The 70,519-nt window shown below is 32.7% G+C and overlaps 11 protein-coding genes across 21 annotated transcripts in view; 5 read left to right on the top strand and 6 right to left on the bottom strand.

Annotated features, from left to right (window-relative positions):
- LOC105773792 (probable hexosyltransferase MUCI70) overlaps nt 1–1,321 on the bottom strand; it is a 3,597-nt gene extending 2,276 nt beyond the window's left edge. Inside the window, exons 1-4 of the mRNA XM_012595916.2 lie at nt 759–1,321; nt 364–584; nt 96–272; nt 1–5 (exon numbers count right to left, since the gene is read on the bottom strand). The exon at nt 1–5 is cut by the window's left edge and continues 151 nt beyond it. Of these exons, the coding sequence (XP_012451370.2) occupies nt 1–5; nt 96–272; nt 364–584; nt 759–1,143 (788 nt within the window). The 5' untranslated portion in view covers nt 1,144–1,321. The remainder of the gene's footprint in view (nt 6–95; nt 273–363; nt 585–758) is intronic.
- Nucleotides 1,322–2,674: 1,353 nt separating this feature from the next.
- On the top strand, nt 2,675–17,225 carry LOC105784941 (putative disease resistance protein RGA3). 11 transcript variants are annotated; one of them, XM_052632435.1, is made up of 5 exons: nt 5,336–5,477; nt 5,607–5,652; nt 5,759–7,107; nt 7,309–7,419; nt 7,789–8,512. In XM_052632435.1, exon 3 carries the CDS (start codon nt 5,760–5,762, stop codon nt 7,044–7,046), a length of 1,287 nt encoding a protein of 428 aa, XP_052488395.1. In that variant the 5' UTR covers nt 5,336–5,477; nt 5,607–5,652; nt 5,759; the 3' UTR covers nt 7,047–7,107; nt 7,309–7,419; nt 7,789–8,512. The 11 variants fall into 11 exon arrangements, with proteins under 11 accessions (XP_052488394.1, XP_052488393.1, XP_052488396.1 ...); XM_052632434.1 differs by adding an exon at nt 2,675–2,818 and having other exon boundaries at nt 3,766–7,107; XM_052632429.1 differs by lacking the exon at nt 7,789–8,512 and adding exons at nt 7,514–7,621; nt 16,278–16,382 and having other exon boundaries at nt 5,312–7,107.
- On the top strand, nt 12,133–15,043 carry LOC105784940 (putative disease resistance protein RGA3). The gene has a single exon (XM_012610875.2). The coding sequence runs from the start codon at nt 12,418–12,420 to the stop codon at nt 14,956–14,958; it is 2,541 nt and encodes an 846-aa protein (XP_012466329.2). The 5' UTR covers nt 12,133–12,417; the 3' UTR covers nt 14,959–15,043.
- A 2,470-nt stretch (nt 17,226–19,695) lies between the features above and the next one.
- Nucleotides 19,696–21,304, bottom strand: LOC105773729 (30S ribosomal protein S9, chloroplastic). Its single transcript, XM_012595825.2, has 2 exons — nt 20,861–21,304; nt 19,696–20,122 (listed from the first exon to the last, which is right to left on the bottom strand). Exons 1-2 carry the CDS (start codon nt 21,200–21,202, stop codon nt 19,835–19,837), a joined length of 630 nt encoding a protein of 209 aa, XP_012451279.1. The 5' UTR covers nt 21,203–21,304; the 3' UTR covers nt 19,696–19,834.
- A 2,246-nt stretch (nt 21,305–23,550) lies between these two features.
- Nucleotides 23,551–27,287, top strand: LOC105773728 (type IV inositol polyphosphate 5-phosphatase 11). The gene is made up of 7 exons (XM_012595823.2): nt 23,551–23,778; nt 23,865–23,995; nt 24,079–24,155; nt 24,363–24,488; nt 25,446–25,636; nt 26,023–26,160; nt 26,924–27,287. The coding sequence occupies exons 1-7, from the start codon at nt 23,578–23,580 to the stop codon at nt 27,077–27,079; spliced, it is 1,020 nt and encodes a 339-aa protein (XP_012451277.1). The 5' UTR covers nt 23,551–23,577; the 3' UTR covers nt 27,080–27,287.
- Nucleotides 27,288–28,537: 1,250 nt separating this feature from the next.
- On the bottom strand, nt 28,538–29,411 carry LOC105773730 (probable calcium-binding protein CML41). The gene has a single exon (XM_012595826.2). The coding sequence runs from the start codon at nt 29,379–29,381 to the stop codon at nt 28,764–28,766; it is 618 nt and encodes a 205-aa protein (XP_012451280.1). The 5' UTR covers nt 29,382–29,411; the 3' UTR covers nt 28,538–28,763.
- A 2,930-nt stretch (nt 29,412–32,341) lies between these two features.
- LOC105773727 (probable galacturonosyltransferase-like 1) lies at nt 32,342–33,858 on the bottom strand. The gene has a single exon (XM_012595822.2). It carries the CDS (start codon nt 33,689–33,691, stop codon nt 32,618–32,620), a length of 1,074 nt encoding a protein of 357 aa, XP_012451276.2. The 5' UTR covers nt 33,692–33,858; the 3' UTR covers nt 32,342–32,617.
- A 4,149-nt stretch (nt 33,859–38,007) lies between these two features.
- On the bottom strand, nt 38,008–39,563 carry LOC105774315 (uncharacterized). The gene is made up of 2 exons (XM_012596764.2): nt 39,435–39,563; nt 38,008–38,886 (listed from the first exon to the last, which is right to left on the bottom strand). Exon 2 carries the CDS (start codon nt 38,856–38,858, stop codon nt 38,142–38,144), a length of 717 nt encoding a protein of 238 aa, XP_012452218.1. The 5' UTR covers nt 38,859–38,886; nt 39,435–39,563; the 3' UTR covers nt 38,008–38,141.
- A 3,138-nt stretch (nt 39,564–42,701) lies between these two features.
- On the top strand, nt 42,702–43,905 carry LOC105774845 (elongation of fatty acids protein 3-like). Its single transcript, XM_012597412.2, has one exon. The coding sequence runs from the start codon at nt 42,869–42,871 to the stop codon at nt 43,790–43,792; it is 924 nt and encodes a 307-aa protein (XP_012452866.1). The 5' UTR covers nt 42,702–42,868; the 3' UTR covers nt 43,793–43,905.
- A 5,989-nt stretch (nt 43,906–49,894) lies between these two features.
- On the top strand, nt 49,895–54,158 carry LOC105774408 (probable 1-acyl-sn-glycerol-3-phosphate acyltransferase 4). The gene is made up of 4 exons (XM_012596900.2): nt 49,895–50,088; nt 52,040–52,691; nt 52,854–52,984; nt 53,624–54,158. Exons 2-4 carry the CDS (start codon nt 52,123–52,125, stop codon nt 54,055–54,057), a joined length of 1,134 nt encoding a protein of 377 aa, XP_012452354.1. The 5' UTR covers nt 49,895–50,088; nt 52,040–52,122; the 3' UTR covers nt 54,058–54,158.
- A 628-nt stretch (nt 54,159–54,786) lies between these two features.
- On the bottom strand, nt 54,787–61,007 carry LOC105772974 (uncharacterized). The gene is made up of 17 exons (XM_012594512.2): nt 60,513–61,007; nt 59,637–59,990; nt 59,405–59,545; nt 59,186–59,318; nt 58,645–58,758; nt 58,485–58,558; nt 58,328–58,402; nt 58,068–58,160; nt 57,903–57,963; nt 57,467–57,799; nt 57,217–57,343; nt 56,996–57,095; nt 56,844–56,913; nt 56,609–56,761; nt 56,376–56,471; nt 55,734–56,056; nt 54,787–55,315 (listed from the first exon to the last, which is right to left on the bottom strand). The coding sequence occupies exons 1-17, from the start codon at nt 60,591–60,593 to the stop codon at nt 55,058–55,060; spliced, it is 2,586 nt and encodes an 861-aa protein (XP_012449966.1). The 5' UTR covers nt 60,594–61,007; the 3' UTR covers nt 54,787–55,057.
- Nucleotides 61,008–70,519: the final 9,512 nt, after the last annotated feature.

Genomic DNA, 70,519 nt, shown 5'->3' with positions numbered 1-70,519 from the left:
CAAACCTACCAACAAAGAGCACAAGTTAAGCAAAGATTCAAAATCTTGAACATCTAATCCCGAAAGTAAGTCTTCAGCATCATTTACGATCTCACCTTTTTAAGTGATGCCTCTGACATTCCTATAGGTTGATAAAGATCATCTCCACCACCAAACGCACAAGTAGAAACCGCAACTTTGCAACTTTGCATATAACTTTTGTCTTCATCAGATATTTTAAAACCACCATTTTCACTATAAAAACCACAATGTATAACGGCAGTCTCATTCACCTGACCAAACAATTTCCATACAGATATAAGCATAATCTAAACATTGGGAAATAGAAAAAAGGCCATATTTTTGCAAGTTTAACATCAAAACCTTAAAACTTTTCTCTCTCTCATCCATGGTTTGATGTCCGGTGAATAGATTAAATCGTGTGTCGTTAATACGCTGCCAAGAGTCGGTAGAATCCCCGGCACCGTATGGACTTCCTTGATCCGATAGGTACACTAGTCTTTTAACAAGATTACTACTTGATTCTTCAGTCAAAGGAAGCTCCACATGCTCAAGTTCCTCAGCTGGTAGAAGCTTCAAGCAACCTGATAGATTCCAAAAACATTGGCATTCATTCATTCATTGACCTACACACACACACACACACACATATCCTACTTTGGTAACAATTTTGGACACAAAAAATGAAAAGATTTCACATTTCATTATAAATAAAGCTGAAAAAAAGTGGGATATCAATTGATTGATATTCTACTCACGTTCTCTAACACCACCGACAACATGAGTGGTTGGATCTAACCGGTTCAAATTGCTTAGTTCCTTAACTTTACTTATCGGTTCTTTGTTACCCAACGAACCGGGTTTCTTCATTTCATTAACTCCCGAGTTGACAGCCAAACCGGGCTTTTTACCGATCCTGGTGGCCTCGAAAATCAGAAGGGCGGCGGCCGGGAGGAAAACGAGGAGTATCCAATACTTGACGAACCAACGAATGAGTAGCTGAGTGCACTCCGTCTGGCCACGCTGGTCGCCATGTTTCTTTCGTTTCCGTCGGACCCGAACCCGCATTCGACCCTGCTCATCGGGATCGTCATCTGAAACCGAGATTGAAATGCTGTTGTTGTTGAAGATTGAAGAGGACATTTGACGAGGAATGATGATTGAAAATTGAAAAGAAAATTTCAAGAGATTTGAATTAAATTGGGAATTGGGGTTTAGGGGGGTCTAAGGATTTTGAGATCAAAATCACTGGCGCTGAAAGTCAGGAACTTTAAAACTCTCTGAATCTATAATCAGCTGCTAACTTGTTTGTGTTCCTGAACACTCTTTATTATTGGGCTTTCTTGATTTAAATTGGGCTGTCAAAGTTTATTTAAGCTCAGGTTCAAGCCGTAATTTAACTATATGTATGGTAGATCAATATATCGATAAGTAAAAAATATATATTTTAAATTTTGGTTTGTAAGTCTCTGATATTCTAAAATTATTTTGTGAAAAAATAAAACAATAAAACAATAAAAAAATAAGAATAAGAACTTTTAATTGGTGTAAGTTGTACGAATAGAAAAGATCCACATGGAAAGTGGGTTAGGCAAAAAATATAAACCAGAAAAATGAGCTTAAAAAAATGGGCCTATAGACCAGGTCTTCGGTAAGGTTTTTTTGCCTAGATTTAACTCGAATTTGCAAAAAAAAAAATGCTGTTTTGCTGCTGTTATTTAAGTATAAAGATTTTTTTAAAAATTTATTTTTAATTTGTTGAGAAGCATTTATTTTAAGTTTTTAGTGTTTTTAATGTATTATATTTTTATATAAAAAATTAAAATATAAAAAATTAATACAAGCCAAGCCGGGTCCGAGTTTAGCATCTATAATCCGGATTGGATTTGGGTAAAAATTTAGACCGGATTTTTAGGTCGGACTGGATCCGAACTTATCAAATGAGCTTAGAATTTTGTTAGGTTCCGACCCGAATCAATCAGACCATAGAGAGATCAAATTTAAACAAAAACTTTTGCATAATTGAATGTAATTTTTTAAAAAATTTCTTCTATTTTCTTCTGCTCGCATTCAAAACTTATTTTCTTTAGTTATTTTTCACCCATCACCCATTATTTTTGGTAATTGTGAATGCATTTTGTATAACTAAATGTACATTCATGAAAATTAATTCTTGTTGTAACTCTCAAGTTGGAATCATATTTCTTTCCTTGAAACTTCTTGACACTTGGTCCTACACGCATATCCATTATTTTCAATGCTTTCTGCTTTCTTTCATTCTTTCCACATACTTTATTGCTTTAGTCAGAAGTTTGGTTCATATGCAATTATGCATACAAGCTCAAGTCGTCCAATCCATTGTTAACACTAACTGGAAACAGTGGCTTTTCTTTGTTTACTCGTTCAGGCTGATCCAAATTTATGTGAAATTGTTTCTTTCTTTGTCTTTGAATATCCATAGTTGGTTCCTTAGTTACCAATTGCTACTTTCCTGGTTGTGAAATTTTAAGAGAGAGAGGACATGGCAGAGGCATTTCTTTCACCCCTTGTCGATACCATGTTGGACAGCTTGAAGTCGTGGTCCTTGAAAGAACTGGAACTTCCTGGGAGCCTCAAAACAGAAGTTGCGAGTCTTGAAAGTACGCTTACTACAATCCAAGCTGTGCTCCAAGATGCAGAGGAGAAGCAATGGAAGAGTGAAGCTATCAAGAACTGGCTTGGGAAGCTCAAACTAGCAGCTTACGATCTGGAAGTTGTGCTTGAAGATTTCAACACCGAAGCTCTAAGTCGTAGCCTGCATACGGATGCAAGAAGCCAGGTAACCACCTTCTTTTCTTTGCGGAATCCGCTCTTGTTTCGCTTAGATATGGCACGTAAGTTTAAGAATGTAAGGGAGAAATTAGATGCCATTGCTGGGGAGAAATGTAAGTTTACTACATTGATTATGTTATTTTTATGAAAAAATATATGATATTTAATAAAAAATACTAATTATATCCATCATTAAATTAAATTTTTAATTTAAAAATAAAATTAATAACTTTTAAACTAGATTAAATCTCAAATTTTAATAAATTGAAAGAATTCACCCTATATTTTGAGTTAAAATCAACACAAGATAAGCTTTTATACAAGTTGTACTTTTTAATGTATATTCTTCTCTTTGCTGTTCATTCCATTGATAGATATTAATAAAATTTTACAAGATATTTATAAAATCCAAGATAATATTCAGAAGCAAATTTGAGGGTAAAGTAAGGACCTTGAAATTTACAATTCAATCCTTTTCATATATAAGTTTACCCATTTAACCCTTTAAAATAATAAAAATTATATTTAAAATTTTAAAATAATAAAATATGAAAAATATTTTAATTTGCTCTATCATTGAACTTATCAACTTAATATTAAATGTTGCACTTTGTTGGCAATTGCATTCACCATCTTATATCTTTTAAAGGATTTTATTAATTCTTGACACTTGGTCCTACACGCATATGCATTATTTTCAATGGTTCCCACTTCCATTCATTTTTTTCCACATACTTTATTGCCATAGTCAAAAGTTTGGTTCATATGCAAGTATGCATGCCAGCTCAAGTCAATCCAACCCATTGCTAACCCTAACTGGAACAGTAGCTTTCCTTTGTTTACTCTTTCGGGCTGATCCGAATTTATGTGAAATTGTTTCTTTCTTTGTCTTTGAATATCCATAGTTGGCTCCTTAGTTACCAATTGCTACTTTGCTGGTTGTGAAATTTTAAGAGAGATAGGACATGGCAGAGGTATTACTTTCACCCCTTGTCGGTACCATCTTGGACAGCTTGAGGTCGTGGTCCTTGAAAGAACTGGAACTTCCTGGGAGCCTCAAAACAGAAGTTGCGAATCTTGAAAGTACGCTTACAACAATCCAATCTGTGCTCCAAGATGCAGAGAAGCAATGGAAGAGTGAAGCTATCAAGAACTGGCTTGGGAAGCTCAAACAAGCAGCTTACGATCTGGAAGTTGTGGTCGAAGATTTCAACACCGAAGCTCTAAGTCGTAGCCTGCATACGGATGCAAGAAGCCAGGTAACCACCTTCTTTTCTTTGCGAAATCCGCTCTTGTTTCGCTTAGATATGGCACGTAAGTTTAAGAATGTAAGGGAGAAATTAGATGCCATTGCTGGAGAGAAAAGTAAGTTCCACTTGAGAGAGGGTGTGGGAGAAGCTGAAATTGAACGGAATGAGGATAGGCAAACCAGCTCCCTTGTGAAAGAATCGGAAGTACTTGGCAGAGCTGATGAGAAGGAAAAGATAGTTGGTATGTTACTTTGTAATGAGAGTCACCATGATGACCTCTCTGTTTATGCAATATGCGGAATGGGGGGTCTTGGTAAGACAACAATCGCTCAGTTGGTTTTCAATGACGAAAACGTGGCGAAAGTCTTCGATTTGAGAGGTTGGGTGTGTGTATCAGATGATTTTGATATAAAAAGGTTGACTAAAGCGATTGTGGAATCCTTTGGAGGGAACTCGTGTGGTATCCAAGAGCTAGATCCCCTGCAGCGGTGTTTAGCAGAGAAGCTTGTTGGGAAACGGTTTTTGCTTGTACTAGATGATGTGTGGAATGAGTACCATGACAAGTGGGATAGATTGAAACAAGCTCTACAGTGTGGACGGAAAGGAAGTACGGTGATTGTCACTACTCGACTCGAGAAAGTTGCTCTTATGATGGCTACAACTCCTTTCTATCGCTTGGGATGTTTGTCGGATGATGATTCTTGGTCTTTGTTCAAGCAAAGAGCCTTTGGGATGGGAATGAATGGAAGCAACGCGAACCTGGAAACCATTGGGAGGCGAATAGTGCAGAGATGTGGAGGGGTACCATTGGCAATTACGGCCATAGGGAGCATATTGCGTTTTAGAAGTCAAGAAAGTGAATGGTTACGTGTCAAAGATAGTGAGATATGGGATTTGGAAGATGAGGGAAGCAGAATCTTAGCTGCGTTGAGGCTAAGTTATGAACATCTTCCACCGTATATGAGACAATGTTTTTCATTTTGCTCGATATTTCCCAAAGATTCTGTCATGACAAAGGACGAGCTTATGGGACTATGGATGGCAAATGGATTTATTCCTTCTCGAGGAGCACTGGATTTGCATGATATGGGTTGTGAAATATTCTCTGAATTAACTTGGAGGTCTTTTTTCCAAGAAATCAAAGAGGATTTTGATGGAACTGTTACATGTAAAATGCATGATCTCCTCCATGATCTCGCAACATCGATTATGGGACAAGAGTGCTGTGTGATTGAGGCAAATTAGGGGTCACAGATTCCAAAAACTGCTCGTCACTTGTTTGTTTATAATAGCAGTCGATCGACAAACGATATGGACTACACCACATTTCAACCGCTGCAATCTTTGATCCTACATGGCCATGCCGTTAACGTCTCTAATCTTTCCCGTTACATCAGTAAACAAAAGTATCTCAAGGTGTTGGATTTTGGTTTTAATTTTAGCAATATTGCATTTAAAAGTTCGAAACACTTAAGGTATCTTTGCCTTCACAGTTTGCGTGTGAAAACTTTACCTGAATCAACAAGCTCGCTTCATAACTTGCAGACACTAAACCTCAGACATTGTTGCAATCTTCAAATGTTACCCAAAGGTACGAAGAACTTGAAAAATCTTAGGTACTTGGACATCAGGAATTGCCATGAACTAACTTCTATACCTGTTGCATTGGGACAACTGTCTTTTTTGCGCAAGCTTAGCATGTTCATTGTGGGAAAGGAAGATGGTTGCGGCATTGATGAGTTGAAGGGGTTGGCCCTAGAGGGGGAATTGAGCATCAAAGGACTTCACAACGTGAAGAGTTCAATGGAAGCTAAAAATGCAAATTTGATAAAGAAGCACAATTTAAGATCACTTAGCTTATCTTGGCGAGTAAGCAGCAACAAGAGCTCTCATCATCAAAATGATGAAGAGATTCTTAGTGCTCTCCAACCTCATTCAAACTTGAAGAAGTTACGTATAATTGATTACCAAGGTTTGATGTTTCCGTATTGGATGATGGATCTGCTTCTACCAAACCTTGTTGAAATCTCACTAGGATACTGTGAAAGATGCCATCAGCTACCACCTCTAGGGAAATTGCGCTTCCTTAAGGTCCTTAATATTTGTAGAATTAGTGCTCTGAAGTATATTGACGACACCTTCTATGGTGATATGGAAAGTTCTTTTCCATCACTCGAGGTTCTCAGCATACGTGAGGCGCTATGTTTGGAGGAATGGACAACAGTGAATGGTAGAGAACATTTTCCTCTCCTGAGTTCATTAACTGTCGATTGTTGTCCTAAATTGGTTAAACTGCCAATGATTCAATCTCTAAAACAGCTACAGATTGGAGAAACTAATGTTACTTTACTCGCACCTTTGATTATGAATGCCACTGTTCTTACCTCTCTCCAGATTAGTGGCTTCAACGAGTTACCAGATGGACTACTGCAAAATCAAAAGCAACTTGTTTCTTTTTGTAGTCTAAAGTCTTCATCCGATCTACTGGATAATCTATCCTGCCTTAAACAGCTGTATATTCAAGATTGCTCAATTGAAAGCTTGCCTGCAGGACTACAAAACCTCAGCTCTTTAAAAACTTTGTCTTTAAATTGTTGTGACAGCCTTGTATCCCTTCCGGTAAATGGATTGCAAGGCTTATCTTCCTTATCTTCACTACGGATTCAAAATTGTAAGACATTAGCCTCTTTATCTGAGGGTGTGGGATATCTGACTTCACTCCAAGACTTACTTATTAATGGATGTCCAGAGTTGACCTCATTGCCAAGGAGTATCCAACACCTCTCTTCTCTTCGATATCTGCAGATTAGGTGTTGTAGGGGTTTAATTTCTCTCCCAGATGAGATACAACACCTCACCTTGCTTTCATTATTGGAGATTTCGTATTGCTCTAATTTGATGTCATTGCCCCAAGGGGTACGTAACCTCAATGCTCTGGAAACACTAAGAATCAGAGGATGCCACCCACCTGAAAAGACGGTGTGAGAAAGTGAGAGGAGAGGATTGGCCCAACATAGCCCACATTCCGTTCATTGACATCTCTTAGGTGATTCTCTACTTTTGAATTTTAATTTTAAATAAGAAAATTCTTGATTTTAATCATATTCACGAATTATGTAAAAAGGATTTGACATTTACATTTTTGTGAATAAGGATCTCTGCATCTGCAGGATCATTTCATTCATATCTATTATTAATAGTTTTCATTTGATGAATTTATGATATGATTGTCTAAATACATTTTCAGGATTGGTGAGTGACAACTTTTGTTAAATTCGAGGATCTATTTTGCAATTTGAAGAAAAAAGACAACATTGCATTAAATTCGCAGACCAATTCTATCCCCCAATAAGAGCAGGTATGAATAAATAGATGGCAAATAATTTTAGTTTCTAACTTCTTATGCTCATCACACGTAACGTTGTTAAACTCTATTATGTGTATGTGCATAGGCATGTTATTGGTCGCTTCGATGATAAAGGTTGAGGTGCTGAGGCTTTGATGTGTCGAGTTTGAATCACACCATGTGTAGTTTTTTCTTTAGATTATTTTAGACTTAAGTATTATCATATTGAGTCATACTCAAATATATGTCCCAATTTTCGAATTATTTATTAGAACGTAAATAATCTTTTAATAAAATTATACGAAAAATTATAATGACATTTTTTATTTTATCACCCTTTTTAATATTATTAGACTTTTCGAATTCTTTTATGCACGGTAGGAAGTACGGTGATTGTCACTACTCGACTCGAGAAAGGCTCTTATGATGGCTACAACTCCTTTCTATCGCTTGGGATGTTTGTCGGATGATGATTCTTCGTCTTTGTTCAAGCGAAGAGCCTTTGGGATGGGAAAGAATGGAAGCAACGCGAACCTGGAAACCATTGGGAGGCGAATAGTGCAGAGATGTGGAGGGGTACCATTGGCAATTAAGGCCATAGGAAGCATATTGCGTTTTAGAAGTCAAGAAAGTGAATGGTTACGCGTCAAAGATAGTGAGATATGGGATTTGGAAGATGAGGGAAGCAGAATCATAGCTGTGTTGAGGCTAAGTCATGAACATCTTCAACCGTATATGAGACAATGTTTTTCATTTTGCTCGATATTTCCCAAAGATTCTGTCATGACAAAGGACAAGCTTTTAGCACTATGGATGGCAAATGGATTTATTCCTTCTCGAGGACCATTGGGTTTGCATGATATGGGTTGTGAAATATTCTCTGAATTAACTTGGAGGTCCTTTTTTCAAGAAATTGAAGAGGATGTTGATGGAACTGTTACATGTAAAATGCATGATCTCATCCATGATCTTGCAACATCGATTATGAGACAAGAGTGCTGTGTGATTGAGCCAAATGAGGTGTCACAAATTCCAAAAACTGCTCCTCACTTGTTTGTTTATAATTATAATATCAGTCCATCGACAAACATTATGGACTTAACCACATTGCAACCGCTGCAATCTTTGATCCTATGAGGCGATGGTTACTTTAACCACTCTAATCCTTCCCGTTTCATTAGTAAACAAAAGTATCTCAAGGTGTTGCATTTGGGTTTTTATATGAGCAATATCGAATTTAAAATTTCGAAACACTTGAGGTATCTGTACCTTCACAATTCTACTGTGAAAACTTTACCTGAATCAACAGGCTCTCTTCTTAACTTGCAGACACTAAGCCTCAAAGATTGTGGCAGTCTTAACATGTTATCCAAAGGTACGAAGAACTTGAAAAATCTTAGGTACTTGGACATCAGAGGTTGCCATACACTAACTTCTATGCCTGTTGCATTGGGACAATGTCTTTTTTGCGCAAGCTTAGCATATTCATGTTGGGAAAGAAAGATGGTTGCGGCATTGATGAGTTGAAAGAGTTGGCCCTAGAGGGGGAACTGGGCATCAAAGGACTAACCAACGTGAAGAGTGCGATGGAAGCTAAAAAGGCAAATTTGATAAAGAAGCGCAATTTAAGATCACTTAGCTTATCTTGGCAAGGAAATCGCAACGAGAACTCTCATCATCAAAATGATGAAGAGATTCTTTTGTGCTCTCCAACCTCATTCAACCTTGAAGAAGTTACGCATAATTGGTTACCAAGGTTTGATGTTTCCGTATTGGATGATGGATCTGCTTCTACCAAACCTTGTTGAAATCTCACTCGGAAACTGTGAAAGATGCCATCAGCTACCACCTCTAAGGAAATTGCGCTTCCTTAAGGTCCTTAATATTTGTAGAATTAGTGCTCTGAAGTATATTGACGACACCTTCTATGGTGATATGGAAAGTTCTTTTCCATCACTCGAGGTTCTCAGCATACGTGAGGCGCTATGTTTGGAGGAATGGACAACAGTGAATGGTAGAGAACATTTTCCTCTCCTGAGTTCATTAACTGTCGATTGTTGTCCTAAATTGGTTAAACTGCCAATGATTCAATCTCTAAAAGAGCTACATATTGGAGAAACTAATGTTACTTTACTCACATCTTTGATTATGAATGCCACTGTTCTTACCTCTCTCCGGATTAGCGACTTCAACGAGTTACCGGATGAACTACTAAAAAATCAAAAGCAACTTGATAGGTTGAATGTTTTTTGTTGTAGTCTAAAGTCTTCATCTGATCTGCTGGATAATCTATCCTGCCTTAAGCTTGCTCAATTGAAAGCTTGCCTGCAGGACTTCAAAACCTCAGCTCCTTAGAAACTTTGGATTTAAATTTTTGTGACAGCCTTGTATCCCTTCCGGTAAATGGATTGCAACGCTTATCTTCCTTGTGTTCACTGCGGGTTCAACATTGTAAGACATTAGCCTCTTTATCTGAGGGGATGCGATATCTGACTTCACTCCAAGACTTTACTTATTAATGAATGTCCAGAGTTAACCTCATTGCCAAGGAGTATCCAACACCTCTCTTCTCTTCGATATCTGCAGATTAGGTGTTGTAGGGGTTTAATTTCTCTCCCAGATGAGATGCAACACCCCTCCTTGCTTTCGGAATTGACCATAATAAATTGCTCTAATTTGATGTCATTGCCTCAAGGGGTTCATAACTTCACTACGCTACAAGCGCTAAGGATCTATGGATGCCCCCATCTGCAAAGACGATGTAAGAAAGTAAGGATCTATGGATTCTCTACTTTTGAATTTTAATTTTAAATAAGAATATTCTTAGTTTGAATCACATTCAAGAGTTATGTAAAAAGGATTTGAGCATTACATTTTTGTGAATAAGGATCTTTACATCTGCGGTATCCTTCATTCATATATGTTATTAATAGTTTTCATTTGATGAATCTGGGATATAATTATCTAAATACATTTTCAGGCAAAGAAACATTGGTGAGTGAAGAATTTTGTTAAATTCAATGATCTATTCTGCGATTTCAAAAAGAAAAAGAAACATTGCATTAAGTTTATAGACCAGTTCTATCCCCCATAAGAGTAGGTAAGAATAAATAGATGGCAAATAATTTTAGCGTCTAACTTCTTATGGTCATCACACATAACTTTGTTAAACTCTATTATGTATCTGTGCATAGGCATGTTGTTGGTGGCTTTGTTGGCAAAGGTTCAGCTGTTGGGGTTTTGATTTCCTTTTTAGATTGTTTTAGGCTTAAGTTTCATTACACGTGAATCTTAATTAATGGCCCTTTGGATGGTATTGTTTTGTCAATTACATTACACAAATTTCATGTAGGGAAACTATTTTAAATGCACTTAATGATGAAAATTTGACTCGAATAAATTTTTAACAAAAAAAATCAATATAGTTATTGATCTAACGTAATAAAGAGGACAAAATACAATCTAATTCATAATACATATGCCTCAACGGTACTTTTACCCTTTAATTAACAATAGACTGAGGATCAACATTCCTCACATGAAATGCAAGAGAAATGTTCATAAGCACAACCAATCAAGAACAAGATTTGCATTATTAAAAGGGGTTCTTCTACAATTTAGAAATTTTGTAAAAGAAATTCATCAGCAAATGTTACTGAGAAGAAAAGATTTTCTACAAACTAACCATGAAAGCAATGTATATATATCCCCGGTTTTCCATCCACTTAACGTTTGGAAAACTGTGGAGCTTTATGAGCCTTCTCGAGACCAACTTTCTTCCTCTCCACCACCCTTGAATCTCTGGTCAAAAGCCCTTCTTTCTTCAACGGGCTCTTATGATCGGCACTCACCTTCAGCAATGCAAGAGCAATGTCAAGTGTGATTGCTTGTGTCTGTCCCGAAACCCCACCTGTATGAGCTTTCACGAATACATCGTAACTCGTTTCATACCCCAACGTCACCAATGGAACTTTTATGTACTGCAACCATAATGGGTTCCCTTGAAGATGCCACCAAAAATTTCAAAGCATTATATCGCAATTGCTAATCATACTTCTAAGCTTGTCTTAGGGTCTTAATTTTTTTTCTTCTAAATTAGCCTAACACAAACATTTTATCAAACAAGAAAGGCAACTATTTTTCTTCCCAAAACTTGAACTTTACTATGTTGATTATGTTATTTTTATGAAATAAGATATGATATTTGATGAAAAATACTAATTGTATCCATCATTAAATTAAATTTTTAATTTGAAAAGTAAAATTAATAACTTTTAAACTAGATTAAATCTCAAATTTTAATAAATTGAAAGAATTGACCCTATATTTTGAGTTAAAATCAACACAAGATAAACTTTTATACAAGTTGTATTTTTAGTGTATATTCTTCTCTTTGCTGTTCATTCCATTGATAGATATTAATAAAATTTTACAAGATTTATTTATAAAATCCAAGATAATATTCAGAAGCAAATTTGAGGGTAAAGTAAGGACCTTGAAATTTACAATTCAATCCTTTTCATACATAAGTTTACCCATTTAACCCTTTAAAAATAATAAAAATTATATTTAAAATTTTAAAATAATAAAATATGAAAAATATTTTAATTTGCTCTATCACTGAACTTATCAACTTAATATTAAATGTTGTACTTTGTTGGCAATTGCATTCACCATCTTATATCTTTTAAAGGATTTTATTAATTCTTGACACTTGGTCCTACACGCATATGCATTATTTTCAATGGTTCCTACTTCCTTTCATTTTTTTCCACATACTTTATTGCCATAGTCAAAAGTTTGGTTCATATGCAATTATGCATGCAAGCTCAAGTCAATCCAACCCATTGCTAACCCTAACTGGAAACAGTAGCTTTTCTTTGTTTACTCGTTCAGGCTGATCCCAATTTATGTGAAATTGTTTCTTTCTTTGTCTTTGAATATCCATAGTTGCTTCCTTAGTTACCAATTGCTACTTTGCTGGTTGTGAAATTTTAAGAGAGATAGGACATGACAGAGGTATTACTTTCACCCCTTGTCGGTACCATCTTGGACAGCTTGAAGTCGTGGTCCTTGAAAGAACTGGAACTTCCTGGGAGCCTCAAAACAGAAGTTGCGAGTCTTGAAAGTACGCTTACTACAATCCAAGCTGTGCTCCAAGATGCAGAGGAGAAGCAATGGAAGAGTGAAGCTATCAAGAACTGGCTTGGGAAGCTCAAACAAGCAGCTTACGATCTGGAAGTCGTGCTCGAAGATTTCAACACCGAAGCTCAAAGTCGTAGCCTGCATACGGATGCAAGAAGCCAGGTAACTACCTTCTTTTCTTTGCGGAATCCGCTCTTGTTTCGCTTAGATATGGCACGTAAGTTTAAGAATGTAAGGGAGAAATTAGATGTCATTGCTGGGGAGAAAAGTAAGTTCCACTTGAGAGAGGGTGTGGGAGAAGCTGAAATTGAACGGAATGAGGATAGGCAAACCAGCTCCCTTGTGAAAGAATCGGAAGTACTTGGCAGAGCTGATGAGAAGGAAAAGATAGTTAGTATGTTACTTTGTAATGTGAGTCACCATGATGACCTCTCTGTTTATGCAATATGCGGAATGGGGGGTCTTGGTAAGACAACAATCGCTCAATTGGTTTTCAATGACGTAAATGTGGCGAAAGTCTTCGATTTGAGAGGTTGGGTGTGTGTATCTGATGATTTTGATATAAAATGGTTGACTAAAGCGATTGTGGAATCCTTTGTAGGGAACTCGTGTGGTATCCAAGAGCTAGATCCCCTGCAGCGTTGTTTAGCGGAGAAGCTTGTTGGGAAACGGTTTTTGCTCGTACTAGATGATGTGTGGAATGAGTACCATGACAAGTGGGATAGATTGAAACAAGCTCTACAGTGTGGACGGAAAGGAAGTACGGTGATTGTCACTACTCGACTCGAGAAAGTTGCTCTTATGATGGCTACAACTCCTTTCTATCGCTTGGGATGTTTGTCGGATGATGATTCTTGGTCTTTGTTCAAGCAAAGAGCCTTTGGAATGGGAATGAATGGAAGCAACGCAAACCTGGAAACCATTGGGAGGCAAATAGTGCAGAGATGTGGAGGGGTACCATTGGCAATTAAGGCCATAGGGAGCATATTGCGTTTTAGAAGTCAAGAAAGTGAATGGTTACGTGTGAAAGATAGTGAGATATGGGATTTGGAAGATGAGGGAAGCAGAATCTTAGCTGTGCTGAGGCTAAGTTATGAACATCTTCCACCGTATATGAGACAATGTTTTTCATTTTGCTCGATATTTCCCAAAGATTTTGTCATGAAAAAGAACGAGCTTATAGGACTATGGATGGCAAATGGATTTATACCTTCTCGAGGAGCATTGGATTTGCATGATATGGGTTGTGAAATATTCTCTGAATTAACTTGGAGGTCCTTTTTTCAAGAAATCAAAGAGGATGTTGATGGAACTGTTACATGTAAAATGCATGATCTCATCCATGATCTCGCAACATCGATTATGGGACAAGAGTGCTGTGTGATTGAGGGAAATGAGGGGTCACAGATTCCAAAAACTGCTCGTCACTTGTTTGTTTATAATAGCAGTCCATCGACAAACGTTATGGACTTAACCAAATTGCAACCGCTGCAATCTTTGATCCAACGTGGCTGTCGCTTTAACCTCTCTAATCGTTCCGGTTTCTTCTGCAAACAAAAGTATCTCAAGGTGTTGGATATGGATTTTAATAGTACCAATATTGCATTTAAAAGTTCCAAACACTTGAGGTATCTTTGCCTTCACGGTGCTCATGTGAAAACTTTACCTGAATCAACAAGCTCCCTTCATAACTTGCAGACACTAAACCTAGGAGATTGTTACAATCTTCAAATGTTACCCAAAGGTACGAAGAACTTGAAAAATCTTAGGTACTTGGACATCAGAAATTGCGATGCACTAACTTCTATGCCTGTTGCATTGGGACAACTGTCTTTTTTGCGCAAGCTTAGCATGTTCATTGTGGGAAAGGAAGATGGTTGCGGCATTGATGAGTTGAAGGGGTTGGCCCTAGAGGGGGAATTGAGCATCAAAGGACTTCACAACGTGAAGAGTTTGATGGAAGCTAAAAATGCAAATTTGATAAAGAAGCACAATTTAAGATCACTTAGCTTATCTTGGCGAGTAAGCAGCAACGCGAGCTCTCATTATCAAAATGATGAAGAGATTCTTAGTGCTCTCCAACCTCATTCAAACTTGAAGAAGTTATGCATAATTGGTTACCAAGGTTTGATGTTTCCGTATTGGATGATGGATGTGCTTCTACCAAACCTCGTTGAAATCGCACTAGAAAACTGTGAAAGATGCCATCAGCTACCACCTCTAGGGAAATTGCGCTTCCTTAAGGTCCTTAATATTTGTAAAATTAGTGCTCTTAAGTATATTGACGACACCTTCTATGGTGATATGGAAAGTTCTTTTCCATCACTCGAGGTTCTCAGCATACATATGGCGCCATGTTTGATGGAATGGACAACAGTGATGGTAGAGAACATTTTCCTCTCCTGAGTTCATTAACTGTCGATTGTTGTCCTAAATTGGTTAAACTACCAATGATTCAATCTCTAAAAGAGCTACATATTGTTGAAACTAATGTTACTTCACTCACATCTTTGATTATGAATGCCACTGTTCTTACCTCTCTCGGGATTAGCAACTTCAATGAGTTACCGGATGAACTACTAAAAAATCAAAAGCAACTTGATAGGTTGAATGTTTTTTATTGTAGTCTAAAGTCTTCATCTGATCTGCTGGATAATCTATCCTGCCTTAAATATTTGGGTATTCAAGCTTGCTCAATTGAAAGCTTGCCTGCAGGACTTCAAAACCTCAGCTCTTTAGAAACTTTGGATTTAAATTTTTGTGACAGCCTTGTATCCCTTCCGGTAAATGGATTGCAAGGCTTATCTTCCTTGTGTTCACTGCGGGTTCAACATTGTAAGACATTAGCCTCTGTATCTGAGGGTGTGGGATATCTGACTTCACTCCAACACTTAGTTATTAATGAATGTCCAGAGTTGACCTCATTGCCAAGGAGTATCCAACACATCTCTTCTCTTCAATCTCTGCGTATTTGGAATTGTAGAGGTTTAATTTCTCTCCCAGATGAGATACAACACCTCAACTTGCTTTCATTATTGGAGATAAAGAGTTGCTCTAATTTGATGTCATTGCCCCAAGGGGTACGTAACCTCAATGCTCTGGAAACACTAAGAATCAGCGGATGCCCCCACCTGAAAAGACGGTGTAAGAAAGTGAGAGGAGAGGATTGGCCCAACATAGCCCACATTCCGTCCATTGAAATCTCTAACTAGGTGATTCTCTACTTTTGAATTTTAATTTTAAATAAGAATATTCTTAATTTTAATCATATTCAAGAATTATGTAAAAAGGATTTGACATTTACATTTTTGTGAATAAGGATCTCTGCATCTGCAGGATCATTTCATTCATATCTATTAGTAATAGTTTTCATTTGATGAATTTGTGATATGATTGTCTTAATACATTTTCAGGGTTGATGAGTGACCACTTTTGTTAAATTCGAGGATCTATTTTGCAATTTGAAGAAAAAAGACAACATTGCATTAAATTCGCAGACCAATTCTGTCCCCCAGTAAGAGCAGGTATGAATAAATAGATGGCAAATAATTTTAGTTTCTAACTTCTTATCCTCATCACACGTAACTTTGTTAAACTCTATTATGTATATGTGCATAGGCATGTTATTGGTCGCTTCGTTGATAAAGGTTGAGGTGCCGAGGCTTTGATGCTCGAGTTTGAATTACACCATGTGTAGTTTTTTCTTTAGATTATTTTAGACTTAGGTATTATCATATTGAGTCATACTCAAATATATGTCCCAATTTTCGAATTATTTATTGGAACGTAAATAATCTTTTAATAAATTTATACGAAAAATTATAATGACATTTTTTATTTTATTATTTTATCACCCTTTTTAATATTATTAGACTTTTCGAATTCTTTTACGCACGGTAGGAAGTACGGTGATTGTCACTACTCGACTCGAGAAAGTTGCTCTTATGATGGCTACAACTCCTTTCTATCGCTTGGGATGTTTGTCGGATGATGATTCTTGGTCTTTGTTAAAGCAAACAGCCTTTGGGATGGGAATGAATGGAAGCAACGCGAACCTGGAAACCATTGGGAGGCAATCAGTGCAGAGATGTGGAGTGGTACCGTTGGCAGTTAAGGCCATAGGAAGCATATTGCGTTTTAGAAGTCAAGAAAGTGAATGGTTACGTGTCAAAGATAGTGAGATATGGGATTTGGAAGATGAGGGAAGCAGAATCAGAGCTGTGTTGAGGCTAAGTCATGAACATCTTCCACCGTATATGAGAATGTTTTTCATTTTGCTCGATATTTCCCAAAGATTCTGTCATGACAAAGGACAAGCTTTTAGCACTATGGATGGCAAATGGATTTATTCCTTCTCGAGGAGCATTGGATTTGCATGATATGGGTTGTGAAATATTCTCTGAATTAACTTGGAGGTCCATTTTTCAAGAAATTGAAGAGGATGTTGATGGAACTGTTGCATGTAAAATGCATGATCTCATCCATGATCTTGCAACATCGATTATGAGACAAGAGTGCTGTGTGATTGAGCCAAATGAGGTGTCACAAATTCCAAAAACTGCTCCTCACTTGTTTGTTTATCATTATAATATCAGTCCATCGACAAACATTATGGACTTAACCACATTGCAGCAGCTGCAATCTTTAATCCTATGCGGCGATGATTACTTTAACCGCTCTAATCCTTCCCGTTTCATCAGTAAACAAAAGTATCTCAAGGTGTTGCATTTGGGTTTTTATATAGCAATATTGAATTTAAAATTTCGAAACACTTGAGGTATCTGTACCTTCACAATTCTACTGTGAAAACTTTACCTGAATCAACAAGCTCTCTTCATAACTTGCAGACACTAAGCCTCAAAGATTGTGGCAGTCTTAAAATGTTACCCAAAGGTACGAAGAACTTGAAAAATCTTAGGTACTTGGACATCAGAGGTTGCCATACACTAACTTCTATGCCTGTTGCATTGGGACAATGTCTTTTTTGCGCAAGCTTAGCATATTCATGTTGGGAAAGAAAGATGGTTGCGGCATTGATGAGTTGAAAGAGTTGGCCCTAGAGGGGGAACTGAGCATCAAAGGACTAACCAACGTGAAGAGTGCGATGGCAGCTAAGAAGGCAAATTTGATAAAGAAGCACAATTTAAGATCACTTAGCTTATCTTGGCGAGGAAATCGCAACGAGAACCCTCATCATCAAAATGATGAAGAGATTCTTTGTGCTCTCCAACCTCGTTCAACCTTGAAGAAGTTGCGCATAATTGGTTACCAAGGTTTGATGTTTCCATATTGGATGATGGATCTGCTTCTACCAAACCTTGTCGAAATCACACTACTACCCTGTGAAAGATGCCATCAACTACCACCTCTATGGAAATTGCGCTTCCTTAAGGTCCTTACTATTTGTAGAATGGGTGCTCTGAAGTATATTGACAACAATTTCTATGGTGATATGGAAAGTTCTTTTCCATCACTCGAGGTTCTCAGCACATATGAGGCGCCATTTTTGGAGGAATGGACAACAGTGAATGGTAGAGAACATTTTCCTCTCCTGAGTTCATTAACTATCGAATCTTGTCCTAAGTTGGTTAAACTGCCAATGATTCAATCTCTAAAACAGCTATATATTAGAGGAACTAATGTTACTTTACTCACACCCTTGATTATGAATGCCACTGTTCTTACCCCTCTCCAGATTAGCGACTTCAATGAATTACCGAATAGACTACTAAAAAATCAAAAGCAACTTGATTGGTTGTATGTTCTTTGTTGTAGTCTAAAGTCTTTATCCGATCTGCTGGATAAATCTATCCTCCCTTAAATACTTGGATATTGATGGTTGCTCAATAGAAAGCTTGCCTGCAGGGCTACAAAACCTCAGCTCTTTAGAAACTTTGCGTTTAGATCAGTGTCACAGCCTTGTATCCCTTCCGGTAAATGGATTGCAAGGCTTATCTTCCTTGTGTTCACTGAAGATTGGAGATTGTCAGACATTAGCCTCTTTATCTGAGGGGGTGTGATATCTGACTGCACTCCGAGACTTGCGAATTAAGGACTGTCCAGAGTTAACCTCATTGCCAATCTGTGCATAAGCATGTTGTTGGTGGCTTCATTGGTATTGGGATTTTGATGTGCGAAGTTTATGCGTGGTTTTGTATTGATATTAATTTTATTTGGTCGGACATGTATTATTTGTAATTTGTATTATAGTTCTATGTATTTTACTTTTATTATTTAATCCATATATTTTCTCAAGTTTAATAATTTAGTCATTATCATGATAAAAATTTCATATTTTTTCATAACTTCACTTTTACAATACTTTATGCATATTTCATCATCTCGTAACACATTCATTAAATTTTTATCATAGTTTCCTTATTCACATATTAGATTGTTTCATACTTAAAATTTTGTACATTTTCAATTTAGTCCCTATTGCCATGTAATTTATTTTTCACCATATACGTTACTTTAATAAAATAATTCATTATAATATTTTTTTCACATAACAAATTTTCATACAGATCTCGTCAGTATTTCAATTATAAATTTCACGAAGTTTATAATTTATTTCTTAACATCATAAAGATTTATTATTTACCATAATTTTATCTTAATATCACTCTGTAATCAATTCACTGCTTATCATAAATTTCAAATGTATTTTTTCATATTGAAAATAATTTTATAAAATATTTTTAAAAATCTGTCAAACAACAAAAAATACTTTACTTAGATTTATTTAAATACCAAAATATTAACTTTTTCAAAAAATAATTCACATAAAAATTAGCTTATACTATTTCTGAAATTCACTTCTAGGACCCTTTGGATGGTATTCTTTTGTCAATTGCATTACACAAAGTCCATGTAGTGGAAGCTATAAATGAACTTAATGATAAAAATTTGACTCGAGCTTATAGCTTTTAACAATCGAAATGAATAAAATTTTTAACAAGAAAAAAAAATAAATTTCCTCTTTGATCTAATATAGTAAAAAGAACCAAATGCAACTTAACCTCATAGTATAGATACCTCGATAGTACATTGACCCTTAAGTAACAATGGACTAAGGATCAACATTCCTCACATGAAATGCAAGAGAAATATTCATAAGCACAACCAATCAAGAACATGATGTACATTATCAAAAGGGGTACTTCTTCAATTTAGAATTTTGTAAAAAAAATTCATCAGCAAATGTTACCGAGAAGAAAAGATTTTCTACAAAACCAACCATGAAAGCAATGTATATATATATCCCCAGTTTTCCATCCACTTAACGTTTGGAAAACTGTGGAGCTTTACGAGCCTTCTTGAGACCAACTTTCTTCCTCTCCACCACCCTTGAATCTCTGGTCAAAAGTCCTTCTTTCTTCAACGGACTCCTATGATCGGCACTCACCTTCAGCAATGCACGAGCAATGCCGAGTGAGATTGCCTGTGCCTGTCCCGAAAGCCCACCTCCGTGAGCTTTCACGAATACATCATAACTCGTTTCATACCCCAATGTCAACAATGGAACTTTTATGTACTGCAACCATAATGGGTTCCCTTGAAGATACTCCTGAACCAAACAATTCAAAGCATTATACGGCAATTGCTAATCATACTTCTTAGCTTGTCTTTTGGTCTTATTTGTTTTCTTCTCAAACTTGAATTAGCCTAACAAACAGATTATCAAACAACTGAAAGGCAACTATTTTTCTTCCCAAAACTTGAATTGTCCTATTAGCCTAACACAAACATAAGCATAAATATCAAAGCTAGACATGAAATTTGATTCAATGCGTAATGTCATTCATCAAAATTTAATTTGATTCAATTTTTATAAATCACTAACAACATTATCAAATTAACACTACTTTAAGATGATATATTGCATACAAATATTTATATTAATCCGATACGAAAATAAATGTATTCATTTCTTTAAATGTAAATAATTGAATCAAAATTAAAGTTTCATGTGTATATAAACCACAACTAAGTTTAATGTGTATAATTACACCAAATCAAAATTGTGTATCAAATTACATATTAGACCACACTTCACAAATATATTCTCAAACATCTGAAAGACAACTAATTTGTCTTTGCTTCATTAATTTTTCTTCTAAAACTTGAATTAGTCTAACACAAACATATTATCAAACATCTGAAAGGCAACTTATTTGACTTTGGGTCACTAATATTTCTTCTACAAGTCGATTTGGCCCAACACAAACATTTTATCAAACATCTTAAAGACAGCTAATTTAACTGTTACACATACATCCTGAAACTGAATAGTTCAATTTTTTACCTTAGCGTCACGGTAATTGATAATGAACTTCCCAGTTCCTTCCTGAAGAACCACACGAGCAATGGCACATTTCCTTCGTCCCGTCCCTATAATAGTCTGAGCAGCAAACCCACCAGGGAGCCTAGACTTAACGAGCTTCTTGAGGTTCTCAACCGGTTCAGTCTCAACCGGAGCAGCCACCGTAGCGGAAATTGAAAGGGAACGAGTGGATTTAGAGGACAGGGAAATGGGCAAGGTTTTCGGTGGTTGGGGAATTGAGATACTGCTTGGATTCCGGGAAATCTGAGAGGAAAATGAAAGGGAAGAAAGGGATGACGTTAAGGAAGAGATTGAAAGAGCCATTTTTTTATTTTGTGAGAGGGAAAATATGGATTTGTGATTAGCTAAAAACAGTGGCCTTTCTGTGATGGTGTTAAAGAGAGTAGCAGAGTTCAGCTGTGAGACTGGGAGAGGATAACGTACAAGGAATAGACGATAATGTCCTACGCATTTTACTTACTAAAACGTCATCGTATTATCTTGCACTTCCAAAGTCTTTTAGATTATCTCCTACATGTGCTCGTACCCGAATAGCTTAAATATGATATCAATACATTTTATAATTTTATATTTATAGATGATTAATCAAAATTCATTTTAATCTCATTTATATATATTTTTTAATTTTTTGAAAAATATTTATACTATTTTTAATATTGTGTTATAAATTATATAATATATTAAAAATTATATAATGTATTAAAATAACAATATATTACAAAATTAGAAAACAGAATAGGTCAGTCAGCGCTCAAGTTTGAGCCTAGCCCATATATTATAAATTATAATTTTTTATAGAATCAAAACTAAACTAACACAACGAATAAAGGCTGAGGGTTAAAGTTGTTATTATGTCAACTTCAAAAGGCGCTACATCATATTTTCATTAGCTATTTACCAGCTAGTGATTAAAAAAATAAAATTAAATAATTAAGTGATCATTTTGTAATTTTTCATATTTGAGTGATAAAAAAACACTTACCAATTGAGTAACTATTAATGTAATTTACCCTTTTATTTAATATACATCGAACTCGTTATCACTTAACCCGTGAAACTAAAAATACTTAAGATGTAAGTTTAGTCTATACGTCGCACCTAGTAAGCCTCCATCTTTATCAATAGTAGAACCTTGGTACGATATTGCAAGTTAGATAAACTTACAAGCAAACCAAATGGATCATATACTTATTTTTGTCAATGCTTTCTATGGTTCAAACAAAAAGAAAAATTATGGTTCTCATTGATGGTTTCAACTTTCAAACAATGTAGAGACTTCCAATTTCAATATATATAACATAAATATATTTGAATTTTTTCATTAAAAATTTCATATATGTAAAAGCATGAATAAAATATCATAAATAAGTAAAAATATCATGGAAGTCTCTGTTCTACACTAAGAGTCAGATTGTATTTTACCCACTTTATTAAAAAAATTAGACAAATTAGTCATTGTATGTTAGATCAAAAAGCAAACGGGTTTACGTTAAAAATTCCATCCATATCTACTGTTAAAATTTGATGTAACTGATGAAAGAACTGAACATATACAAGTGACTTATGTTAATAAATAGGGATCGATTTTTAACAATTGAAATAAATAGAATTTTTAACAGAAAGATGATTTAACGTAAATAAATTGGTTTACCTATTCTATGAAACAAAATGCAATTCGAATCTTACTTACCACATAAATACTTCAAACAAAATCCTGAATCCCCGTCGACATTTTCTAGTTTAGCTCATCATTGCTCATAATACCATTAAATATGTTGTTCAATGGATGCATATCCTTGCAAGGGTTTGCTTGTTGGAAATGGCTAAACATTGTCGTTTTCAACTTTTGTTATATAACCTTTAATATTGTCAAATTTCCCAAACCTAACTCGTAGACCAAAAAAGACAGTACAATCATAGTTTTCGAATAAGATTTTATCATTTAACAGAAGATTTCAAATTATTTGACTTTTATTATTGGGTTAATATATCGTTTAGTACTTGATTTTAATTTCAATATTCAATTTGGTATTTAAGTTTTTTTTATCCAATTTAGTACTTAAGTGTGACATCAATATTAGATTTGATATCGAAACTAAATAACATCATATATGGCTTAACGAATGTTTGATATGTGTTATAGGAAAAAAACAAAACAAAAGCACTGTTAAGGAGGGTTGGTCTCTAGGCCAGTATCGAATCATTAATGAAAGTATTGTTCTCATAGTGTCTATGCTAAATTTTAGCCTTGAGTTTTTGTTTTCCAACTCTGAAGAGAGTCCAAAAGGGTTCACGGAGTTTAACAGGAACACCTAGTCCACCAAAGAAATGTTTAGTATTTGGCATTAATGAGGTTCGAACCCATACCTTTAAAGGGTCTTTGTGGTAAAAGCACTACCACTAAAGTGTCTTCTCTCGAAAGAGAGCCAACCACCCTTAAAAAAAAATCTAAGTACTAAATTGAACATGAAAGTTAAACTCAAGTATTTAACTAGAACAAAAAAGATAAGTAATAAAGTGAAAATTGTGACCAAATTCAAGTACCAATTGGTATATTAACCCATAATTTTCTTTCAAAATCTTCACCGCCAAAGGCAAAAACGAAAAAAATCTTTCGTATTTATATTAAAACCACACCTCTTGCTCGTAAGGTTAATCAATCAAGAAGCTAAAAAGCTATGGGAAATTACAACACAATACAAGGTGGTAAAGGGTACGTGAAAAGATCAAAGAGGAAGAAACTAGCCATTGATGATTCTCTCAACAAACAAGTTCCAACCCATGATGGAATAAAGTCTGTAATGGCTGATAATCTCTGCAATTTCTCCACAAATTCCGACCTTTGCATTTGCATGGTCACTTGGAACATGAATGGACGGGTTTGAATCAAATCCAAGTTCTTGTAATAAGCTTAATCAAATCATTCATCATCTTGCAGTATAATAACATATATATATATATTAAGGTCTCGTATGAAGATCTGGTGGAGCTGTTTGGGAACAACCGTGGGTTCGATTTACTTGTGGTTGGCTTGCAAGAAGTGCCTAGCAAGGACCTTGCAAGATTATTGCAGGATGCTCTAGTTGATACTCACGAGTAGGTTTCTCTATCTTGTGTTCTTTATTGTGCTAAGACTTCCATTTAATCTCTCTATATACATGTATGTATATGAATATCAGATTGTTGGGGGTGGCAACTATGCAGTCTCTGCAACTATATGTGTTTGGAACGAAGAATTCATACATGTTCGTCGAAGGTAAATTAAGATAATTTTTTTGACATAATGATAAATTTAGTCCTCAATGTTTACATTTTTTATCAATTTGATCTTTATTCATTAATTTTCATGGTAGTTGGTTTGTGGTGATTGATTAAGAGATAAATTTATCATTATACTTTTTTTAAGCTTAGATGGGGTGATTGATTTTTGGTGTTCTTTTGTGGGGGCAATTACAAAATGTAGAAATGAAGGTGGATAAGCATGGTGTAGGAGGGTGTGGAGGAATGAGGAGAAGAAAGAAAGGGGCAGTGGCAATCAGTATCAATTACAAAGGACTCAAGTTGGTGTTTATCACTTGTCATCTCTCTGGTAAGCGCCGTTTTGTTTCAATTATCAGCATCATTATAAGGCATCCTTAACCAAACAAATTTGAGTTCATATCATTAATGGGATTTAAAGCTCCATTTAGTGCCCCCCACAAATAAACCAGAGCTATTATTACCACCCTCATATCAATTGGATGGTTTGGATTAGTTGTGGCTGAATCAATTTGAGTCGAATTAACTTGGAATTTAAAATTTTTGGATAATTTCATATTCAGGTTATTTTGTGTTCGAGGCATGTAAAATTTAGATTATTTTGGGTTCAGATCATTTAAGTTTGTTAGGCAAGTCATTTTGGGCATGTTTATTCAATTTTGACACTTAAGTTTGAACCATTGCAAGCTACTTATTCGGAACATTTTGGGTTTGGGTCATTTTAAATTTAGACTATTTTGGGTTCAAATCATTTCATGTTTGAGTTGGATCAGATTTGAATATAGATGAATCTATTCAAGTTTTAAAATTCCAAGTCCTAATTGGACAAATTGAATTAGTTATGGGTTGAGTCAATTTGAATCAAATCAATTTAAGTTTTTAAATTTTATGATCATTTTGGATTTTGGTCATTTTAAGTTCGAGTCATTTTGAGTTTGAGTTGTTTTAAGCTTTGGATTATTCGAGTTTGTTAGACGAGTCATTTTGGGTTTTTATTATTATTTAGGTTTGACACTTGAATTCAGATCATTTCGGATTCAGATTATTTTAGGTTGGAGTCATTTAGAGTATAGATAAATTTAAATATTTTGGATTTGAATAATTTTGGATTCAAGAAATTTCGAAAATCGAAGTTATTAACTTTTTATTATCAAAGCTAATTGGATCACATTTGGATAGAAATTATTCGAATAGTGAGAATTGATAGGTGTAATTATTATATATCAATTAAGATTTTCGTTCATTCAAAAAGCCCCTTAATTTGATTCATAATTTGGTCCTTAAACAGCTCATGCTCGGAACGTAGAAGAGAGAAATTCACAGTGCCGGCACATATCGCACTCTCTGTTTTCCAAGTACTGCAACAACCCTTACACCACCCCCGCACACATCACCGTATGGTTGGGCGACCTCAATTACAGGCTCCAAGGCATCAACACCCACCCCGCCCGGAACTTAATACACAGAAACCTTCACAAAGTCGGTCCAGCTTTCCTTCTTTTTTTTTTTTTTCTTAAATCTTATTGAGGGATTTCTGACTGATTAGGGAGAACTATTTGAAGTGTTGTTCGCATAAAATCGATAAATCCCTCAATCTGAGATTTTGTCTCTTGACACTATTGAGAGTTACATAGGAGTCACGGAGTGAGAGTGCTTCGTCGGATTAGGTCCTGTGAGGTTCACAATCACCTACCACGGAAATGGTGTCATTAGTAAGGTTTGAACCCAAGCCCTAAATGGCATCAATGGACATGTGTGCTATCAACGATACTTCACAGACTTCTCTACCGAGCTTTCACTAGTTTTCAACTTTTCAGCAATCATTTGCCTAATTTGCATCAACTTTGCTTTGTTGCTGTTTTCAGCTGCTGAGAAGCAAAGATCAGCTCCTTCAAGAGGCTGAAAGTGGGCAGATTTTCAATGGATATTGTGAGGGAAAACTCGCCTTCAAACCAACTTACAAATACAATATAGGCAGCAGCAATTATGATACAAGTTACAAGGTGATATATAAACTACAATCCTCTTTTTATTTGTTATACTAAATTAGGGTTCAATTTTTAAATTATTTTTAGGTTCAAATGATTTTGGGCTTAGAGCCATCCCGAGATGTTAGCTTATCGTTTAAATATCAATTTGGATCTACAGTAGAACATATTTAAAATATATAGACAAAATTTTAAACATGTGCACATATTGCATGGATAGCTTAGATCTAACATGTTAGAAAACAAACAATATTATTAAAACTTATGAAGGCTATTTTTTATTGATTAACATATCACGTTCAAGTTGTCCATGCAATAGATTCACACGTGCTTAACATTTGATCCACATATTTTAAATATGCTCCACGTTAAATCCGAGCTAGTATTTAGCCACCCCTTGGTTAAATTGGGAAACTTCTTTTAAGCTCCTCCAAAAAATTAAAACATTCAATCTAAACCTTTTTAACCTTTTAGTTAAAAATTTGTAATTTTGACCTCTATGAATGATTAATAATTTAATTTAAGCCTTTAGAACAAAAATTTAGCTCCCAAAAAAATAATTTATCTCGGTTTTCCCTAAACAAAACTTTTAGATTCACCCTGATAGAAGGTACTAATTTATATAATATTATGCCTTAATGACTCAATTAAAAAATTTTAAGAGTTTCGATACTAATTTAAAATTTGAAACATAATTTAGAGAAGTATTGTATAGTTAATCTGATCTTTAAACTATGGATTCTCTCTTTACATTTATTTATTTTATTACATTTTATAGGTTCGAGTTCCAGCATGGACAGATCGAATCTTGTTCAAGATCGAAGATCCAAATAAAATTACAGCAAATTTACATTGTTACGAGTCGGTTGATGACATTTATAGTTCGGACCATAAGCCAGTAAGGGCCCACCTTTGTCTCAAAGTCCACAAATAGCATGTGATCAAAGTCCTTGACCAAAATATATCCCTCAACCTTTTGAAATTAATTGTAAAACACACAATTACCATTGCATAATTAATTTAGTCAAAAATCAAATGTGTAGTTAACTTCCAAGCTAGAATTTTTACCCCTATGAACAATATAAATATGTAAAAAGAATGCCATGGTAATTACAGTTTTTGTCCCTCATATTTTTTGTTTACGTGATTAGGTCCTTATTCATAGCTTTTGGTATGTCCAATTAGGTTTTTGCCTTTAAATTGTTTATTTATTTTGAAATTAAATTTAGACCAAAAAGAAGTCGAATGTGACCATTAATATTTTAAAAAGAGTCGGATTATTTTTTTTTCTAACGAAATACTGACAAAAACATTAAGTTTTGAAACATGGCAATTCAAGTGTAGTTACAAGCTCTCTCTTTTTTTTTTTTTTGAATTTTTATAAACTTTTTTAAGTTTGAGATTTTTAATTTTTTAATATTATTACAATTATTTATGGACATAGCATATAAGACAAATAGTTGTCATATCAGCATGAAACACACGTGGATTGTCATACAAGTTTTCACGACAACATCGTTAAATTTTATTATTTTAGTCGAGATTTTCATTAAAAAAGGTGATTTGACTCTTTTTGTAAGGCTAATGACAAAATTTAAATAAAGAAAATAAAGATTAAATTGATAAAATATATAAATATTAAGAGTTAAATTTATCATTATGCCTAATTTTTATAATAAACTTTCCCCCATAGAATATCCAATTTGTGTGCTATATTGCAATTCAAAGCTTTGACATCACCAACCCTCAAATTTCTTGCCTAAATCAGGGGTCTGCAAACGACTTTATGACTCAATTGCTTAAATATCAATACATTCAAACGAGTTCCTTCTTATTGGGGCTTTTTTTCTCTTTACTTTTTTGACATTATTCTGTATTTGAAGTACTATTTTCTTTCCCATGACTAGGATTTTTTTCAATTATAAAAACAAAAATTCAAAAACATGGAACGACTTCTTCTTTCATTACTCGGACACAAATAGAAAATTATCGTGGATTGTTAAAATCGTTGTTATATGGCTTTCTTTATTCGTACCCTTTGCACCAATCGAAAGCTCTCCTACCCTTTCTCTTCTACAATTTAGTTTTTTTTTTTATCATGAAACAACTTTGAACATTACGAAACTACAAACTAAAATCCAAACAGCTTTCTTCTCCGATCTCTCTAACACTAATCATTAGATCGACTTGTCGATGGGTATTAAACCACCGTACTAATAGTCGAATAGCCGCTTAGAGCTCACTAGCCTGACTTTAAAAAAAAAAAGTTAATAGTCTAGTCGCTTAAAGAAAAACTTTTGAATATTTTAATTATTTAAATAAAAATTTTTGATATCCCTTAAATAGAAAGATAATATATACTCAAACGTGCTCGAATTTCACATCCTCTTGATTGTTGCAACAACAATGATATCCATTGAGTTAAGAATCAATCTATATTTCTTGTTGATAGTTGGTCGTATAGATGTATTTTTTTTTTCATAAAGAAAATTTATACGATAAACAATCGAAATCAACACAAATTATTTATCGCTAGCCGAAGAAGGGAAATGAGTTGCCCCAACGATGATTTTCAAACACAAAATCAACACAAATCTTTTATCCCAGCTTATGCAACTCTACTTTACACTTACTATTTCATTTCTATTTGCTTCAACACCTTTCATCATATGTTGAAATTCATTGAAATCAAGCACTCCATTACCATCAAGATCAAACACCCCAATCATGGCCTTACACTCTTCATATGATCTCACATCCCCTAATCTACCAAGCATTTGTTGCAACCCCACCGGAGTTATGCACCCACACCCTTTGTCCCCTTCGTACATCTCGAACGCCCCCTTAATATCATCGCCATCGTCACCTCCTTCCATCAACTCTACGAAGTCCTCAAACCCCAACAGTTCATCTCCGTCGTTATCGAAATCTTTAATGACCCTTCGTACCACGTTGCTTGACACGTTGTCTCCTATAGAAGCAAAGTAAGCACTGAGTTCCTCACTCGAAATTTTCCCATCCCCGTCGTGGTCGAAACGATGGAAAACTTGTCGAAGCTCTTCTTTTTTAGTTGTTTTATTTAGTGGCGGTAGAGGGACAGCCGGCGGTGACAACGGTAACGAGGTTGAGGACTTGGATTTTGAGAGAAAGGGAGGGAAATTTAAGCTTAAACCCTTGTTGGAAAACCATTTGGTAGGCTTTGAAATTGTAGGAATTCCCATGAAAACCATGTTCATTAAGGTAATTCACTTGAGCCAACTTATATATATATATAGAGAGAGAGAGAGAGAGCTGCTAAGAAGGAATTCTTTTGGTCTAGTTTTCACATTGCTATGCAAAGACTTGTTATTGCTATGCAAAGACTTGTTTAAGTGATTTCACTTTCATGTTATTTTATTTTTGGATTATTCGTTCTAATAATTTTAGGTTTTTTATTCAATTTATTTTGAGTTTCGATCCTTTTAAATTTAAGTCGTTTTTTAGTTCAAGTCAATTAGGATTTCAATTAAACGGGTTCGAATCAATTATACTTGGATTTTATTTGAGTTTTTTAGGTTAGTCATTTTATGTTTGGATCAATTAGAGTTTTGGTTATTTAGGGTTATCAATTTGAGTCATTTTATATTCAAGTTATTTTACTAATTGCAGTGGGTTGGGTATTTTATTTTTTAATTATCTAAATTTGAAACTATAAATCCGCCTAAAAATTTGAATCTATTTATTTTCCACAAATTATCCGAGTATTACTATTCATCAAATCTCGAATCCAAACAAAAAAAAAACATTTCAAAATTCCAATCATTCTTTTTTAGACATATATATATATAACTAAATCTATAATCGTTGTAACCAATAGATTCAGATATCCAAATCTAAATCCGCATCCATTATTTGAATAAGCAATACGAATCTAAATAATGGATATTTATGATATCTATCTGTATTTGTTTCAAATCATTATGAATGGTAATTTTAAAATTTGAATTCACGATATTCAAGTCCGAAAATAAAAACCCGAATTAATATATGATATAATAAAGAAAAAGGAATTATTTGGTGAAAAACTTAGCCTAGTTTTTCACATTACTATGCAAATAAATTAACGTGTAAGCATATTAGAAGGGCGATTCATTCATAGGAAGTTTCGTGATTGGGAAAATTAACTAAAAGAAATTGATACGTAGCTTCTTCGCATATAGAAGAGGGACCCAATTATATGACTTTTGGACTAATTTACATTTTTACATATAATAATAATAATGGTGAATATCAATCAATGACTTTCAACACTAATGTCATATATAGGATTGTTGACTCAGGATGGGATGGATTGGGAAGTGCGGTACGGTACGATACAGTATTTTTTTTATTGTCATTGTTATTTTTACAGTATTTAATTTTATTATCATCATTATTTTTACACTAACCGTAAAAGTAAATGCACAGTTTATCCAATCTCACCCTTAGAGATGGTAATTAGGTGGGGCAGGGTGATTTTTTTGTTCCGACTCAAAACTAAATATTAATTTACTCATTTCAAACCCAATTCAGTAAATCAAAGTTGTACCTAATTTCAATCCGATTGAATCGAAAATGCCACAATTTTAATTTTTTTATATTTTTATTAATAGAATAATGATTTTTAACTTTTTATTATTTCTAATTTAATTAGATACCTATGATAGTGGGACTTGACAGATACCTTCACGCAATGGTATTGAAATGAGAAAGGAAATTCACACAATGGTGCCGAAAGCAAAGACAAAAGCTAAGGGGCAGGCAAGGGCCTTAGTCCTTCTTGGTCAAATGGAAAAATATCATTACTAGTTTCATTTTAAATCCCTTAATTAGCCTCTCCTTAAAAATAATTATATAATCTAAATCCTTTTAAAATTAAATATTTTAACTTTAACCCCCTCAAAATTTTAAAATTTTATCTCGGCCCCTCTAAACTAATTAATAATTTACTGGTAATAATAAAGGAGAATATTTGACCCCGCATGCTTGGACTTTTATCCCTAATCACAGCCATACCTTTTCAAAGTCATGCCACGTGGCATTTAGTGAAGCCCCGATGATCTTCACGTTCCCATCTCCTTAATATAAAAACCCACCGACACTCCTTATTAATTTTATTTAATTTTTTAATTATAGAGAGACTTAATATCTACTTTTATTTTTTTTAATTTATTTTTAAAATCGATATAATACTTAAAACCATTGCAATTTTTAATAGGAAGATAAATGTATTTCAAGATGCTTGGATACACGTCATCTTACATTGACAATAATATCAATACTAACCGAATTAAGACTCAATCGATAATACTTACTTTTAAATTATATTATATTAATTATTATATAAAGGCATGAAATGATGTTTGATTTGATGCAAAAATATCTTCATCTTTAAGTATTTAATAATTTAATTTTATTAAAATTTAAAATAAATTACATTAAAAAATAAGAGATTTTAAATTAACATATCTTTCTTTCATTCAAAATTATTTAAAATAATATAAAATATTATATTAATAATATTAAAATTAAAAATAGTCATCTAAAATTAATTTTGTTTTATCCAAAATTATATTCCGTACATATATTTACTAATTTACTACACAATATTCTAATATAAATTCAAGTACTTATAAAATTTAGCAATAAAAATTCAGTACTTAATTTTTCAACGTTTAAATTTTCAATTTATCAAACACATCCTTAGTCCTAAATTTGATGATTTTTTTCACCTTGGTCCTTGTACTCTTTTTTAATCCCTATTGATTTTGGAACTTGGCAGCTTTTCTCAATTTAATATATAAACTTGAATTTCGTTTCAGGTATAATGACATGACACGCCTAAAGTGTGCTACATTATCACCTAATTGTTTAAAGAAAATTGTGTATATTTTGCAATGATTTTTTATATTTGATATTTATTTTAAATTTTCAAGTGATAGTGTACAACATTCTCAAGTGTCGTATTACCATACCCTAATAAAATTTAAGTTCACGGATCAAATTAAGAAAAGTTGTCAAGTTTCGGATCAAATAGATTGAGCCTTAATATAGTTGGCACTGTTATTATTGTAACAATTAAGAGAATGTGGGTTCGAGTATATTTAAACACGTTATTTCTTAATTTTAAGAGTTGTGGAGTTACTAAATTACGAAATTAGAAAGTAGAAAGACTAAATTCCGAACAAATTTAAATTTGTGAAAATTACAAAAAAATCTATTGGGGATTTAATTTTATTCAACAAGGATCCATGAAAATTACAGCTCACCCAAAAAAACCCAGCTCTTTTGCTATACAGATTTTGATTCCAAATATTGTACATACAATAGATGAAACATTATATAATATGCACTGTATATTTTACAAGAAACAACTTAAATCTCCGGGCCGGAGCTCCTACACCGTTTCTCGCCGATTCTTTCACTTTCTCAGCAGCAAAACAAGTGTTTCCCATCAAGAATCCAATACAAATGGAGTTTGCAAAAGATCATAAGGCGCCCATAAAGCATCCAAAGGACAAGGCCTATTAGCATCAAGCCTTGCCCATGGCTTCCCTTTACCACTCCAATGTAAAAGACTAACCGGACCAGGATGTAAATTCCGACATAAACCTCGGAAATTGTCTCCGCCGAGGCCATGTTGGTTCCACCGATGATCGACCGGCACTATGTTCCCGGCAAAAACCAATAAAAATGGTGGCAATGAACCTAATTCATAGATCCTCATCTGCTTTTGAATTTCCATCCATTCTTCGATTTTCGTTGTGTAATCTCCGTTTCTCCATCGATCGAGGTCCATTACCATTACACCGGTGTTAAAATAACATGGTTTACGGTTCGCGAACGTTAAATATAATGAAGGGTTCGACCAGAATGTCGTGGTGAAGTAAGAAGTGAAGTTTGCATTGCAATATTGTGGTGCGGCTAACACCGAGTTGTCTCCGAGTGGTGTAGCGGCGAGTTTAGCTATGTCGTCGACAAGGATTAAGTCCGAGTCGAGGTACACGACTCGGGTGACACATAAAGGGAGAAGGTTAGCTAAGTAGCTTCGAGCGTAATTCAAAGGACAGTCTAAAGCCGAACGAATGGACGTAGAGATAAGGCGTGAAACGGAGGCGTCGTCGAAAGGGTAGATTTGAAAGTTTAGGTAAGGGAAGGAGGCAGAGATGGTTGCATGTAGGAACGACACGTTCGTTGCAGCGGAGGTGACAAAGTGGAAGACAATGTTCTGAGGGCAAGAGGAGTGTTGAAGGACCGAAAGGGTCACGGCCATCGAGCCACGAATGTAAGCCGAGTCAAGGGTGACCGCCACATGAACAGCTTGGTCCGAGCAGAAAATGGAAGATTCACCATTCGGGTCGTCTTCGATATTAGTTATTGAAGGGCAATCCGGAGAATTATAGAATTGCGGGGCTTCCTTGAGTTGTAGCGTTACAGTGGCGGCAGTAACGGTGGCGATAACGGCAGCAATGGCGAACACATTGAAGGATAACACATGGAGGAAATGTAAGAGTTGTGGTTTAGGCATTGGGAAAATTTTGGGTTGTTGAATTCACTTTCATTCTCTATATATATACATATATACATGAATTATCATCATTTTAAACATGCAAAAGGGTCCACATATTGGTCCTATATCCTTTTCCCTCAATTCTCAATGAAGTTATTCTCCTCCATTTCACTCCAGGAGGAAATATGCATGCATTTCCTTGAAGAATAGAGTTTCCCAAAGGTAAAATTTGGGATCAAGTAAACAAATTTTAACGAGTTTGATGTCTTTTTCAAGTTTTATGTACGAATAAAATAACATTAGAAGAACTTTTATTTTCGTTTAAGAATATGATTTAATTAAACTATAGATTTAATCGAAGCTAATTTGATTATCCAGCGTGAACCATCGTTTTTTTATAAACAAATCCATCACATTTTGTTCATTGTTTATTATATTGTTAAAATTAAGCATAGAGTTATATAAGGTTAAAATATGTAATAAGTCCGTATACTTTTTAAAAGTTTAAAATTTAATCTCTGTATTTTTATTTTTAGGAATTTAGTCTATTTATTTTCAGCTTTCAAAATTCAATTTTAACTATTGACAATGATAATCTTTCTTTTTTCAATTTATTGGCACGACATTTTGAAATAAAAAAATACTCACTTGGTAACCATGTAATTAAAAAATGACATTGTAATTAACTTAAATTTAGCAAATGAATTTTAATAATGAAACTTGGATTTTAGAATATGAAAATAAAGTGATTAAATTCTTGGAAACAAAAATACAATGACCAAATTTTAAATTTTCGAATTGTATAAAGTCTTATAACATATTTTAACCTTTATATAATTGTGATTTGTCAATTATGAACTTTTATTTGTGATTTTCATTGTCAGTTCAATACAATTAGGTCACAATTTCATAATATCAAATCATTAATTCTCTTATTAAGAAATTAACCCTTGGAGTATGTTGGACGATCACCGTCCCGGAAAAGCATGGTGGAGCGACCAGCAAAACAATCTTGCTTTGTCCCCAAGGCTCCTCTCCTTAAAAATATAAAAAGTAGACAACTAACTTGGTTATAAATAAAATTCTTGCAAGTTCATCACTCAACTTTTAAAATATTTTTATTTTAGTCATCCAACCGTTAAATCTTTAATAGTAATTAATTATACACACCACATCATGTTCACACTTTCATTTTGATCAGCCTAAAAATTCGGTAACCAACTAGGTAATCTACCCTCAAAAAATTTGATATTTGGTTCTTGGCAACTCATTAATCTTTTAGACTTATATCACGATTTGGTCCCTGAATTAGACCTTTTCTTATTGTTGCCTAAAACTGAGCCAAGGGCAGACAACGAACTTAGCCCCTTGGCTCAATGGTATAATTATGATTATAGTTACTCCAGAACAATTGCAATTTTGACCCTTTTCAAAATTTTAAAAATTAATTTAAGCCATTTTAATACAACCTTTTTAGCTTTGCTCTCCCCCTCCCTTATTTATTTAGACATAACTCCTGGTTTTGCCCTTGCTTCTACCCACATTATCAACCAACACCACAAGGCGGCATAGACACATCCTTGCGCTTCACCCACTCCATGCCTCGAAGTGCGTGACCTTGAATTCCCCATGGTCCCCAAGCGTATGAGATGCCGAGTCTCGCCTCTCAAAGGCAAAACGAACAGCCCTGAGACATATCACGCCAAGGAATTACAATTAAGAAGGGCATGTCTGCTGTCACCACCATGTACAACTGTACAAGGTCCGTGCAACAGACGCAGCTCATTCGTCGTAAAAATACGAAACGACCGACGACCCACTCAATAGTAGCAATACATGGAACAAGCAGGGAAAGACAAAGATCTCTAAGAGGTACAATGTCAACAACCTACTCAACAGGCACTCATTTACCAATTATGAGAATTTTATACGGATACAAGATTTACCATAAAACACCATATAGCAGTTACTCTATAATTTCGACTTTTTTACCGTGTCGATATTTTACTACAATTGATTATGATAGAATCCATTATAAATCGTAACCATACCAGTGCTACTTCGGGGTTACATAGAAAGTGGCACCAAGCTATGATTATATTAATAGAAGGTCAGAATATGCTCTAAATCTATGTACTCTTCATGCATTCGGAATTTAATCCCTTTAATTTGCGGATTTAAATATGCAAGTTCAATCATTAACACTATTTAAATTCTTTTGTTGAGTTCAGGTTCATTAAAACATTTTTTCAGTTACATGGCCAGCATGTGAGTATTTATTTTATTTCAAAATGCTTAAACGATGCTAGCAATTGGACATGAAGTTTAAGATTTGAAAAGCAGAGACACAAAAATCCTGGAAATAAAAAAATATAGGGACTAAATTCCAAATTTATGAAGTATAAAGACTTATAGGGTATTTTAACCTTAATAGAAACATAACCTAAAGTATAAAGACTTATTGGGTATTTTAACCTTAATAGAAACATAACCTAAAAATTTAATGACCCTACAACTAAGCCATCCAAGCAATTTCACAAATAACCTTCAGCCAGAAATTTTTTAGAAGGGAAAATGAAATTACCTGACAAGGGGACAGAACTTTCAATCTGCACGTTCACTAGGCCCCCCATGCACCAACTCTAGGCCGAGCCAGCCATGTGCTTAAAAGCTTAGTCCGACAAAGTACAAACCATATGGGGCACAACGAACAATAAGATTTTGAAACTGGTGGATCAAAAACACCCAAGGAAGCTGATCAAATAGAGCCATTATAGTACACAACATGCCATAAAAGAATACAAGAATTCAAGCCTACAAGTATGTTGGAACAAAATAAAAGTTGATGTCAGCATCTGTCAATCCAGGACACTAAAAACATGTGATGGCTGTCTGGAAGGAGCTTCAAGACAAAAACAATATATACAGCACAATCATTTGATCATAGCCAACTTAGAACAAAACTGTATCAAGCATGTCTTTTCACATGATAGCCGAGAACGCACAAAAGGAGGTGGTTGGCTCTTCGAAATGGCAGGGTTCTAAGTTCTAACCGGCAAGTGACGACAGGGAAAATGCATGCAACACCATCAATTGATGCTAACTACTGATTCTAAATTCAATAATTCTTAGGGACAGCTTTGTTCAAAACACAAGCGGAAAAAAGGAGCAAGCCAAGCCAACATGTTAGCACAATGAACATTAGCTTTCAACAAAATACAAGACAACATGAAGACTAACCATAATGGGGATTAGTGATGCCATATAGCTAGGAACCAGTTTAACGTACATCATTAAGGGAAAAACTCAAAAGAAAACTACCCTTCATTACAAATTTAATCATTAAAAAGTAAACAAATAATAAGCGGGAATCAACAACTAAAGTTGCACTCTCAATGGAACAAACAAAACCAGCAATAAATGCCATACTATGTTATGTTCCCTAGATATGGATCGAGTCACCGGACGATTTACAACTAAGTCATGTTGAGAAGAGGGATTATCCCCCTTGTTTCTTGAGCGACCTATCCAGTATAAAGTTCAACTCGTCGAAGGGAGTTACCTTAGTACTCGTTAGTGAAAGATCCAAATATCATAGGTTAAGTATAAATTCTGCTTATTTCATTAATAAGAAAATAACTCTCTTAAATATAGATTAACAGCTTTGAAACTAGTAAAATATGATAAATAAGGAAGACTCCTAATTCATGGGGATACTGATAATATATTGGGATTCTCCTTATTCAATAAACATTCTGTTTATGCTATTTTTTGCTTATTGATTTACTTCTTGTGCCTGCCATAAGTGCTGCTGACAAAAGTGTCCCTAACATACTATCTTCCTACTACTTGTATACAATCCATAATTAGAACTAGAAGTCAGAAGAGCAACCTGGGCTGCAAAAACTCCATTCTGTAGTCTGGACCATCTGTTGACAATAATCAGTAAAAGAAAAGAGACAAACAGATTAACACACATGCGAACAGTTCTGGACAGAAATAAACAGAATTGGGGGTATTTAACTATTGCTGCATAAATAAAATATGTTGTTCGTAAAGACTCAAATGAGAGGAGCAAGTATAGTGAAAACAAAACTTTCAGCATGTTTACGGCAAATGCATATACTAAAGCAGAGAAAAACAAGTCTACCTACACTCCCACTAGTTAAGCCTCTTATGGACGTAGAACTAACCTGTAATCATGAAACTTAAAAGGCAGATATAAAATCTATTCAAATTGCAAAAGGAAGGTGTGTACAGTTTAGTGAACTAAAGGATATTGCAGCTCGTAGAACACAATGATGCATTTCCACGTATAGATGGCAACCATCAAATTAACAAAAATAATATATAAACAATTCCTCAAATCACCAAAAAATAAAAATAAAAAGCATTCTTAGATTTACACATGACATCAAATCGACACTCTAACATGATTAGCAATTTAAGCTGTGATTGTGGATTCGGTTTATTGATAGATCATTGCAAAGATAACACAAACAATGATAAACAGAAACAGCATCTTCAGATAATGGTCCTGCTGGCCTTGTGCAGTACGCTGACGATGATGGTGGTGGTGATGGTGGTGATGATATCCATGAGCATGACCACCATGATATAAATTTGAAAACCCATACGGAAACCCAGCAGCATGACCAAACATAGCCGCATCAGGAAATCCATGCACTTGAAGGTTAAACAAAGATGGAATAAGACCACCAAAGGCTGCAGACAGTGTGAAATTCCCGAACCTAGCCGTAGCCATTGGCGCAAAACCTCCCAACCCTCCCATGAATCCAAAACCATTTTGGGGAAATTGATTTGGTTCCGGTGGAGGAGCCGTCTCAGGTCTCTGTCCAGCTGGACGATTTGGAATATTAACACCCGGGATAGACTTAGACCTAGGATCAGTAGATGATTTCCCCCTTCCATACAAAGGAACCAATTGTTCTTCCTCGATAAGGGCCTTACAAATTGGACATTCACGAGAACGGGAATGAATATGAAGCCATTTGTACAAGCAAGGCCAGCAGAAAAGATGCCCGCATAAAGTAACGATAGGATCTTGAGCTAATTCAAAGCAGATATTGCACTCAAAGTTACCAGCATCACCATTACCATTGTTACTAGAGCAAGATGGATTTTGGGGCGAATGGCTCGCTGATTCCCCAAACTCACTTGCCATTACTTAAAGACTTCCAAAACCCAGGTTCCTATAAAAATCAAACCAGAATTAAAATAAGCAATCCACTAAATATAAATTTCAACAGAAAATTTTAATTCAATATAAGAATTAAAAAGAACTACATATTCTTTCCTAAATATTGGCTGAATTTATGTAAAGATCAAAGCCTCTACAATTAATTTAATTTGGGGGCAAATGGCTAGTTGATTCCCCAAGCTCACTTGCTATAAACATCAATTTCACCGGAAATTTTTAATTCAATGTAAGAAAAATAAATAAATTAAAAAATCCCTAAAAATTGACGGATTCATGTAAAGATCAAAGCTTCCACAGTTAATTTGATTTTGAGAAACTAAATAACCTCAAATTCAAAAACTGCCAGATATCATATACAAGAAAACATCATCACTAATTCCAAGAAAAATCATTCATAACGATTAAACAAAGAGAAAATTTCACTATCGTAGATCGGGATTCAATTGTAACATAATCAAATAAAAAAATTAAGAAAAAAATACTAAGAAAAAGAAATAAAATACTAGAAAATTTAAAAAACAGAGATAAATTGGAATTTACCAATCGATAAAGCAATCGCCCAAGAAAGTGAAAATCAACGAAGATACAGAGGTGCCTTAAAGAAACTACGGATTTTTTTTCCTTAATTTTTCTTTTGACCCTTCACGGTTCCATTATTTTCCTTACTCCATTTCTTACGTTTGGGTTGGGTGAAGGTTAAATTCTACTATTAGTCCCTGTACTTTACATAAATTGTGGATTTAGATTTTATATTTTAATTTAGTTAATTTTAGTCTTTGTTGTTTTTTAAATTTAAAATTCAGCCCATACTCAAATAGTAGCATGGGACCTTGGCCCTCAAAAATGAAAAATCATTTTTTTAAAAGTTTATATAAGATTAAATAACACTTTGCCCCTCCAAAATAAAAAGATTTTAATTTAGTCCCTTCAAAAATGATGAAATCATGAGTTAATACATGATAAATTTACAATATGATCTCTCAAAAAAATTACAATTCAATTTTAGCCCTTAAAAAGTTTCTAGATCCACCCATGGTCAGGGGCGGAGCCAGAGAATTTTTTTAGGGGGCCGAAATGAAATTTTAATTTTTAATAGTCTATATCTTTATAATTTTTAAATGATTAAATCAAATTTTTATTATTTTAGGGGGACAAAGTATAATTTTATCTTTATTAATTTAAAATTTTAAAGGGTCTAAATAGTAATTTTTCATTTTAGGGGGTCGGGCCCTGCCACCCCATAGATTCACCTCTACCCATGGACTTGTATTATGCATACATTTGTAGATTTAGTTCATGTTTATTCTCTAATTGAATCATTATTTGTCCTTATAATTTTTTCAATTTTGAAATTTTAATCTTAATGCAAACAACTACTGATTAAATTCATTAATCGACTTTTCATTAATATCTAAAATAATAAGCCAACATGGCATTACATATGTGATAATATGTTTACAGTTTTCTATTTTAAAATAGCATAACTTAATGAACTTAATAGTTACCATTTTGTTAGAATTAAAATTTTAAATTTTGAAAAAATACAGGGACTAAATATAATCAAATTAATATGTAAGGATTAAATCCACAAATTATACATAGTACAGGGATAATATCAAAATTTAACCGTGGGGGGAAATCAACCGACTCTTCGTCCGTTGATAGTGGAAAACGGGTACTTGTCCACGTGTCGCTGACCTAGTGGTTTATGTATCTAAAACTCGTTTAATGAGATGGCGAGTGTTATTAAATCAGTGGGAACCCGCGTGGGAATCATGTGAATGCCTAAAACGGTCCCGCCTTAATTCAACAGCTATCCCGTTGACTTTTCGTTAAATTAGCGAGTAAGAAAATGGAGTCGTTGCCTTGTAATAATGGGCCCAATTTGTTTGACGTTCAAAGCCCATTTTTGCTTATTAAAAAAATCACTAAGGTTTGTCAATTTTTCAAAATAGTCCAAATTAGACCGACGGCTAAATCAAGGGAATTACCCTATTGATGCAATATTGATATTTCAAGGACTACCATATTTACTAGAAAAATGGTAAATTTTACAATTACTTACACAACTATTAGTGTGCTTTTGCATTGGTCACCAAATTAGAAAAAAATTTATTTTCGTCACTAATGTTATCATTTGTTTCTGATTTGGTCACCCTCCGTTAAATCATTAATAAAAATGATGACATCGCCTTTTTAATTAGTATAATTCTAGAAAATTTTAAATAATAAATAAATTGATAATTTAGGTATCACATTAGACACTTTATGAAAGTAAAGGTATCAAATAACCCTCCAATTGATAGTTCAAATACCACATTGGACATTTCCAAAGCATAAGTACCACATTAAACATTTTATAAAAATACAAGTACCAAATGTGACATTATCCCTAATAGTTTGCAATGTTCGTACGAGGTAGAATGCGTCTAAAATGGCAGCTTGAATATAATATTAATTATTGCCAAAGAGAGTTTCTAGAAAGTTTAATTAAGAAAAAAATAATTACAATTATAATTTTTGAACCATTCAATGTTGAACCCACTACTAAATTCTAAGTCAAGTGATATTGTCGGTCAAAATATTATTAATTATAATAATAATTCAGAAATTCGGATTTAATCAATTTCAAACTTAAATTTCTCTCAAGTTAATTTATTCAATTCAAATTGACCTGAAGTTGAGCGATTTAAAATAATCCGAACTCATAATGTTTTACATTGAAAAAGTTAAAATGAGTTAGACTCGAATGTAAAATTTGACTCAACCCAAAACGATAAAAAAAATTAAAATTCATGTTGAGGGATTTTTTACTCATTCGAGATAAGTATTATAAATGTGGGTTAGCATTGTTCCTGGCGAGAATATTGTCTCCCAATACCCAAGGTTTTCAAAAACGGGTCAGTAGTCGAATCGGTTAGGTCATCAGTTCGTCGATTCGAATAGTTTGTCTGGCTCGATTAAATAAATTATTAAAATTTCCTAAAAAATTTTAAAATTTCGGTTCAATTGATTCAACCGCCCAGTTTAACCAATTTTTTACCGGTTCAACCAGACTATCCTAGTTCTAGGACAACTAGTTCAATGCCCTTCTCTAGATAAGTACCTCGATTGGTTCTTAATTGGACTAGCCAGTCTCATCTGGTTCGGTTCAAACAATCTTGCCAATATCATGAGATCTTGAGTGCTTGAAAAGGTAGTAGGTTCAACAAAGCGAGAGCACCACCTATATTTTCAAGCACCCTACAAAGTTTCTCTAAAAAAAAATCCTTAAAAAATTCAAATTAATCTAATACAAGTTGATCTGTCCTAAAACCAATCCAACTCGTTGAATCGGCTTAAATTTCATTGTATAATGCCCCAATCGATTCTCAATCAAATTCAAACAACCCTACCAATATCGCGAGAGCACGACCTGCATCTTCAAACACCCAACAAAACTTCTCGCAAGAAATAAAAAAATCCCTTAAAAATTCAAATTAATTCGAACTAAAACCAAATCAACTCATATAATTAACTAACTTATCCTTTTTATGTATATCATTATTGTACAACAAATTACTAATTTTTAATTATGTTATAACAAAATATTATAAATAAAGTAAATAAAAAAATAAAAAGACCTGAAAATTGCTTCTTTTTTATTTATGGGACAAACCAATATTTAGTTAGTAAAATAAAGTCAATGTAAACTCAATCCTAGGTAATCTTTTCTTTGTTTCGTCGTTAGAGGAAAATTAATTAATTAATTAAAATATAAATTAAAAAAAAACAAATTAAACTGGCAAAAAAAAAAAACTCCCAAAATCTTCAACCCAGTATCTCTCTTTAATTGGTACAAATATCCCTGCGCCGCCCTTCAAAATTTCCTTCGTCGTTTACTTAAATTTCTTGGCAACCAAACAGAACCGAGTCAATCAAAATTCTATATTTTTGAAATTTTTTGGGGATTTTTTTGAATTTTTTTTCCGATCATGATGCAAAGCCTGAAATACTGGTTAGCAGAGCATCCATCAATCGTGAATTTCCGGTGGAGTCACACCCAATCATTTGGTTCAACGTGGTCATTCCTTTTCGCCGCCATCGCCGTTTACATCGTCGCCGTCATAACCCTCCACAGTTTCCTTTCCCTTATCCTCTCCAAAAGCCGACGTATCCCTCTCGGGCCAATCCCAGCCATCCATAGCCTCTCTGTTTCATTAATCTCCGCTGTCATTTTCGTCGGAATCCTTTACTCCGCCGCCGCTGAGATCCGCGACACACGCTGGTTCTGGCGCCGTACAAAAACAATCTCCACACCATTTCAATGGTTCCTTTGTTTCCCACTCGGTACTCGTCCTTCCGGCCGTGTATTCTTCTGGTCATACGTCTTTTATCTCTCCCGCTTCCTCCACCTCTTCCGTACATTCTTCACCATTCTCCGTCACCGGAAATTAACCTTCTTCCACTTATTCAACCAATCAATCCTCTTATGGATGTCCTTTTTATGGCTCGAATTCTCTCAATCATTCCAAGTCCTCGCCATTCTCTTAGCCACTCTCCTATACTCCGTCGTATACGGCTACCGTTTTTGGACGGCGATCGGTCTTCCGAGCGCCTGTTTCCCTTTCGTCGTCAATTGTCAAGTCGTCCTTTTAGCCTGTAACCTAATCTCCCATTTTGGTGTCATTTTCCTCCATTTTCTCAAAGGTGGATGTAACGGCATGGGAGCTTGGGGATTCAACTCCGTTCTAAACGGCGTCATTTTAATACTGTTCCTTAATTTCTACGTCAAAATGCATTTGAGAAAGAAGAACGTTGAAGACATTGATGGAAACAGCAATTCTTCATCATCATCATCATCTTCTTCTTCTTCTTCAGCTCATGGATGTTCCAGGTCTGATATAAAATTTGAATGACTTTTAGTAAAATTACAAATTAAACCCACCTTTTTTTAATGATTTTTGTTATATAAATCATTTAGTTTTAGGGAGATTAACAAGCAAAAAGTTCTCTATCTTTTTCTTTTTTTTTTTTTTTTGCGTTTTCTTGCTTTTTCTGAAAAAGAATTTGTAAGTGTATACAGTATACACTAGAAAATTGTTTATAAACGAATTAATAAGAATTAGGAGAATTAATTATATTTGTGTTTCATATATTTTTGTTGACATTACTGTGTTATTATATTTGTGTTTTCATTGATTTTCTGTCTCTTTTCATTTCTTGTGGATGAATCACAAATTTTATATTTTTGAAGGATTAAATAGATATTTATTTTTTATTTTTTAGGTAAAAGTATAATTTTCTCTTGTACTAATTTATAATTCGATCATTTATAAATATTTATAAATACAATTTTTCAATTTTGAGGGCCAATGCTCTTGCCTGACCCTTACATCCGCCCCTAGCTCGATGTTTTAGATATGCTTCATGTTTGTATAAAGAAGAAAGATTATCATTAACATTATTTTATTGTAAATTGTATGTTCTTATTTATAATTTGATTTACGTGTTTTAAATATTTTTCTTATCGAAGCTAAATAAGTATTTAGCTTGTACAAACTAATGGTTAGATTGTGTTTTAAAATATGTTCCATATTATATTTAAACTAGTATTTAGCTCGTATAAACTAATGACTAGATTGATCGAAAAACTCCAATTTTGAAATTAATTTAAACTAATGGTATACTGTATTTTGAAATTTATTTTAAATGAATTAATAAGAATTGGTATTTAGCTCGTACAAACTAATGGTTAGACTGTGTTTTAAAATATGCTTCATTTCATATCTAATCTTACATTTAACTCGTCTAAATTAATGGTTAGATTTATGTGTTTTAGATATGTTTTTTTATCTATTTTAAACTGATATTTAACTCAGTATAAATTAATGGTTAAATCATATTTTAAAATATGTTTCATATCGTATCTAAACTACCATTTAGCTCGTATAAACTAATTGGTAGATTGATAGAAGAATCTTGTTTTTAGATTAATTTAAAATTTAAGTCATAACTTCACTAGTTTATTTCAATATATTATATTTGATTCTTTGTTCGATTCAGATGTTGCCAATCAAATATTTATAATATTCGAACCCTTAAATCGAAGATAATACATGTTTAAACATATTCGATTTTATACCATTTAGATTATTACAACACCAATCGTCTAAATAATTATATCAAGAATTTCAATTAGATCAATCGTCTAAATAAAATTTTCATTTAGTTCCTCCGATCTTTTCAACTTAACTAATTTAAAATAATCAACCCGATCAATTTTTATAATATCTTGACCTAATTAATTCGACTTATTAAAAATATATATTTAAAATAAATATATTATAAAACATATATAAAATAATTAAAATGTAAATATATTTAATCGGCTTACATATTATATATAAATATATTTAAAATAGTTTAAAAATATTAAACATAGTTCAATTATAAATTTTAATGACCGATAATCAATCGATATAATCAAATAAACCAACCCTAAAATCAATTTAATCACTAAAACCAACTTATGCTCTCCCCTACTACTAAGTAGGATCAAAACCAACAAATGTTGAAAGCAATAGTAAGGAACATTACATTTCCAATGGAAGATATAAGTTTTAACTTATATATGACATTGTTAGAAGGGACAATCACGAACCTCAAAACATTAACCATAAATCAGATAGGGGTGAGCAAAACTTGATTTGACTCGAAAAAATCGGAAATAAAAAATCAAATTTCGAGTTATTCAGTTTTTTCGAGTAAACTCAAATAAGTAATTCGAGTTCGAGTCGAGTTAAATTTTACAATTCGAATAACTCAAATAACATATTGGTGTAAATACATTTATAAAAATTAAAATTAAAATTTATATTTTAAAAAATCAAAAAAGCTAAAGAATATATAAAAAATTAAAATTTAAAATTTAAAAATTAAAAATAATAATTCTTAGGACCTAAATAAGTAAATTAATTATTCAAATTTATCATACTAAAACATTTTTTCCTCTTATTCTACTTTGAAAGAGTCTTCAAAAATATATAGTTTCAAATTTATGTGCTATGATATATAATTAATTATATTGTAACGATATTTTAATATGACATATTTAATTTTTTTAATTTAACTTAAACAATTCTATTCGATTTAACTCAATTCGATTCGAAAAAATATCAAATCGAAATTGGATGATAAAATAAGACTTGCCAACTTGATTAATCTAAAAAATTTTCACAAACATTCACCCCAAAAATCATAAAGTGTCAACCTAGTGAGCTTGTCTTCAACTCTTCATGCTTAGAGAGTTGTCCCTGAAATCTTAAAAAATATATCTCATTATAAGCTCTTATCATATTTATTATTTTTAACATAATATCTAGAACTACTCATAACCTCTCCCCAACTCATAAATAAGAGGATAATGCGTTTCATCGCACTCGAACTCACGTCTTCCTATTTTAATAATAATACTCATACCAATCGAATTAAGATTTAATCAGTAATATATTTTTTTAATGTATTTATCTAGAAGCAAATTGATTTTTTTAACCCAACTAAAATTCCTTGATTACCGGTGTTTGCCGGTCAAAATTAGCAATGGTGAATATAGTAAATAGTAGTACAAAGAAAAGTGTTTGAATATAGGGTTTGGAAAAGACTGGTAGCTACCCAACTTATATTCTCTGGAATCTGGATTCAAAAAATCTAATGTCCACGTAAAAAGTGCTTTAATGGTTCGAGTCTAATCATACACTTCATGGGTCATTTTTGCCTTATCATGTATTTAATTAGATTTTTCAGTTCTATGAACTTGTCGTTTTCTTATGTCGTGGAACGAATCGATTAATCATGCTTGTGGATCTGTTCATAATTGGTCACCCATTTTTCTAACAACGAAATCATTTTGTAAATTAATTTAGGTTTTCGGTAAAATTAGGAGATAATTTTAAGTGTTTGATAGGTTAAACTTGTGCAGTAGATGATGAGACTTAAATTCATATATTTACAGTTCTTTTAGAAGAAGTCAAAATATTTTAAAAGGACTAAACAAAAATTTTTCATTTTTTGAAAGGGTCCGAGGGATTAAATTGAATATTTTGATGTGAATTTAACGTAGAAGAAAACTTTACCCAATGCTTCAAACTAAATCTTTTAAGTAGACAAATGATTACAACTTTTGAGTAATTGAGTCATCAAATTTAGTCAAAGATTTACACAACTTTTTCTAAGGTACATGTTAAAATTCATGTATTTTGGGTATGATCTGTCGTAATTTGACATGTTAAATTAGACTTCTCATTATACTTTACGAGCTTTTCTCCGAACAATTTATATATTTTTGTCATGTTTTTATTTAATTTTCGTTTTTGGTTTTAATAAATGAAATGTCGTGTTTTTACTACTTTTGAGACCCGAAATGGCCAAATGTCTCATCAAGGACCTAATGGTTGATTGAGTGTCGTAGGGAGTTATCGGAAGCCCGACTGTGAGGAAAACCTCGCCTAGAAGGAGGGTATTGTGACATCAAAGCCTGAAAATCGTGATACCCTAACAATATTGAATTGAAGAGGATCGAGACACTTCAATATATTATAATTAAAGTTTAATCTCTCAACTTACCCAATATAAAAAGTTTATGATTAGATCAAAAGGTTCTTCGTAATTATACATTATTATATAACTATTATATGATTATTGACGATATTACACTGTCGTATAACTATTATAAAGATAATTATTTGATACACTGATAATAATATTTTTCGAAAAATATGCTTTTAAACACAAATTATTTTTTTCCAAAACATATTGCCACAAATGTTTTTCATGTTCCATTTAAGACGTCGATCTTATACAGATAGCCAACCTTGACTCATTGCTTTTTCTTTTCCATTCAACAACAATTTTTCAAAACAAATGTGCCAATTAAAATTTAAAGAAACTTATTTATTTTACGTGGAGTTACGGATTAATCTGTGTGTCAATTTAATTAGGAAATGACTAATATACTCAATATTGAGCACTTTATTTATAAACAGCAACTGAGTTACTCAGTATCAATCTTAATATTGGTCAATTTTATACTGAATCGGTATTATGGATTAACCCGTGTGCCAACTTAATTAGGAAATGACTAATATACATTTTCATTAGAATTTTTATATGTAGACTTGAACCTAAATCGCATTATATGTAGACTTTTATTTCATCTAGATCTTATAAATATATATATATATATATATAAAAGACAAAAATAACATTTATTACTTTATAAAAATAATGGGTTTTTGATAATTTCACAATTGAGTTAAGATACAGTTAATAGGTGACACTAACTTAGTCAAACTTTTAAACAATAATATATATATGATACATCAATTAAATTTTAGCTCAATCGACATCCTTGTTGCAACAACAATGAAAAGTTGAGTTTGAGAGCATTTAAACGTGTTTTCCCCTCTGATTTACGAGTAGGGGATTTGTTGATGGTTTAGGCATTGTATAAATATATGCATGGGTAAATTACACCCAAAGCCACTAAACCATTAGTAAGTTAATGTTTTGATCACTCAACTGCAAAATTTTACAAAATTGTCACTAAATTATTTGAAAAGTTTATGTTTTAAGTCATTGGGCTGTTAGTTCTTTTTTTTCAATGACCAATACAGTGGTTTAATACCCATTTAGATTTTAATTCGCAGATTCATAACATTCAAAGCTATATCACGAAAAAAATTGAACTATAAAATTGAAGAGAAATGAGAGCTTTCGATTAGTGCAGGTAATGCAAACACAGAAGGCCATACAACAACGATTTTAACAACCCAATGGCTTAAATGGAAATTTTCGAATAGTTCAATGACCATCTTGTAACTTTTAGAAGTTAAATAACTAAAAATAAATTTACTAATAATTTAATGACCTCGAGTGCAATTTGTCCTATAAAATGAAATGGGCTTTAAATGAAGTAGGGCAGGAAGGACATATTTAATTTGCATGGGCTTAATAAATAAGATTTTAAGAATAAGGAAAGCAGTCCACATCGGATCACAAATTATAAACGTTTTTTTTCTTTTTTCCAAGGAGAATGTTTGCGGCTTTAGTAAGCATCTTATCATTTTTCAATAATGGAAGCCCACCAACTTAGATAAATTTAGGTTTATTTCTCTTTAACACCCTCTAATATGTTGAAAGTTGAGATTCAATCCCTCTATGTAGCCGACACAATGCATAAGGGTGAGTCGGTTTAGACCGGCTTAACCGATAGCTTTTGATTAAGTCGGATGTGGTCGTTAATTCGGTTTTATATGCAATTAAAATTTATTAAACTGGTTACGAGTGTTTTTATAATTGAACTAGCTAACTTAATTGATTTATAATGTATGTATTTTTTTAAAATTTTAAAATATATTTATAATATACAATAAATGTATATAATATATAAATTTTTAACCGAAACCCAAATCAATTTCTATTTGTGTTTTATTTCCCATACTTGAATGGGCTTAATCGATCAAACGACCAACCAATGTTAAGTCGGTTTGATTAGGTTGACTAAGATGTAAGCCGATGGTTAAGTTGGTTAAAGTATAGGATTGATCATTAAATTAAATTTTCAATTTTTTAAAACTAAATCGATCAACTGCTCTCCCGTAATTTAGTTATTCTACTTTTATAATGTTATTAATAGGTCCAAATTAATAACACTTTTAGTTGCTACAGTTAAACTGTATGATGTGAATTTCTTTTACCATTATTCAATCACATAGTAAGATTTAAAAATCGATCAGCCATGTTCAACCAATAATAAATTTACCACTTTACTACTTGAGATTAAATTGTGTCAAATTAAAATAAATGATTAAATATTAAAATTTAACATAGTCGAGGGACTAAAATAATAATTAAGCCACAAATTGAATGTGTTCCAATCTGGCAAACTTCTTCCACTAAAAATAGAACCAATAGAAGCCTTAAAAAAGTCAATGACTCTTCCATTCGTCCGCCTTTCAAAAGATTTGTAGTCATTTTCTCCAAAAAAAAAAAAAAAAATCTGCATATTCATAAATCCCATCTTTGATTGACTTTAAAGAAAAGAAATCGAAATCCAATCAATTATCTTCTTCTTCTTCTTCTTTTTTATTCCATTATCAATACAAGAAACACTCCTTCGTTTATCGTCTCGTTTCTTCATTTTCAATTACACAAGGTACTATTGAATTAATGCGATTTTTTTAATTCCTTTTTCGTTGTTCTCAATTTCCCATGTTTTATTTTGAATCCAGTTATTGGATGAGAATTTTATTTTTGGTTATGTTTTAATCTTGGGTCGTTCTTTGCCTGTGTTGATTTCTCCAATTCTTGGAATTTTCTTTGTTTTTTATTTTTATTTTATGAAAATGGACTAGTTTGTAATAAATACACTTAATGTATTAAAAGAACATGATAATTAATGTACCAAGTCAGGGTGTAAATGCTGTAGATTCTCTATATATGTAGTTATGTCAATTGATGATTACTTGACCATAGTTGGTTTTTCAATAATTAGCCTTAGAATTGATAGAATACGAGTTTTATTGCATCTAAATACTTTGAATACTGTATATGTATGTATGTATGTATGTATGTATGTATGTATGTATGTATGTCAATCAATTATTAGTTGACCCATAGTTGGTTTCTTTATATATGCCTTAGAATTGATAGAATATGAGATTTCTTGCATCTAAATGCTGTAAATACTATATATGTGTATGTATGCATGTGTAGTATATGTATATTGCAATTATGTTAATGAATGACTAGTTGACCCATAGTTGGTTTTTATGATTTGCCTTAGAACTGACAGAATATGAGTTCTCTCGCATATAAATGCTGTAAATACTATATGTATGGATGTAGATATGTAGATATGTAGATATGTATGCATGTATATGTATATGTATATTGCAGCTATGTCAATGAATGGTTAGTTGACCCATAGTTGGTTTTCTATAATTTGCCTTAGAATTGATAGAATACGAGTTTTCTTGTATCTAAATGCTGTAAATACTATTTATATGTATGTATGTATATATATATGATTGTACATGTATATTGCAGTTATGTCACTGAATGATTAATTGACCCATAGATGCTTATTTATTATTTGCCTCAGAATTAATAGAATTTGAGTTTTATTGCATCTAAATGCTGCAAATACAATCTGTATGTATGTATGTTGCTGTTATGCCAATGAATGACAAGTTGACCCTAGTTGCTGATTTATGATTTGCCTTAGAATTGATAAAATATGAGGTTTCTTGCATCTACATGCTGTAAATACTAGACGTATATGTATACACTGCAGTTATGTCAATGAATAATTAGTTGTCCCATAGTTGCTTATGTATGATTTGCCTTTCAATTGATAGAATATGAGATTGCTTGCACCTAAATGCTGTAAATACTACATATATATGTATGTTTACATGCATGCATGCATGCATGTATGTATGTATGTTGCAGTTATGTCAATGAATGATTAGTTGACCCATTGTTGCTTATTTATAATTTGCCATAGAATTGATGGAATATGAGGGTTCTTGCATATAATGCCAATGACTTTGAGTACAAACCCAGGTTTTAAAGTTCCAATTTCATTGTAGATCTCCTTTTCTTTCAATGACTGCTCCTGACACTATTGCTGGTGAAAATCTTTTGCATATAAAATATATATATATATATTCAAGAATTTGGTTTTTCGTTTCCTTTTCTTGTCAGTCCTTTATGGTATTTGAGTAATACACTTTGTCTTTCTGGTTGTAACCATGGAAGCGCTATTAGCTGTACCGAGCTGTAACTCTTGTGCAGCATTGACTCATTCCTTTGAGGATGTGAGTTACCTCGATTCTGCTCTTCGATGGGCTAAAACTCTTCATTTTTCTTGAAATAATCGTATTCTGCACTCATATCAGGCGTATGAATAAAGCGATATAACCTCCAAGGTTCCTCAAAATATTTGGAAAGATCTAACATTACCCCTGTTTCACACATACCCGTATTTGACACTCTGAATCGAGTAGTATAAGTGATTGGTTGATGGTTTTCTTATTGTTTAGAATTATTATGGATACGAAATTCACTTGCTATTTGTTCATTTTTTTCTCTTAAAACTCTAGGGACATTAAGTGACTCTCGAGACCATTACTGCAGGCAGCTGAGACGGGGTTGAATTCTTTGAACAGCTGCCCGAAACAAAGATATGGAAGTATGCAGACCTTTGAAAACAGATGATAAATTAAAGCACCGCCCTTTGAATCCATATCGGTTTTTTAGGGGTATGATATGTTTAGTGGTGTTCCTCTCTACCGCCTTTATGTTGTTAGCGTATTTAGGACCCGGGGCTGTCCTATTGCGATATCTCAGCATACACTACTCTAGAAAAGCAACATCCTTCTTCTTTGGCCTATGGCTATCCATGTGGCCTTTTCTTTTCGAAAAAGTAAATGGCACCAAAGTGGTTTTCTCTGGGGACGATGTTCCTCGTAAGGAACGTATTCTAATCATCGTTAATCACAGAACCGAAGTTGATTGGATGTATCTATGGGATCTCGCGATGCGAAAAGGCTGCTTGGGCTACATCAAGTATATCCTTAAAAGCAGCTTGATGAAACTACCTGTTCTTGGTTGGGGATTTCATGTCTTGGAGTTCATTTCGGTAGATAGGAAGTGGGAAACGGATGAAACTATCCTCCATCAAATGCTTTCGACTTTTAAGAATCCTCGAGATCCTTTATGGCTTGCTCTTTTCCCCGAAGGAACCGATTTTACGTAAACTTTCTCAGTACATTCCTTTTTTAATTTCTTAGGTTCCAAGTTTGCAAATACTTGCCTGAAGAACATTGCTTGCATCTTACATCGGTTCATGTATATGATTCTTGAAACGAATTCTTTACGACAAGTACTAACATTTCGTTTTGTCATTTGTTGCAGTGAAGAAAAATGCGAGAAGAGTAAAAAATTTGCAGCTGAAGTCGGATTGCCGGTGTTGACAAATGTGCTGCTACCGAAAACAAGGGGTTTCTGCCTTTGCTTAGAAACACTTAGGGGCTCTTTTGATGCAGGTTAGTATGTTGTATGATTAATGGGTTAAATTACTGGCAGTCCCTGTACTATAGGCTTTAAGCTATGTTATTCTGAACTTGTTTTTTGCCGGGCGTAGTTAAATATCTGACACGGGTATAGTTAGACTTTTCTAAGTTTTTTCATGTATTTAGAGATCCTTGGAGGTTATATCCTTATATCCATGTGTCAGAAACGGGTACTTCTGAAGAGTTCGAGCAATATAGTGCTTAGGAGCAAATTAGTCCCTGTACTATAGACTTTAGGCTATGTTACTCGGATTCGTTTTTTTCGGGCATAGTTATATATCTGACATGGAGTTTTTTTCCTGTGTTTAGAGATCCTTGGAGGTCATGTCCTTTTATCTGTGTTGGATACGAGTACTTCAAGAAAAATGAAGAACTCGAGCAACATAAAGCTTCTTAGCAAATTAGTCCTTGTACATTTAATTTTGAAGCAAATTATTCCTTATATCATGTTTTAGAGTGACTTCAAAAGAAAAGCGAACAATTTAGTTCTTATCATGTTCTAAAAATACCGAATTTCGGATTTTTTTTCCACATCACTTTAAAACTCAAGTAAACATTTTTGGCCTTTGTTTGTACATAATATATCTTGATATACCCTTGATTGATTTGCAGTTTACGATTTGACTATCGCATACAAGCGCCAATGCCCCTTCTTCCTCGACAATGTATTTGGCGTCGATCCATCGGAGGTTCACATCCACATACAACGTATCCCCATCAACAACATCCCAACCTCCAATGCCGAGGCTTCTGCGTGGTTAACCAATAGGTTCAAAGTGAAAGACGAATTGCTCTCGGATTTCAAATCTCAAGGCCAATTCCCGGATCAAAAATCCGAAGAACAACTCTCTACATTGCAATCCTTGCTAAATTTTACAGTGATCATTGCCTTAACAACCATATTCACTTACCTAACATTTTCTTACAAGCTGTGTATGGCATATGTAAGCTTAGCTTGTCTATATCTTGCTTACATTACTCATTGTAAAATTTTCCCTATGCCTCTTGAAATTTTGCCTTTTGTTAAGGGAAAAAAAGATGATTAATTTTTTGGGGGGATTATTACTAGACATTTTTAATTGCAAGTTACAATAAAAAAGAAAAAAAAATTGCCTTCGAAGTTTGAATATAAATTCATTGCCTTGAATTTTTGTTTTGGTTTAGTTGTTTTTGGTCTAATTTTAGTATTAGTCCTTGTATTATATGTAAATTGTGGATTTAGTTCTTATACTCTTATTTGGTTAATTTTAATTCTTTATATTTTTCTAATTTTAAAATTTCAATCCTACTTAAACAATAGTAGTTAAATATGTTGAGTTAAATTTTGCTATTAATAGATATACTGTGAATTTAATTTGTTTTCTCTAATTTTTATATTTTTCAAATTTGAAATTTAAGTCTTGACTTAAACCGTAATCTTTGAAAGTAACATGTTGATATTTTTTAATCCAATTCCATTTTGTGAACCGATATTCTAACGGTTCCGATCCAACTAGTAGTAAAACCAACATAACAAAAATTAAAAAATATAAATTATATTTACTAAAATGATATTCGTGAAATTTTTGAATATTTATCCAACACAAAATAATAAAACGAAAAGACAAGGAACAATGTAAAATGGCTACAAATATCTACTAACACATGTTTTCAAGAGACAAAATTTATAAAAACAACCTCGTCCATCTTAAACCATACAAACATGAACAAGGGATATATATATATATATATATATATATATATATATATATATGAGATAAAAGCATGAACAAATATACAGAAAAATATGGGAATTTTTTTTTTTAAATTTCCTTTCAAAGGCCTTCGGCCATACATGGATCATTGGCTCAACAGAGCATTTTTTTTTTCCTTTCTTTTTGGTGCTTTCTAATACATTTTTCAATTTTCTCTACATGAAATCAAGCCCTATTTTTCTAATTGAATTTGGGGCCGAACACAATGAAATTCTATGCCTAGGGCACATACCATTAAGTGCCACTTTTCCTACACTGAAAAACCCTAAAAAAAGGGGTAGCTTTGGATATGCTAAAACTGCTTATATTTTACAGACAATCCTTTCAAACCAGTATTTCTTGAAAAGAAACTAGTTCGAAACCGATTATACCATGAAACCTTGGTCTCGCCGAAGCCGGTACATTGGCCGTCACCTTCCTCTTCGCTACTAAAGAGAGTTTGGTCCGAGCAATCTAGTGATGCTCCGCATGCTAAATTATATGATTGACATGCCGAATGGCATACACGTAGTCTGTTGTCCCAATCGTTATCGCATTTTTGGATCGAGATCTGGTTAAGGAAAATGAATAAGAGATGAGAACCTGAAACTGAAATGGAGATAAGATAACAATGGTAAAGGTATCATGGAGGCCTCTGTATTAAAAGTCAGATTGCATTTTGCCACCTCTATTAAAAAAATGGGCATATTAGTCCTTATATGTTAGAGCAAATTGATTTTTTTCTGTTAAAAATTTCATCCATTTCCACTATTAAAAATTAGAGCCAGTTTTTAACAGTGAAAATGGATGAAATTTTTAACAGAAAGATTAATTTGCTCTTTGATTTAACGTATATGAGCTAATTTGTCAATTTTTTGAGTAGATGAAACAAAATGCAATCTGACTTCTAGTATAAGAGACTCCATGGTACAACTAGTGAAAAAAACAAATGCTTGGAAATAGAAGAGCTAGGGGGTGAGCTACATTACCCAGCAGGCCAGTCGCTTGGCAGCTGCATCGCAGTAGCTGCTCCCAAAGACATTATTAAACAACTTTCGAGCACCGCTAGGGAATAAACGGTGGTAATTAGGCATGACAACGACTTCTTCTAGCTGTTGTAATATACTTGCCTCGCTTGGGGCGCAATGTTGCCCGGATAACTCCCTCTCTAATACATCTTTGCATACCGAAAGACTCGAGAGAAGAGTCGAGCTGTTCTGGCACGTGTAGCCTGCGTAGTCAGAGCAGCGGAACTCACAAACTCCATTGTCACAGACACCACCATGGAGACTGCATTGTTCATCGCAAACAGCTGGTATATAATTCCAAAGTAAAATGGTAAGAATGCGGAAACATGAAGGGGAAATATGGCATTATTTAACTGCATTTATCCCAACATTTTTTATAATGAAATGAAAATCTCGAGAGGTGTCTATGAGTGTCTTAAGCATATTGAAACAGCACTCGAAGCTTCATTTTGTTTTTCTTGAAAGAGGAGGAAATAATAGAAAGAACAGATCTCATATATGCATGCTTAACTATGCGGGAAAAGATGCTTCAAAAGGAGTCGGTGCAAAGAAACTAGCAGAAAAATGGCGAGTATCTATAGTCAAGACAAGTAAACATATTACCCGTGGAGCAATCAATGCCCGTACGACTGTTTTCACATTCGCATACCCCATTTGGCAGGCACTTTCCACGCTCATTACAATTGCTGGGGCAAGACCCTGAATATTATATAACACGAAGACCAGAAAAATAACATCAGTTTATTTAAAAGAATTAGCTTGGAAGAGATTGAACATACCGTGTTTTATCTTATACATAACCAAATAATAAAACCAATAAGGATCGTAGAGCTCACTTTTACTGCAATCATGACCATGAAACCCCAGAAAGCAATGACATTTTCCGTTGACACAGTCACCGTTAAAGTTACAAGAATTTGGACATTGCCCGGACATGGAAACAGTGCCAGTGCTACAGAGTTCGTGGTAAGCAGGACAAATCAGTTCACCTACAGATAGAAACATCAAACAAAATTATTAGTCTATATATATTAGATCCTACTGACTAAAAAGTTGGGTCATCGAATTTACCATTAAAACCAGGGAACTGAACCGGTCCACCAGATTTAGGACACACTTTCCAAATACCATCCACAGCAACCTAAAAGAACAATTTATTAACGCCAACCTTAACTTTTACTGTTAGAAATCGAAGTCTTTGCTTCACAAGCACCAATACTTACCTCTAATGAGTTATTTACACATCTGTGCTGGTAACAACCGTTTCCTTGGGTCACGGAGCCCCGCACAAAACCAGTACGCACTAATGATGAAGCCATGCACCTACATAATCACGAAAAGAATACTCATCAACCATTGTCTCAAAAGTTCTAACTATATCAAAGATAAAACGGAAAAGTTTAAATGGAGCCCCCACTTAAGATTTTTCGGGGTTAAAACTCACCTGGAGTTACTCCCTCTCACTTCACCTAACATTCTATCTGGGGCCCTTGCACTATTAGAATCGGTACAAGATCCATCAGAATAAGCCACAAAGTAAGTGCAATAATCAGCCAACGAAGATTGACCACCTGCAAAAGTCGATAACAAAGTTCAAGGACTCACGAGGACAAGTTGCATGCAGAAAAACCGAAAATACACCTATTTTTCAATCCCTGTAGATAAGGAATCCAAGTTGAAAACAAAGAACATACCCTTGTTAGCTTGAGGAAAATATCGAGCCCATTGAGGTAGGTCACCACTATAATTTACAATAGGGCAGTAACCCTCAGCTTCCCGGTTATATGTACAGCCAGATAAATTGGTTGTATTGCAATGATACGCTCCCTTCCAGAGATTGCAAGGAGAAGTAACGAAATCTGTTCCTTGGTTACGACCCCAGTCGAGACGATCCGCCATGCTATAGTTAGCTTGATACCATCCACTATCCTCCAACAACGCCAGAGTCATTTTTGAAACTACCGATCTTGTATCCACTGATCCTGTCATTATCTCATTCATCAAAAGCCTTTTTTCCCAATGAGATCCTGCAGCCAAGTCATCACTCGAAACATTAAGGACCAAACTACTACGGACCAATGCCTTGATAGACAAGGGAGTGGCAACAATAACAGAGACAGAATCAAATACCTGATGTGCCACGTCCTCCCCCATCTTCTAGCTCTAAGCCAGTAAAATTTTCCGAGAATGCCTGTCAATTTAACTATCATCAACTATTTGTTCAATCTTTTTCATTGTGTTTTTATCAATAATCTAAAGCCATGAAACTCCGGTCAACAAAGAAGTTAACAATACCCCATAGTGATGTCGTGAATGCATGACAACACGTGGAAGCACTACACGAGTTACCATCCTACCAAGCTTTTCATCCATGGTTTGTACAGTAACCTGCAAACGCACAAAGAGATAACCATGTGATAGTGAGGCTCTAAAACTTTTCATAAAATACAGAGATAACTAATTTGTACACATACAAATTACAAAATACTAAGTGTGTTATGGAAGTCCGATTTCAAAGGCAATGAACGAGTTCACAGTACATTCCATGCAATTACCTGACTTCGCCTCCGTTTTCTCTCATCCCTAAAATGAGCAAAAGCATGCGGGTCAAAGCCAAGAACATGCATAACCTGGATTAAAACAACCATGGTGTTTAGGACACACAATTTCCTTCTATACTCTTCCAAATTCATAAAATTAACACCATCAAACCTCGTGGATAAGTGTAGCTGAAAGTAAAGTCTCTGCTTCGGCTGTTAAATGTCGAGGAGCTACATTCACATGACCTACAAAACAGAAGTACACCATTGCTTTTGATTTTAGATTTCTACTGCACAAAACAGCAACATATGAAGGGCCAACAAGAAATTACCAGCAATTGCACGGCCCCATTGGTCACGCTCACATGCTACCGCCCATGCTAAAGTGTTGCCAGTGGTAGGTCTCGTAGTAACAAGAAGGACCAAGTCTGCACCGGCAACACCATCTGCAGGGAAAGATAACAGTAACAAAAGAATGAACCCGATAGGAAAATGCTCATGGAGGCCAATATCATGTAAAAGTACCATAGAGGTCCTTGTAATGGAAGTCAAATTGCATTTTGCTCCCTCTACTAAAAAATGGGCAAATTAGTCACTATACATTAAATCCAAGAGCAAACTAGTCCTCCTGTTGAAAATTTCATCCATTTCCACTATTAAGAACTGGTCCTGTATGTCAGAATGAACGTGTAACTGTCTGGTTATTGGATGAATTTTTTAACAGAAATGACCAGTTTGATCTTTGATCTAACATATAGGAACTAATTTGCCCATTTTTTTAGTATAAAGGGAAAAATACAATCTAACTCCTAGTACAGAGTCCTCCATGATACTTTTAACTTAATATCAAGTTATGAAACTGCAAACAGATACCTTCAACATATTCACGAGGAAGCTGTACGCCCCCGTCTTGTCCACACGCAGAATATCCACTCAATCTCAAGTTCCCTCTCACAGGCTCTACAGCCAAGGCTCTCTTGAACCAGTCAGCTGTCTGCCCTAGAGCCTTCATTAAATTTCTTTCGAAAGTTAGCTTCAGCCCAACCCTAACACAAAAAAGCAAATTCATTTATAGAATGTATTAACTCAAACCTTGCGAAGGCGTCGACGTTTGTCCTCCCCAGATATATCATCCAAAGTACAATTATACCAACAATCACCATAGATTGGAGGATCACCATGAGGATTACATGAGGGCGTGCCAGTTGGAGAACTCAAAGGCGGCTCCCCAAGCTGGTAAACAACAAAAAACCCGAAATTAGACCCACAATCATAACCATAACTACAATGCTAAAGACATCACAAAGGACACAATAACACCGACCTTCACAATGTCACCAACTCCTCGACAATCTCTATCCTGCGAGTGACCAACAGCATCGTAATTTAAAAATATTCTTATCGGTTGTTTAACATCCTTTGAATGCTTCAGCAACTCAGGAATCCCAAGCAAAGACCTTCCTTTGTGATGTCCAATACCAGGGTGCTCATAAACTTGGGGGGTAACCGAATAAACCTTTCGACCCGGTCGCCTCCTCTCTTCAACTATCTGGTCATGAATACATGAATGTGAAACAATGTTTTCACTACTTCCTCGTCCTCGGCTTTCCCATTGCAGATCGTTTCGCTCCCGAAGCTTACAGGTAGCAGCTTCGAACCATAACAAAATCAATAAAATCTGCAGTACAGATTAAAATAAAGCTCAAACAAGAAACCACATAAACTAAAACCAAAAAGGCAAAAGTAAAAAGAAAACTATATGCAACAATGGATCTAATAAAAACCAAACTAAAAGTAGCAAATCCTTTGATTAAATTTTTGCAAATCATGGCCTTCACCCCCTAAAAAGTTTCAAATTCAAATAATTCAAAAGCAATAATTTTCAAATTTCTAAATACTAATTCGACTAAAAGTCCAAAACGAAAACCCTTAATGAACAGCTTCCAAAAAGGAAAGAAATCCCCCCCCCCAAAAAAAAGGTTACAAAAAGAAAAAAAAAATCAATAAATATAAATAGAACTATAAAGAACCCCCCAATGAATCACATCTTTAAATGAAGAAAATTAAAAAAAAAAAACAGCAAATTTCTAATTTTCTCAGTAACCCAAGAATTCCACAACTTGTTTTAATTTTTACAATTAAAAACCCAAAAATCATGCTAGCCATTTTTATACAATTTACAGTGAAATCGAAGCTTTACCTGCAATAAAACAGCAGCAAATCGAAGCTTCAAATCAAATCTGGTTATGGTTCTTAAACCAAACCGGATTATAACCTCCATGAACCGTTCAAAAAGTAAAGCATTAAACTCTCATAATAATAATTCCCATCAAATCTCCGTCGATTCTCCAATCGGTTCTAAAACCCAGAAAAACAGCTCTTTGCTCCACATTTCTCTCCCAAAATTGAAAGCCCAAAATGATTTTTTTTTTAAATTCCAAAATTTGCAGAGCTTCTTTCGATTTGAAGAAGCCCAAGCAAATATATATAGGGGAAAATATAATTGTTCTTTCTAAATAGAGAATTGGGTTTTTTTTTTCTTCAAACAGTAAATTAATTAACACTGCTAAAAAGGACGAAATTTTCTAAAGCTTTTTCCTTTATCTTTTTTTCTGGGTTTTCTCAAAGAAAGAGATGAGAAACAGTGACAGTGAACAAAACTGAAAGAGGGATTAAATGGGTATACAGAGGAGATTATAGCAAATAATAATAATAATAATAATAAACAACATAAAATCCAAAGACTGGTGGGGTGGGTAAAACTATATATATATATAATATTTAAATATATATATGTATTATATATTGCTTACTTTTTCTCCTACAGGAGAAGGTGATAATCGAGATAAAAATGGTTTAATTCTACTATTAGTCCCTGTTCTTTTAATATTTATTGAAATGTAGTTTTATACTTAAATTTTGGTTTAATGCTTAATTTGGTATATGAGTTTGATACATTTTTCTAATGTGGTACCTATGTTATTTTTTGATCCTATATTGTACTGAGGCGAAGCTAGAAATTTCTTTTAAGGGGCCAAAATTAAATTATAATTTTTACAATAGTAAAAATATAATTTTATCATTTTAATAGTTTATATCTTTATAATTTTTAAAAGATTAAATTATTTTTTTTCATTTTAAGGGGGGCGGAGACCTGCCAGCCCCCTAGCTACGCCCTTGGTATGGTACTTGTATTTAACAATAATTATACATTTTGGTACCTGAAGGTAACAATGATAACTTTTTAGTGTTAAATTTAGGTTTTAGAGTTGATTTGATAAAAATTATAATTAATTAATAATATTAGCAATTAACTTTTATCGAATTAACACTAAAAACAAAATTAAGTCACATTCAGTTATTCAATTAACAAACCATGAAAAATCCAAACTTAATCATATCAACAATTAACTTTCATCAAATCGACCCTAAAACCCAAATTTAATATTAAAAAATTAGCATCGTTACCTTTGGGTACCAAAATATATAACTTTTGTCAAACATAAGAACCATATTAGACCAAAAATAGCACAAACAGCACATTGAAAAAAATGTCAAACTCGAGTACCAAATAATATATTAAACCTTAATTTTTGATAATTTAGTCTCTTAATTTCTTTGATTTGAAAATTAAATCCCATTAATAAATTATTTAGTTATATCTATATCGTACTATATTATAAATTAATGCAAAATAAATAAATAAATTTTATTGACATAAATTTTAGATTTAGGTGAATCCTAAAAGAATCTTCCTCCTCTGATCTGTATTGATGATCACTTACAATTGGAATATATAATAATTAATTCCATAATTTTTACATATCCAATTTATTTAATTCAACTTTAATTTATATAACCTGAATTTATGTGAATCACGTACAATTTGTAGTTTTCTTTTAGATCCCTATTCAACATTTAATTTTTTTAAGGTCCTTATCCTATATATTTAATTTATATAAGAATATGTTATGTGTCCATTTTTTTGCATTTTAAATTTCGTCAAAATTAATAAATTTTGACGTGACATATGATTCACGGAAATTAAATATATCAAATTGATAAATTTTGACAGATATTAGATGTTTATAATTGGATTAAAATTTTAAATAAAAAATACCTTTTTAACTTTTAAATAAAATTTTTAAATTAGATGTGCATGATCTGAATAAGGCATTTTATAGAAAAAGCTCCTTCTAATTATATATCTAAACTATCGAGGTTATATATTAATCAACACTAAAATTATTAAATTAATCGCTAAACGACGCGTCAAATCTCGATGACATAATTTAAAAAGAAATTTTAAATAAAAGTAGAATGTTGTCACGTAACTTTTGAAAATCTTATATAAAACCTTTGAAATTCTCAAAACCAAATTATTTACAATACTTATTTTTAAAAAAATTATTTTAAATTATGTCACATAATGTTTGACATGTTATTTAACGGATAAGTTAATGATTTTAATAATGAAGGACTAGTGGTGAAGCTAGAAAATTTTTAGGAAGTCGAAATTAAATTGTAATTTTTACGATAGTAAAATGCAATTTCACCATTTTAATAGCTTATATATTTATGATTTTTAAAATATTAAATCAAATTTTATCATTTTCTAGCTTAAAAGATTAAATTATAATTTAGGGGGCCAAAGTGCAATTTTACTTTTATCAACTTAAATTTTTTAAAAATTAAAAGGTCTACACCCTAAGAAAGACTCGATTTATACAACGTTGATACTTTGAGGATGTACTTAAAATGGTTTGAAGTTTAATGACCAATTTAAAGCGAAAAACATAGTTTGGAGATATCGAATACAATTAATTCTTTGTTTTAATTATTTATTAATTCGAAAGATGAGTTTTAGCAAATTAAAGATATATATATATATATATATATGTATTTTATGGAATTTTTTGGTACATATATTTTATGAATAATAATTCATCAATGTCATTTTTAAAATTAAAATAATAATTTAGCTATATTCCATTATTCCTCAGTGTATAAGTTCAAACATAAAGAAATAATCAAAATATTATTTAATAAAAGAGCAAAATTAATAACGATAAAATTACACTTTAATCCATCAAAAATTTTACTTTTTATAATAATAGCTTTTTATATTAATAAATGATAAAAAGTTAAATTGAAAATTATTAATTTGTATTGAATTTCATAAGACGATTCGATCGAAATTAATGTCAGTGGACCCTACTGTAACCAACGGCTGCGGTGTCACTTATTCATAGGACACTTTGGTCCCACGATGGAAGTCAAATTTAACATAATTTTTTTATTAAATATGTAATTCGATACACAAAATTTGGTTAATTTGATGTAATTATATGAAAGGAATTTAAATTGTGATATATATTTATTTATTTTATATTGAATAAATATAATTATTTATATATGTAACGTGTAAATGTAAAAATGTGTTATATCGAAAGTTATTTTAGTGATTTATGACATATGATTTATTATGTCTTTTTGATATAAGTCTCGGATCAATTTTAAACAATCATTACCCTTTTCCCTTATAATATATATGATTAAAATATGCTCAAAGGCATTGTACTCTTTACTTTTCATATTTCAAAATTTAGAATTCAATTGTTAACATCGTTAAAATTTTCATGTTGAATTCGTTGGGTTGACATTTTGTAATAAATAACACTTACTCGGTAACTATGTAACCAAAAAAAAATGATGTTGTAATGAACATGAATTTAACATAATAAATTTAAGGTTAAAATATGCCATAAGTCCCTATACTCATCTAAAATTTGGAATTTAATCCCTCTACTTTTCAGATTTCAAAGTTCAGTTCAACTGTTAGCACTGCTAACTTTTTTATTAAATTCCAATTAATTACAACATTGATTTTTAATTACATGGTTACCAAGTGAGTATTTTTTTTATTATTTCAAAATGTCACACCAACAAATTTAACTGCCTTAACAGTTGGACCTGGATTCTGAAATTCGAAACATAAATGAACTAAATTCTAAATCTTCAAAAGGTACAGGAAATTATGGTATATTTTAACCTAAATTGAATGGTGTCAGCAATTGGACTTAAATTTTCTTAATCCGAAAAAGTAGATGGACAAAATTCTTCAAAGGACTAAATTTTAAATAAACAAAAAGTAGAGGGGCTTAAAGCATATTTTAAGCCATATATAAGATTGGGCAAAAATGGGTTGTAAATGAGGGAGGATTTGGGATAACTTGAAGGAGTGAAATTGAACATTAAAGAAAGAAGGAATGATTAATTAAGTAGGAAGCGAAAGCAATGCAAACATTTTAGGTTTCATTTGGTTTTCAACAATGAAAAAGGCAACTTTTTATGTCACATGAAATTGAAACAAAATTGATTTTAAGAGGTTTTGTTTGGACATTACGTGAACTACAATTTTGGTTTCAACAACGATTCCTATTTTTGTTTGTCAAAAAGGTAACCCCCCAACAAAATCTCAATCAAGAAAAAGACTAAAGATCCAAGAATCTCTCTCCCCAAAGATGTATTAAACTAAGACATATATATATATATATATACCCAGTTCAGATTGGTAGTCGAATTGATTAAGATACCGATTTAACGGTCTGATCGATTCGACTAAATAATTATTAAAAAATAAAAAGACCCAATTTAACTAGTTCAAAGCCATTCTCTGGATCAATATCTCGGTTAGTTTGATCCGATTCAAACATCATTGATATATAGTGGGTTGGTTTTGGATCATTTTGGTTCGAAGTATGGGTAAAGTGGTAAATGTGGGAATTTGTTTAAAAAGGGTGGAATTGAATTATAATTTTTTTTGTGAGGTCAATGTGTAATTTTATTTTGTATTACTTATAATTTCATGTTTTTTAAGGGACTAAATCTTTTTTATTTTTTGGATGTTAAAATGTAATTTTATCAAACATTAATTTTTAAAAATTTCATTTACTAGGGGTTTAAAAGGTAATTTTTCCATTTCGAGGTGCTAAGACCCTTGCTTGCTCCCTTTAAATTCGCCTCTAGTTCAAATCAAATTCGGGTTTGGGTAATGTTAGATTTAAGTTGTTTTAGATTTGAGTCAATTGGGTTTCAAGGGCAGGTTTTTTTTTTCAAGTCTAGGTATTAGGGTTCGTATCATTTTGGGTTCTGGTCACTTTAGGTTTGAGTCATTTTTCACGTAACTTGTTCGGATCATGTTAATTTCAAGTTCAAATCATTCCAGATTTGAGTCAATTTCTAATTCGAGTAGAACGAATTTCAATTTTTATTTTTTATTAGTAAATTATATCATCGAACTTCTTTTATTGTTATCACTGAACAAATTACTTATGCCATCTTTCGTTAAGTATTTGCAGTCAATAGCCTAGCGGTGAAGGAAGTAAAAATTTTAAGTACCAAAATTTAAATTATAAAATTTCAAAGAGGCCAATAAATAATTTTATCATTAAATTAGTTTATATTTTAAAAATTTTTCATAAGAGGCCATATATGTCAACTTTTTATAAGAATTACTAGCACAAATGACTTAATTGATAATAATAATAATAATAATAATAATAATAATAATAATAATAATAATTTAAAGACATGAAAGTTGATGCTAAATTAAAAGACCTAAAATGTAAATTTTCCTTTTATATATTAAAAATTATATTTTTAATTATATCCAAATATCTATCAAATAAAGATATTAAAAGTTAAATATTTGGATGACACAATAATATGATAATCAATGAAAAAAAAGTTGGTTAGATTTCGGTGTTTCCCCTAACCAATTGTTAAAAAAAAATTCAAATTAAAAAAAAAAGTTATTAGTTTAGAGTTTGTTACAACATAAAAAAACAATCGAGAAATTATGTTATGAACCCTTCCCATCACTTTAATAACATTTAGGCAATATTTTCCATGTCCATAAGACATAATTTTGGTAATTTTTTTACTCGAAACCCAAAATCTTAAATCTCGAACCGAAATTATGAACTCGAACCCCAAATCCTGAACTTATTCAAGGTTCAGGGTAAAAAAATTATCAATATTATGTGTTAATGGCATACAAAAAAAGTACTGAAATGTCATTAAATAATTAGAAACGGATCATGAATGATGTGATGAAAAATATCCATAAAATATTTCTAAAAACAATCATATCATTGTCTTTCTAATGTGTTTGCTCACCAACTTTTGTTAGAATACAGTTCATCCACCTTATCAACAAAAAATAAATTTAATTAAGCTTTTAAATTTTGTTTATTTGGTGATTTACCTAACTATAACTTTAAGAAATTGCCCAATTTTATTATTATTTCAGTCTCATTAAAAAACCCTAATTTGAAAAACAAATTTTAATTAAATGATTGAGTAACAAACTAATAAAAAATAACACTAAAATCTGTAGATAGAAACCCATGTCTAAAAACTATTTGAATATGCAAACTTCACAGACAGTTTTGAACTGGGGACGAAATTGTAATTAAAAAACTTAATTGGGCAATATCCATAACATGGACAATTAATTAATGGAAAATGTAAAATTTATGGAAAAATTATATTGGAATTAACTATTTATTAATTAATTAAAAATCTAGACTTAAATTCAACCGACCCATTTTTATTAGGTTAAATATATACTAAGTCCATGTACTCTTTACAAATTTAGAATTTAATCCTAGTTTTGATTTCAAAATTCAAGTCCAAGAGTTAATATTGTTTTTTTTTGTTAAATTTGTTGGTGTGATATTTTGAAATAAAAAAATACTCATTTGGCAGCTATGTAACTAAAAAATGGCATTGTAATGAACACGAAATTAACAAAATAATTTCAACATTGTTAACAATTGGACTCGAATTTAAAATCTGAAAAGTAGAGGACTCAATTCTAAATTTACAAAACACATAGACTTGTGGTGTATTTTAATATTTTTATTATAAAAAGTTATGTTAAATTCGTTTTTTTAGTTTATAACTTCAATTAATACATATTTAAATCAATTATAATCATAATCAAATATTACAGAGCGCAACTGAACAAATATATTAAATATAGCCAAAGCCAAATTAAAATAAATTTTGGAAAGGACCCGGACATGGTGAGAATGTTTATGTTGGAATGTATATGGAGATAGCTCTCACTTGGTTTACGCAAAGTGGGAGTCAAACATAGGACATTAAAGCCTCGGGGCCTCAGTCATCGCCAACAGTGCCAATGCCTTACTGATAACTTGAATTCAAATTAACCAAAACTCAAATTGACATGAATGAGAAGTGACCCAACCCCAACGATTTTGAAATTTTGAAGCACGAATTGACATAATTCATATAAACCTAACTTAAAAACCAACCTGACTTGTATAAAAAACAAATGAGCAATTTGATCCATATCAATTTCGAAAGTTAGCAGGAAAGTTTTTTCCAACAATTTGTCGTACTTTTAATTATATAATAACAAATTTAGCTTTCGACATTTACACATTCTATCAATTTGATCACGATTCTAAAAATTATTATTTAAATTTTGATTAGTATAACAAAAAAATTTTAAAAATTCAATCTTTTAAATTTTGTTTATTTGGTCATCAACCTAACTTTAACTCCAAGAAACTGTCCAATTGTTTATTTCATTAAAAAAACCCAATTTTGAAAAATAATTGTTGATTAAATGATTGAGCTACAAACTTACAAACAAAACGACACTGAAATTTATAGATAAAACCCATATGTAAAAAATTATTGAATATGCAAACTTCACAGGCAGTTTTGAACTGGGGACGATTGACCTTTATTGGCTTTTAATTATTGAGTATATTAGAGATTGTCTGATCTAAATTTTGTTATTTGTTGAATAAATAAATACAGTAATAAAATAAGGGGGTCTGTGAAGGCGAGAGGTCAATGACCATACTTCTACTATTTGACTTTGATTAGAACAGAGTTTTTCAACCCTTAAATAGATGTAGTCGAAACTCCTCTTGTATTATTTATTTTTCAACATTAGTGGATTTCTTTTCCATTGCTTTACAATCGTTTTACCGTCATTATCTACGTTTATTATAACAAAGTAATTCAAAAATTGAATCCAAATTCAATCCAATCTAATTTAAATTATACAAAATTAACATTTTAAGTTTTTAACTCGAAATTAAATTAATCGAAACCTAAATTGATACGAATTAAAATAATTTAAATTCAAAATATTTTTAATAAACTGATTAAAATCTCAAAATCACTTAATAAAAAATTTTAAAATCTTTCAAACTCAAAATCAATCCAAATCAAATGAATCTAAAATTAATCCTATTAATTCGTCCAATTAAGTGGGATTTTTTTCATATTAAAAGAGAAAAGTTGTTCTTTATTTAGCTTTAGAAAATGGAATATATCCGAATTTTTTTAGGTATAATGATAAATTTAATTTTTAATATTTATATTTTTGTTATTTTGATATTATTTTTAATTATTTTGACTTTCAATCTTTAAAATTAATTAAATTGTTTTCTTTTATTGGGGGTGGGGGAGGAGAAGGCTAACTAGACCTTTAAAATTTTAACAACACTGATATGGTAGTCCGCTTGTCAATTTACGTGCACTTCATAAATTTTAAGTATATATATAATTATTGAAAATTTTAAAAATTTGTAATTAAAAAAATCCACGTTAATAATGAGGTACGCGTGGACTATCATGTGAGTGTTGTTAAAATTTTAACAAACAATTTGATTGAATTTTAAAGGTTGAGAGTCGTGATAAAAAAAAACCCAAAGTGAAAAAATAAATAAATACTAAGTGCTAAATTTAACATTATTCCTTTTTATATAACGAGAGGATTACCCAAAACTTAAAATCATAAACTAATATTAATTAAAATAATAATAATAATAATAATAAAATCATCATCAAGAATGAAGTACACGTGAATTACCACATGAGCATCATATAAGTATTATTAAAACTTTAACATTTCATTACGCTATTCTATCCAAAAAAAAAGACCAAAATTTAAAGGTTGAAAGTCACGGTTAAAAATAAAAGAGCTAAAGTGACCAAATAAATAAATATTAAGGGTTAAATTTATCATTATACATTTTATATTAAAAATTAAATTAAAAATTTAAATACAAATATTTTATTAATGTAATCATGATTCCTTAAACCTTTTCTTTTTCTTCTTCTATTACCTTAAGAACACCAAACAAGTTGAATTATAATATGGAATAGGTAAGGGGGGAACATGTTTGTTAAAGGTCAAAACATAAAAGTCAACATCTTTCGGTGTTGCCAAATAATATAGCTTCTTTTAAATGATATTTTATTGGGGGCATTTCAATTTTGACTTTCTACCTACTAACTATCTATACCTGTCTTCAATAAATAGACGAGAGGACTTGAACCCACGTCCTCTTACATTAACAACAATACTCATATCAATTGAGCTAAAACTTAATCGGCTTTAATTTTAATAACCCGACAATTATATTTTATGTTCTATTCATATATATTAGGTAAGTCCAATTTTAAGCGTGTACTTTATTATTACACTAAAATTCTTTTAATTTATGAACTTTATAAAAATTTTTGAAAATTTTGAAATATGGATAAGCTGCCACGTGAGTTGTCACACATCAACAGGAAAGGCGGGAGAGGGCTCAATTTAAAAAATTACTTTTTTACTCTTTAAAAATGTATAATATTATATATTAATAAAAGTAAAATTGTACTTTGGCACCCCAAAATGATAAGGTCTTAATTTAGTCATTTAAAAATTTATAATGATATTAGCTAATACAATGGTGAAATTGTATTTTAACCTTATCAAAATTTATCACTTAATTTCGATCCCCCAACAAAACTTTTTGGCTTTTGCCCCTGCTCAGCAGTGCCATTAAAATGCTAACGATTCAGTCAACTTTTTTATCTTAAAAAAAAACAATTGGACTAGATTTTAAATGTAGAGGGTTAAAATGATTAAAAAATTCAAGGCTAAATTTATCATTATGATTTTTTTTTCTGTATGATTGATATTTTAACAATTTGACAACTGCATTTTCATGTTCTGTTCACACATATCATGCATGTCAAGTTAAATGTCAAACTGATTGTTTTACGTAAAATAACTTTTCAATCATTAAATATCAATGATATAATAGATGTATCAGATTGATTTGAAAATTTACATGCATGACAAGAACAATTATGTCGACAAATTCA

This window comes from Gossypium raimondii, chromosome 6 (assembly GCF_025698545.1).
Source record: "Gossypium raimondii isolate GPD5lz chromosome 6, ASM2569854v1, whole genome shotgun sequence".
NCBI classification, from domain to species: domain Eukaryota; kingdom Viridiplantae; phylum Streptophyta; class Magnoliopsida; order Malvales; family Malvaceae; genus Gossypium; species Gossypium raimondii.
Note: the sequence above shows the minus strand (reverse complement) of the source record. Positions and strands in the feature narration are given on the sequence as shown.

Coding starts and splice junctions, on each gene's coding strand:
- LOC105784941 (XM_052632427.1), top strand. CDS start 5,373: ATGGACTACACCACATTTCAACCGCTGCAATCTTTGATCCTACATGGC.
- LOC105784940 (XM_012610875.2), top strand. CDS start 12,418: ATGACAGAGGTATTACTTTCACCCCTTGTCGGTACCATCTTGGACAGC.
- LOC105773729 (XM_012595825.2), bottom strand. CDS start 21,202: ATGGCTCTTTCAATCTCTTCCTTAACGTCATCCCTTTCTTCCCTTTCA. Junction 20,123..20,860: donor TCAATTACCGTGACGCTAAG/GTAAAAAATTGA, acceptor TGTTTGGTTCAG/GAGTATCTTCAAGGGAACCC.
- LOC105773728 (XM_012595823.2), top strand. CDS start 23,578: ATGGGAAATTACAACACAATACAAGGTGGTAAAGGGTACGTGAAAAGA. Junction 23,996..24,078: donor GCTCTAGTTGATACTCACGA/GTAGGTTTCTCT, acceptor TATGAATATCAG/ATTGTTGGGGGTGGCAACTA. Junction 26,161..26,923: donor ATTATGATACAAGTTACAAG/GTGATATATAAA, acceptor TACATTTTATAG/GTTCGAGTTCCAGCATGGAC.
- LOC105773730 (XM_012595826.2), bottom strand. CDS start 29,381: ATGAACATGGTTTTCATGGGAATTCCTACAATTTCAAAGCCTACCAAA.
- LOC105773727 (XM_012595822.2), bottom strand. CDS start 33,691: ATGCCTAAACCACAACTCTTACATTTCCTCCATGTGTTATCCTTCAAT.
- LOC105774315 (XM_012596764.2), bottom strand. CDS start 38,858: ATGGCAAGTGAGTTTGGGGAATCAGCGAGCCATTCGCCCCAAAATCCA.
- LOC105774845 (XM_012597412.2), top strand. CDS start 42,869: ATGATGCAAAGCCTGAAATACTGGTTAGCAGAGCATCCATCAATCGTG.
- LOC105774408 (XM_012596900.2), top strand. CDS start 52,123: ATGGAAGTATGCAGACCTTTGAAAACAGATGATAAATTAAAGCACCGC. Junction 52,692..52,853: donor CCCGAAGGAACCGATTTTAC/GTAAACTTTCTC, acceptor CATTTGTTGCAG/TGAAGAAAAATGCGAGAAGA. Junction 52,985..53,623: donor TAGGGGCTCTTTTGATGCAG/GTTAGTATGTTG, acceptor ATTGATTTGCAG/TTTACGATTTGACTATCGCA.
- LOC105772974 (XM_012594512.2), bottom strand. CDS start 60,593: ATGGAGGTTATAATCCGGTTTGGTTTAAGAACCATAACCAGATTTGAT. Junction 58,759..59,185: donor TCCTCGTGAATATGTTGAAG/GTATCTGTTTGC, acceptor CTTTCCCTGCAG/ATGGTGTTGCCGGTGCAGAC. Junction 57,964..58,067: donor ATTCACGACATCACTATGGG/GTATTGTTAACT, acceptor TTAAATTGACAG/GCATTCTCGGAAAATTTTAC.